Here is a 67,500-nt window from a genome sequence, read left to right as displayed (position 1 = left end):
GATGCACCCTGGGACATGTCAATACAGAGCCCGTAGCTGATGATCACAGCTATAGTGTGAAAGGTGACACAGGTATAATAAGTCGGAACTCTTAATAATAAAAGTAATATTTCTTATTTTTAAGTGGTATAATATTTAGAATGTTTGAAAATTAACAGTGAGATGTCTTTTACTTACATTAGTCTCAAAGATTGAGGGAAGAAGGGATGAGGAGACTGAGAGAAGGGAAAGTGAGGGTGAAGAAAGAGAGGACATGGCTAGTGAGGAGAGACAGGGAGAGCTGAAACCACCCAGTCAGCCAGCAGCCAGTCAGCATGCCAGGGAACCAGCAGCCAGTCAGCATGCCAGGGAACCAGCTGCCAGTCAGCATACCAGGGAACCAGCAGCCAGTCAGCATACCAGGGCACCAGCTGCCAGTCAGCATACCAGGGAACCAGCAGCCAGTCAGCATGCCAGGGAACCAGCTGCCAGTCAGCATACCAGGGCACCAGCAGCCAGTCAGCATACCAGGGAACCAGCAGCCAGTCAGCATACCAGGGAACCAGCAGCCAGTCAAACAGATCTATTAAAAAAATTAAAGAGACAAGAAGGAATCACCAAAAAAGCAAAGGCTGCACTAAGAAAAATAAGGAAGGAAAATGCAGCTCTCAAGAAAACAATGAAAATTAGGGACAACAAATTTAAGAAAACGTTTTCCCTGCTCCTCCACCTGTAACATCACTGCCCCTCCACTTGTAACATCCCTGCCCCTCCACCTGCAGGGCCGCCTTAATGCACGGGCTGACCTGGGCTGAAGCCCAGGGGCCTACGGAGATCGGGGGCCTATCATGAGCCAATTAAAAAAAAAAGAAAAAAAAAAATTCTTTTTTTTTTATTTCGGGTGTTTTTTTTTTTTTTTAAATAAACAAATTCTTGCCTTTCAGAATAGGAAACTTTCATTTCCAAAATCCCACGATAAATACATTTTTGAATCTTGTAAAGGGAAGACGACAGCTCTCCCTCGCCACTCTGCTGTTCCACAGCGCCGCCCCCCTCCCTCCACTGAAATTATTATTGTAAGACGTAGAGTAATGATAGATAACACAGCAAGGTCCGTTACAGTTTGTTTTCATCTGATTTAAAAAAAACAAAGTCTTGGCTTTCAGAATATTAAACTTGTTTCGGCAAATTCAGATGATAAATACAACTTTGAAGCTTGTAATGGCATAATTACAAGCGGAGAACGGAGTAACTTGACGTCACAGCAGGCATAACAACAGCCGATGTTTCTCGTGAGGGTTTTCCCCGGGAAACAAACACAATACACACAAACGCAAATATACACAAACACACACACACGTCAGAATGAGAATATGTTTCACATGTGACTTATTCAAATTGCGAGTGATTGAGTGAAGAAAAAGTTTGAGTGGCGCTCGGAAAAGGAAATTGTTGAGGGAAAAGGAGTTTCGAGACAAGCAGCTATTACAAAAAATGCCGACGCTTACAGGTTATTTTAAACCTGTAGGCCAGGATGAGGAGGAAGGACAGATGAGTTCTGTACCGAGCGGTAGCGGTGCCGGCCGCGGGGCCTCGGAGACAAGTAGGCCGTCTGGTTCTGATAGCGATGGAGGAGCGGGAGAGGAAAAACAGACAGGAGGGACATTATCTGTTGGAGGAGATGGAGAGGACGACGAGGACTTGCTACGTGGAGGGGAGCCAACGGCAACCGGACAAATACATGAGGGAGGCCCGATACGTCACTCATATGGAGGAGAGGACCAGGCGCGTGTAGAGCAGAGTGGAGAAGTGCGATCACAGAGCCTGCCGAGGCTATAAATGACTTTGATTTGTTGTTTAAATAGGGGGCCTACAAAAACTATCAGCCCCAGGGCCTGATGGCAGGTTAAGGCGGGCTTGTCCACCTGCCAGCAACAAGCCAACATCCCTGCTCCTTTACCTGTAACATCACTGTCCCTCCACTTGTAACATCACTGTCCCTCCACTTGTAACATCACTGTCCCTCCACCTGTAACATCACTGCCCCTCCACTTGTAACATCACTGCCCCTCCACCTGCCAGCACCAAGCCAACATCCCTGCTCCTTTACCTGTAACATCACTGTCCCTCCATTTGTAACATCACTGTCCCTCCACTTGTAACATCACTGCCCCTCCACCTGCCAGCACCAAGCCAACATCCCTGCTCCTTTACCTGTAACATCACTGTCCCTCCACCTGTAACATCACTGTCCCTCCACTTGTAACATCACTGTCCCTCCACTTGTAACATCACTGTCCCTCCACTTGTAACATCACTGCCCCTCCACCTGCCAGCACCACTGCTCCTCCACCTGCCAGCACCCAGCCAACATCCCTGCTCCTCCACCTGTAACATCACTGCCCCTCCACCTGCCATACAGTAGGTTATTAATATACACTAACAAGATCACTTATATAATACAGTGATAGAATATATGTTTAGTATGCTTACTTATATACAACAGTAGTATTAAATGTACCTTGTGTTTTCACTCTCACTTAGTGTCACGCTCCTGGGTTCATGTCACAGTTGTAGTTTTGTAGGTTTGGATGTTTTGGCTGTTTTCAATGTCATGTTTTACTCTGGGTTATTGTCTGGTCCTTTTCCCTGTGTTTTTCCTCCTGTCGTTAGTTTCCCTGGTGTGTCTAGTTATCTGATTGTGTTCACCTGTGGCCCTTGTGTTTCTCCTCCCCTGCCCAGCTGTTTCTTGTCCTGTGATTACCCTTCTGTGTATTTAGTCTTGTCTCCTCCTGTGTTCAGTGTTGGTGCTTCTTTTGTGTGTGACTTAGTTCACCGGAGAGTGTTTTGTCTGTTCCAAGTTTATGTTAGACCTTGAAATAAAGGTTATATCAAGTGTTATCTGCGTTTGGGTCCTACCTGCTTCGCTCTGCGTATCAGAAAGCAGCAACCTTGAAATGGGCCCAGCAGATCCGTTCGAGCTGGAAGTATTGAACTTTTCCTTTTTTTTGGCTAACTGCTCGGATCGATGGAAGAGAGCACCCGGAGTTCAGCAGCGAGAGGCTGTGTTGTCGGAGGCGCGCCAGATGGCTAGAGAGAAACCAGGTTTGGTGAAGTTTTTACCTGGCTGGATTTCAAAGATCCAGTGTGTGATTCCCGGCCTGCTAGCCCCAGGCATGCTGTCTCCCAATTCCCAACCCGGTACCATACGCCTCGGTGGGTTCCGTCTGAAGTCAACCCATGCTTCTGCCCCAGTTCCTGCTCCTGTCCAGGAGTCGTATTCCGGAACTCGTTGGGCTTATGGAGGTCCACGGAGTATTCAGGCGGCTGCGAAGAGAAGGAGTCGCAAGGCCAGGCTAGCAGTCTGAGCCCCAGCAGCCATGGTTCTGGCTACAGAACCGGCCCACACAGCCATAGTTCCAGCACCATGGTTCCAGTCCTGGTTCCGGCCCCAGCAGCCATGGTTCGGGCTCCAGTACAGGCCCCAGCAGCCATGGTTCCGGTTACTGAACCGGCCCCAGAAACCATGGTCTCGACTCCAGTTTCGGCTATAGGACTGGCTTTCCGTCCGACGCCAGCTCCCCGTTTCCTGTCGGCATACCGGCCTACTCCAGCACCTCGTCTCCTGTTTGCTGTCCGTCCGACGCCAGCTCCCCGTGTCCTGTTGGCTGTCCGTCCGACGCCAGCTCCCCGTGTTCTGTTGGTGAACCAACCGTCTCAAGTCACCTCTCAAGTCCCCTCTCAAGTATCCTCCCGAGTTCCTACCCGAGTCCCCTCTCAAGTCACCTCTCAAGTCTCCCCTCGAGTTCCCTCTCAAGTATCCTCTCGAGTCCCCTCTCGAGTCCCCTCTCAAGTTCCCTCTCAAGCCCTCTCTCGAGTCTCCTCTCGAGTCATCTCTCAAGTCTCCTCTCCAGTTCCCTCTCCAGTCCCCTCTCAAGTTCCTACCCGAGTCCCCTCTCAAGTCTCCTCTTCAGTGCCTTCTCAAGTCTCCTGTCGAACTACCTCTCGAGTCACCTCTCAAGTCTCCTCTCCAGTCCCCTCTCAAGTCTCCTCTCAAGTTCCTACCCGAGTCACCTCTCAAGTCTCCCCTCGAGTTCCCTCTCAAGTATCCTCTCGAGTCTCCTCTCGAGTCCCCTCTCGAGTCTCCTCTCAAGTTCCCTCTCAAGCCCTCTCTCAAGTTTCCTCTCGAGTCCCCTCTAGTCATCTCTCGAGTCCCCTCTCGAGTCATCTCTCAAGTCTCCTCTCCAGTTCCCTCTCCAGTCTCCTCAAGTTCCTACCTGAGCCACCTCTCAAGTCACCTCTCAAGTCTCCTCTTCAGTGCCTTCTCAAGTGTCCTCTCGAGCTACCTCTCGAGTCCCCTCTCGAGTCACCTCTCAAGTCTCCCCTCGAGTTCCCTCTCAAGTATCCTCTCGAGTCTCCTCTCGAGTCCCCTCTCGAGTCTCCTCTCGAGTTCCCTCTCAAGCCCTCTCTCAAGTCTCCTCTCGAGTCCCCTCTCTAGTCATCTCTCGAGTCCCCTCTCGAGTCATCTCTCAAGTCTCCTCTCCAGTTCCCTCTCCAGTCTCCTCTCAAGTTCCTACCTGAGCCACCTCTCAAGTCTCCTCTTCAGTGCCTTCTCAAGTGTCCTCTCGAGCTACCTCTCAAGTCCCCTCTCAAGTCTCCTCTCTAGTGCCTTCTCAAGTCTCCTCTCGAGCTACCTCTCGAGTCACCTCTCAAGTTCCCTCTCAAGCCCTCTCTCAAGTTCCCTCTCAGGTCCCCTGTCGAGTCTCTTCTCGAGTCCCCTCTAAAGTCTCCTCTCAAGCCTCCTCTCCAGTCCCCTCTCAAGTCTCCTCTCAAGTTCCTATCCGAGTCTCCTCTCGAGTTCCCTCTCAAGTATCCTCCCGAGTGCCTTCTCAAGTCTCCTCTCGAGCTACCTCTCGAGTCGCCTCTCAAGTCTCCTCTCCAGTTCCCTCTCAAGTCTCCTCTCGAGTTACCTCTCGAGTCCCATCTCGAGTCCCCTTTCAAGACACTTCTCAAGTCACCTCTCAAGTCTCCTCTCCAGTGCCTTCTCAAGTCTCCTCTTGAGCTACCTCTCAAGTCATCTCTCAAGTCAACTCTCAAGTTCCCTCTCGAGTCCCCTCTCAAGTCCCTTCTCAAGTCCCCTCTCAATTCTCCATTCAAGTTCCCTCTCAAGTCATCTCTCAAGTCAACTCAAGTTTCCTCTCGAGTCTCCACTCAAGTCCCTTGTCCTGTGTCATTGGAGGTTCCGCTGGGGGTCCTGCCAATCCTATATCCTGAGCCGTTGGAGGTCCCGCAGACTGCTCTTCTGCCGGGGGTCCTGCCAACCCCATGTCCTGAGCCGTTGGAGGTCCCGCAGACTGCTCTTCTGCCGGGGGTCCTGCCAACCCCATGTCCTGAGCCATTGGAGGTCCCGCACACTACTCTTCTGCCGGGGGTCCTGCCAACTCCATGTCTTGTCCCGTTGGAGGTCCCGCAGACTGCTCTTTCCGGTCTTCGCCCTCGAGCCCGGTCCCCTGAGTTCGCCCGCAGTGGTCTTCGCCCCTCCTCGAACTCTGCCTTGCCCCCGGGCCGTACGCCCGAGACCCCCGCCTCGAACTCTGTCCTGCCCCCGGGCTGTCCGCCCGAGACCCTCGCCTCGAACTCTGTCTTGCCCCCGGGCCGTCCGCCCGAGTTCCCCTCTTTGAACTCTGCCTTGCCCCCGGGCCGTCCGCCCGAGACCCCATCCATGGTCTCTACCTTATCCCCGGGCCATCTGCCCGAGTCCCCCTCTTTGAACTCTGCCTTGGCCCCGGGCCATCCGCCCGAGACCCGTCCTCCAGACCCCCTCCACCCACCATGCTGGACTTTGTTTTTTGGGACGTCTGGAATCTTTCCCTTGAGGGGGGGGGGGCGTGTGTTATGTCACGCTCCTGGGTTCATGTCACGGTTGTAGTTTTGTAGGTTTGGGTGTTTTTGCTGTTTTCCATGTCATGTTTTCCTCTGGGTTATTGTCTGGTCCTTTTTCCTGTGTTTTTCCTCTTGTCATTAGTTCCCTGGTGTGTCTAGTTATCTGATTGTGTTCACCTGTGGCCCTTGTGTTTCTCCTCCCCTGCCCAGCTGTTTCTTGTCCTGTGATTACCCTTCTGTGTATTTAGTCTTGTCTCCTCCTGTGTTCAGTGTTGGTGCTTCTTTTGTGTGTGACTTAGTTCACGGGAGAGTATTTTGTCTGTTCCAAGTTTATTTTAGACCTTGAAATAAAGGTTATATCAAGTGTTATCTGCGTTTGGGTCCTACCTGCTTCACTCTGCGTATCACTTAGGTCCCTCTCCCTTTGCCATCATTTCAAAATCAGCTGAGCTGCAACATAATACAGACAGGTAATAATCAACAGAATACACTAAAAACACTCACCCATAAGTTACGTTTTTGTTTACTGTTTGGAAGTCTCAAATATGCACTCTAAATTCATATCAATAGCGATGTATCATACATATAGCTCTCTTCCTTATTATTGTGTAACGTTAACTTTATTATACTAGCTTGTAGGCCTACTCCAAAATGGAGATCGTAATTTCTCCACCTCCACTCATTACAATCACATGTGCCCCAATGTTATATTTCACTAATATATAACTCCCTCCACCCCGGATAAAATCACGTTTAGAAGCCCTTTTTCTCTAATTCCACAACGTTGAGTTGAAATAATATTAGGAGAACAGATTAATAGGCTGTTCGTGGTTAACGGGTGTTGCTAACTTTATCCGGAATCCTAGCCTAATCTGTTATCTGTAAACGTTCTCTAAATCTACTGATTTAGGGATAATCCACTAACATCCTTTAATACACATGTTAATTTGACTCAGATGTGCTGATAATATCCGCAATATAAATCTTAAACGTCTTCTTACCTTTAAAAGTCCATCACGAACGGTCTATTATGCTGCAACCAAGCGGCAAACTCTGGGGAACAGCCGGGACGCCAATACGGAAGTGCAACACACTGCAGTTCATACATGGGCCGCTAGGGACTGACTGCAGAAAGGAGCAATTTCCATAGACCCCCATGTTAAAATGCCCAACTTTACAGTAGAAAAAAACATGTTTCTACCCATGGATGCAATAAATATTATTATCGATATAGTTAGATTCCACCTTCATGATTATGAATCTGTGAGTGAATTGTTTTCTAACAAGACCCTTTTATTTATATTAGGTCTTACATTTGTTGCATAAATTAGGGCGTGGTCACTTTGATGGACATGTACATGCCTCACTGTCAGCTAACAACAACTTGTCCACTCTGCTTGGCTACAACCATAGAGGCTACAACGTTAGTTAGTCATAGTACTGTACTTGACCCTTTAGCCGTGTTCGTGGTGATTGTGCCTTTTAGGGAATATTGTTACAAATACCAGACAATGTCGTGCTGTGCGCTTGAATGTACTAACAGAACTTCCAAGAAGTCTAAAATGATAATATTATACATGTTAATCCCGTTCGCAGGTGTTTGTGTGCTTGGTAGCTTAGCTTGTTACTTATTAGCCAGCTAAGGACGTAACCCTTTATACATACCATACATGCCAACCTTTCCAAATCCAAAAGAGGTAGGTTTGCACGTGGCAAATGTGCACGCCCAAATTAGGTAATCAGAAGAAATGGAACCCCAGTAATTACATGTATAAACCATGTATTTAACATATATTGCATCATTTTATGCATTTTTCAGAAAAAGTGGTAGTTTGGTAAACAGTGACATCAACGACATGTCTGGTCTGTAAAATGCCCGAAAAGTAAAAGAATGGGAGATAAATATCCCAAAGTCTCCACATTTTATTATATTTTTAATGTGTTTCTGGTCCTCTTTCAGTTGAGACAGTGTAGATGAAGGATGTGTCAGGATGTAGAACTCTTGTGTGAACATTGGATAAAGCCAGGTTCATATTCTTGTTTCATGTTGTTGACATATTAGAGTCAAAGGTTTGCACAGAGCGAAATATCTTTGTGTTGCGCCATAAATCAGAAAATACTGCATTAAAAAAGTCATTTATATACTGATAAAGTGTGATATAAATAATGTACAGGCTTTCAGATTGCTGTAGTTCACTAAACACATTAACGACATGTTTGGTGTTGAAAATGTCAGAAAAAGTGAAAGAATGGGAGATAAATATCCCCGAATCTAAAAATTGCATTATATTTTGTGTGTGTTTGTGGTCCTCTTTCAGTTGAGACACTGTAGGATGCTTCCGGAAAAGACCAAACACTGGATGTCTTTCAGTCGCCAACATGTGTTTTCGAGACACTGATATTAACGGGGAAATGGACTCAATGCCTCGTCGGGGGTAACTCTGCCTTTCCCGCAGCGTTACCCCCGGTCTGCACGTTGTTTCTATTTCAGAAACTATAGGTTACTTACGTAACCCCAGTTCTCAGAGTAACATGAAGTGAGATTTCTCACTATGGGATGCGCCTCAACGCGTATGCACACAGAAGCATCAATCTCTATACGCCAATCCTGATTGGCCGGGGATCTTGACGTCTACGTCAGGGAATCCACCCACCCTATAAGTAGCTTGTGCTACGACGCAGCGTCATTAAAAAATAAGCACCTCTTCTCGCTTCGCCTTAGCAAGAAGGGCCGCCTGGTGAGACATCTCACTTCATGTTACTCTGAGAACTGGGGTTACGTAAGTAACCTATAGTTCTTATTCATAACACTCCGTTCGATGTCTCACTATGGGATATTGAAACTCCCGTATTGCTAGACATGCTTATCTCGAAAATCACCAAAACAACCAGAACTTAACAGGTAGAACCCTGTCTCAACACGGGGCCCAGCACTGCGCGGGCCACACTTGGAGCAGAGACATCTAGCCTGTAAAAGCGGACAAAAGTGAGCGGTGAGGACCAGCTCGCTGCTGCACAAATGTCATGGATGGAAACACCCTTGAACAAAGCCCAGGATGTAGCCAGTCCACGAGTAGAATGAGCATGCAGGCCCATTGGTGCCTGCAAACCCTGAATCGTATAAGCCAGAGCAATCGCTTCCACAATCCAGTGGGAGAGCCGTTGCCTGGTAACAGGCTTGCCCTTCTCAGGGTTAGACCAGGATATAAAGAGTTGGTCATTGCAACGAAACTCTTTTGACCTGTCCATATATGTGCGTAAAGCATGAACTGGACACAGCAAATTCAGCCACTGTTCCTCAGAGGAACACAGCGGCAGAGGAAATGCCACAATGTCAATGGGGGTACATGAGCCAACCACCTTAGGTATAAAGGCAGGGTTGGGCTTCAGCGACACTATCGTTTGCCCCGGGGCAAACTGAGTGCATGAAGGATGTACAGAGAGCGCATGAATGTCACTGACTCGCTTGGCAGATGCCAGAGCCAGTAACAGCACTGTCTTCAGTGACAGGTGTTTCATGTCAGCTTCTTCCAGGGGTTCAAATGGAGGTCGAGTGAGCCCATCTAAAACCACTGCCATGTCCCATAAGGGCACCAGTGACCTGGAAACAGGGAGGAGCCTGCGAGCCCCTTTCATAAAACGGCAGACCAAAGGATGTTGGCTAGCCGTCTTTCCCTCAAAGCCCACATGGCATGTAGCAATAGCAGCCAGGTACACTTTGATCGTAGAGAAGGCTCTGTGTTTATCAATTAGGTCCTGTAGAAATGATAAAATCACCCCGACAGGATATTGAAAAGAGATGTGCCCTTTTTGAAGGCACCACTCCTCAAACACCCTCCACTTACAGTCATAGAGAGACCTGGTGGAGGAAGCTCTTGCACTCTGAATAATGTTTATCACCTTCTGAGGGAGCCCCACTGTATTCAGATTGTACCACTCACGGGCCAGGCCCATAGTGCCAAGCGCTCTGGGTGTGGATGAAAGATCGTCCCCCCCGCCTAAGACAGTATGTCCCTGCGTAGTGGGAGCTGCCACGGCTGCCCGCACAGCAGCTGATATATCTCCGCCAGCCAGTACATTGCAGGCCAGTGCGGAGCTATCAGGATCAGTGTGTGGCGTTGTTCTCTCACTCTGGCCAGAGTTGGGGGTATCAAAGCCAGGGGTGGGAACGCGTACAGAAGGACCGGAAGCCAAACGTGCGCGAGCGCGTCCACGCCTAACGGTGCGTTTAAATCGCGCATTGAAAAGAACAGCTGACATTGAGCATTTTCTTTTGATGCGAACAGATCTATCGCGGCTTGGCCGTAACGCACCCACAGCTGACTCACAACCATTGGATGTAGAGTCCAGTCTGCATATAGTGGTGCACCTCTGGACAGCAGATCTGCCCCAAGGTTCATCACTCCCGGTACGTGCGTCGCTCTCAGAGAGATGAGACGTCCGCAGCTCCATAAGATCAGTTTGCGTGCCAGCATGTGTAACTGGAGAGAACGCAAACCCCCTTGGCGGTTTATATACGATATTGTGGTCGTGTTGTCTGTCCTCACGAGGACATGATGTCCTCTGAGAAAAGGCAGAAAGCGTTTTAGGGTGAGGAACACCGCTAAAAGCTCCAGATAATTTATGTGTGACCATTGGAGGTCTCTACTCCAGAGACCCCTCACAGGTCGACCTTCGTATATATCCCCCCAGCCCGTCAGACATGCGTGGCGCGCGGGGTCCAGTCTGAGGGCAGCTACCCAGCGCTGAAACTCCCTCATGTGTAAGCGTCCCAGTCGTACCACCAGGATGGCTGACGCCATGAGCCCCAGTAACCGCAGACATGATCTGAAGAGAACATATTTGGGTAGCCGGAAATGAGCGAGGCAAGCTCTGAAGGCTTTCACTCTTTCTGGTGACAGGCGGGCTGTAAAGGGCACCGAATTCAGGTGTAGGCCCAGGAAGAGTACAGTCTGGGCTGGGGACAACATGCTCTTTCCTGTGTTTATTACGAAACCCAGATCGAGCAGGTGTTTTATGAGGACATTCGTCTACGTAATAGCCTCTTGCTCCGACTGTGCGAGAAGCAGCCAGTCCTCCAGATAAGTTACCAAGCGAATACCCTGCTGTCTTAACGGGGCTATCGCGGCTTCCGTACACCGTACAAACACTCGCGGGCTGAGAGATAGACCGAAGGGAAGGACTCTGTACTCGTAACAGACACCCTGAAAGGCGAACCTCAGATATTTCCTGTGTGGGTAATATACTGGGATGTGGAAATACGCATCTTTCAGGTCGACTGATGTGAACCAGTCGTTCTGGCGCACGAGACGCAACAGAGATGTGTGAGTGAGCATTCTGAATTTGTATCTTTTGAGATATTTGTTCAGAGCTCTCAAATCTAGTATAGGCCGAATTCCGTTCCCTCCCCGTTTGGGAACGAGGAAATACTTGGAAAAAAAAACGGCTCTGACTCTGTTCGGCGGGTATTATCGATATAGCCTTCTTTTCTAGTAGCGAGAAAATCTCTTGTTCTAGAATATGGGCCGACTCTCCCCGGGCTTGTGAATACAGAATAACCGAGAAGCGAGGGGGGGTGACAGCGAATTGGAGCCTGTAGCCCTGTGTTACTTTCTTGAAAGCCCAAGCAGAATCTGTGAGCATCTTCCACTTTTCCCTTCTTAAAGCGAGCGCAGATGTCACATTTCTGTCGTCTGCCCTCTGTGTCTTTATTTGTTGTGTTATGGGGCCCTCTAGTGTCTGAACACGGTGGTACCCCAGGTTGACAACCCCGGCCGACACTGCGCATGCGCGTGGCGGTAATGCCTTCACAATCCCGTCTAATGTCCGCCTTTTGAGAGAGGCCGTAGCCGCTCTCAAAAGAGGGATAGACGACAGACTGTTTCTTGTTTTTCTTGTTTTTCTTTTCATTTTTATTGACTGCGCCCTTGGCTTCAAGCCTGGAAACGACAGTGGAAAATAATTTAGTCGGAAACAATAATGATGACATGTGTTTGTGTGACTTAAACAGGCAGCGGAACTCGCTGTCTTTGATGTTAAGTCCATTTCCCTTATGGCGCAAACTTGAGGATGACGTTCTTGCATCACTCGAGGCGGCGGGAAGATGGGGGCATGATGGCACCCCGAAAACACATGAGCATCTAACACTGGAACGTGTTCTGGAGCTGGGGAACAGGCAACTTCCGAGGAGAGGAGAGGAGGCTGTCAGGCCGCCCGCTTCTTCTTCCTCGCCTGGTGGCTGAAAACCTGGGTCGGCTGTGCCTGAGCGGCAGCTGCCGGAACCGGAGATCTTCTTGGCCAGCTCGTCCTCGCCTCGTGCCTGGGCTGGGGACCCGGGACAGGCTGTGGTCTCTGCTGCTTCGGTATCTTGAACCGGGCAGGAAGTGAGGCAGCTTGAGTGAACGCCTGCCGCGGGACCCTTGAAGGTGGCGGCTGGACCCTTCGGGGGAGACAGAGCTGGAGAGCCTCGTCTTCCTTCTTTTTTGATTCGCATCTCAGCTGCATCGAAGCTAGAGCGGAGCCAAATATGCCCTCGGGAACAATAGGCATATCCAGAACATCCTCTTTTTCCCGGTCTGGAAGGTTCGTCAAGTTGAGCCACCTTGCTCTCTCCTGTACCACCATAATTCCCAGTGCTTTGCCCATGGCTTGGACTGCACAGCGCTGCACACGGAGGCAAATGTCCGTGGTTGCTGCGATCTCTTCCCACACGGCAGGCTCAGGTTTGCTCGACAAGTCTTCGCAGAGCTCCGCCTGGTAGGCGGTCAGCAGCGAGGAGACGTTGAGTGCCCTGGCGGACAAAGCTGCGGCTTTATAGGCCCGTTCGGTCAGCACTGACTGAAAACGGTCCGCCTTTGCCGGTAGCGTGGGGTTCCTGCTCGGTGTCGAAGCCAGCCTCGGTTGGAGGTGGGCTGCCGCCAGCGGTTCCATGGGCGGCATGCGGAGCAGGCCGAGCCTCTCCATACCGTCACAGTCCAGGGAGGAGGCACCCTCGATTGGGAACTTGTTGCTGAAAGGGCGGTCTCTCCACGAGACCGACACCTCGTCCAGCATCTCCGGAAAGACTGGAAGGAGCTGCCTCTTCGTCCTCGCTGCTTGGGGCAATTGCTTCCCCTCGTAGTGAGATCTGGAGGTCTCCTTGGCCACTTCAGGCTATGGGATATCCAGCCTGGACGCAGCGCGTTGACACATGGCCTGCAAGTCCATACTTAGGCAGGGCGAAGCTGGTGTGCTTTCACCCGGGAGAGCGGACATCGCTCCCGGCTTTGCAGCCTCAGCCGATGAAACGAAGATGTCATCCTCGTGCTCATCCGAGTCAGACAGGAGGAACTCAGAGGCATCCTCTTCTTCCTCCATATAGTCCAACTCCAGGACATCCTCCGCGGGTGGAACCATGGTGAGGTGCAGTTGGAAGCCCCAGCTTGACACAGCGCGGGGCTCCGCTCTCCCCTGTCTGTGTTGTTTGTGTGTGCGTGGTGGCTGTCACTCCTGGCTCCCGGCTCAACCTCCACTCACCTGCTGCAATCAGCTGTGCACCCTCCCCGACTACACACCTGCTTTCCATCAAGCGATTTACAACGACATATCAACGGAGGCTCCACAACCTTTCTCCGCCAGATCGTCAAGTATCAGCCATATCTCGCGTCTCTCCTCCGGTACACAGCACCGTAGTGTGGAGTAAGGGTTTCACAACTACCAATATTTACTAGTCGACTAGTTTTTCAAAATAGTAGTCGACTAGTCGTTACGTCATAATAGAGACACACAAAGAGAGGTTTACAACTGTATTTTCTATTGGAACTCATACAGTAACATTAAACACTGCATTTTAGTTTGTGTTACATGGCTGAGTAAATAACAAACACTGGACTCACCAAATTCGACAGCAAAAAACTCTTGTTTACATAAATGCCACGTAAATCCAGTGCGCAACAGCGCATTGCGCAACACTTTATTCGCTGTCCTCCACGATAACGTCCACCTTTCCATATTTTTGGTTTGAACACCAACGCATCGACATGTGAGGGAAGGAGGCTTGACCGCTTTCGGGTGACAGTGTTGCCTGCCAGGGAAAAAAACCCTCTCACTCGGGGTGCTTGTGGCTGGAATAGCCAGGTAGCTCCTCGAAAGCGGGGGAAGCGGTGCACGTTTTCTGCCCACCACTCCAGTGGATTATCCATTGTGGGGATATGCGGTGACCGCTGGCAGTAATCCCGTAGCTCATCATCCGCATCACTGTTGACCCTTGTTTTCTTGCTGTTCGTTTGCCTCTGTTCAGTGCTGACGCCGGTCCGTTGCTCACTGGTGCTAGCATTACTGCTAGTGCTAGCTGTCGGCAGCGGGTGTTTCATCTTCAGATGGTTGCGCATAGCAGATGCATTTGTATTGTACTTCAGTACAGCTGTACACAACTGACACTTCACTGTGGAGTTGGTTACATCTTCGTTGAAGTACTGCCATACATAAGAATGTCAGACGGGTTTTGTAGCATTTTGCAGCACCTCGTTTACCTCCATTTTTTTCCACGACTAGTCGACTAGGGCCTACAGCGCCGACTAGTGGTAAAGGTAGTCGACTAGTCGACTAGTCGATTAGTTGGTGAAACCCCTAGTGTGGAGTTGCATTAGGTAAGGCGAGATACGGCTGATACTTAGGCATTAGTTTCTGTTATGGATCAGTATCAACAGTCCTGCAAGTAACGTTACTATATTATCAATGCTACTTTAGTTATAGCCTGATATATGATAGCTAACTTTACAATGTTGTGATGTGACGTTAGCTAACATTCTGTAGCCAACGCCGGTCACTCACCAAGATAGCTGCCCAGTTCTCCACTGGTTCTCCTCACAACACAGCTCAATTTCTCTCTGATGGCCGTTATTTCTTCTAATCCTTGGCTGCTCCTGGTCTCTTGGATGCCTAGCAGGCTCATAATTATAAGGTTGTGGTCCGTCATATGCATTCGAATATTCATGTTCAACTTCTTCTGTGTCGAAACTAGCATTGGGATCCATGTTTATTAATACGTTACACCGGCCGCTCTCCCCCTTGTGTCCCCCGTGTTACGTCACACGCGGGAGGTCACGTGCAGAGGCTTTTTTATGCGGAAGTGAACATTTCTTACAAAAGCGACGCCAGATGTCACTGTAGTGTATATTTCTGTATATTTTTTTGAAAATCTAGTGTATTCATCATTTTCCTACACATTTATTCACAGGTGTCTTTAACCTGGAAGTTGCTCTTTAAACCCGCAGCCGCATAGCCGAGCCTCCGAGTCCCTGACTCCTCTGGTGTGAGGGAGAGAAGGGTCCATCTTTGTTCACCGGGGTGTCGGCGTGGAGTGGACACGCTAGTAACAGGTACGTTACTGAGAATAAAATCCAACCTTGTCGTTAATCCGAAAGGAAAAAGCGACGGCATAGATTTTATTCTTTAAAGAATATTAACTGGTGTGTTAATACCTTTTGGTTTTTTATCTTCGTCTCCTCTGGTGTGAGAGAGAAAAGAGAACGTCCTCGCTACCATGGTAAAGAAAAGCTGGCATCAGGTATGTTACTAGCTTGAAGAAAAAGTCAAACCTTACTATAATTTCGAAAGAAAGAAACGGCGAGGCAGATTACAATATTAACTGGTGTGTTAATATTGTTCAGTCTGCTTGCAAAGCAAAAAAGTAACCGGCAAGCGCCCGTCGACCGAATGTTAGCTTTGGGTTCAGTCTGTGGACTGTTAAGCTAGCGACTTAGCTGGCTTTCCCTACCGATTTTCAATCTTCCCAAACTATAACAAATAAAAATGACAGTCCATCGACACTGGACTCGACTTTTGGTGGACACCGTTTGCAGCGTGATCGCATCATACACTGATAATTCGAGATGTGCTCTGAAGCGAGAAGAGGTGTTTGAAAGACGCTGCGTCGTAGCGCAAGCTACTTATAGGGTGGGTGGATTCCCTGACATAGACGTCAAGATCACCAGCCAATCAGGATTGGCGTAATGAGATTGATGCTTCTGTTTGCATACGCGTTGAGGCGCATCCCATAGTGAGACATCGAACGGAGTGTTATGAATGAGAACACAGAGGACTACTGTTTGTATGATGCGATCACGCTGCAAACGGTGTCCACCAAAAGTCGAGTCCAGTGTCGATGGACTGTCATTTTTATTTGTTATAGTTTGGGAAGATTGAAAATCGGTAGGGAAAGCCAGCTAAGTCGGTAGGCGGTAGAAACATGTAAAAAGCGGTAGACTACCGCCCAAATCGGTAGACTACCGCCCAAATCGGTAGGGTTGGCAGGTATGACATACATATACATTTTAGTTTATGACTCAGCCTTGGGTAAGACTTTTATAGTTTATGGCTATGACGCCCATAATGCTAAACGGGAGCAAATGTTAATAGGGGACCCAATTATCCCAGTGGTGGCCGCCGGAGCAAACGGAGCCGCAGGGGGCTAGCTCCAGCCGGCGTCCCGGAGCTAGCCCACTGCGGCTCCGTTAGGTCCGGGCGGTGGAGTCCGTCTTTTCTTAACGTGTGAATGACAAGCATTAAGAATAACAAAATATAGCTTATTCTCTTGCAGATTGTCTCATTTGATTATGAATGTAACGTTTATATAGGGGAACTACACTGTTAGCAGTAACTTGGTATGCATGTATTTCACGTTAGCTTAGCTTCTTAGCCTGAGCTAGCTCTGTTTACTTCCAGTTCGGAGGCAGCAGGTCCCACCTCGGCTCCGCCTCTTTGCCCTTATTTGGAGCAGGCGGAATTAGACTCTGACGTCGCTGTCGTGTCGTTAGTGGCCGACTCCGCCTACTAAGGGCTTATCGGCAACTCTGCAGAATCCTATGGGTGACGTCACGGACACTACGTCCATTTATATATACAGTCTATGGCTGCAACTCTACCGCGCTGCTAGCCGCAGATAGCCCCGGAGGTCGGCAAGCTAACTTCCGGAGAACTATTGAAGGCTCCACGATCCGCCATTGCTGTTAAAAAACTGGTCCATTGGAGTGAACGGAGATGTTGCAACTCTTCTATCTATATGGCGCTGGCCATAACCAACTCTCGGGCGCTGAAATTGCCGCCCTTTGAGCATCAGATCTGACGACGCTGATTGGCTGAAATTATGTTTCGGCGGCGTAGTTTACAGATAGCAACAGTCAGGAATGTGTTGGCTGCTGCTGCTCTGGCTGAGGGCTCCTTTCTTACCGCCCCAGACGAGAGGTAATGATACACGCCAGGCAGGAAACATGTGACTTATCAGTAACTTTAGACATCGTAACACAATTTTGAACGAGATTTCATTTTAGATTATACATTTTACTGATACCAACTATATATTATTTACCTTGTTCATTAAAAAAAATAATTAAAAAATAATAACAATTTAAATATATTTTTACATTTTTAATTTAAAGTGGACCTATCATGCTATTTTTGAATAATATATTTTAGGACCATACCTATATAAGGCATATTTATACTTTTTATTTTTCAAAATACCAAACAGATAATGCATTTTATCCATTCCTCATTTCGCTCAATTTAACACTGCCTTTCATGCTCGGATTCAGTGAGAACAGCACCATCTGGTGGCCTGAAATATGTACTACAGCGTCTCCAGCGCTTTCGAACGGCAATGTCCGTGGCTGTCTCCTCCGGATTGGTGGAGTTGGCCCAATAGCCGTAGCGCAACTTCTGTGACAACATAAAAGTGTTCAAATCTGGATCAGTCTATCAGATCCGTTGCAGCCCCTTTTTTAGAGATTTGGGTATGGAGGAAAATAGAGAGGGTTGTGTTTTCTGACACCTGGTGAGTTCCCTGGAACACAGGGGACACATATTCATGTATAAAAGACGTACAAAAGTGCATTTTGCATGATAGGTCCCCTTTAATTTTTAATGACAATCAAACATGTAGGAAGAGGGGGGCGGCGCCCCTAGCGCCCCTATGGGCCGGCCGCCACTGGCTATAGTCCTGAAGTTTGCAGACGACACCACCCTCATCGGACTCATCTCTGGTGGGGACGAGTCTGCCTACATGTGGGAGATGGACCATCTGGTGACCTGGGGCCTCATTTATAACGCCGTGCGTAGGATTCACGTGGGAAGGTTGCTTACGTAGTAGAAATCCCAAAAATAGGTACAGAAATTTTCCGACATTTTCCGATTCACCGAACATTGCGTACCGGCGAGGAAAGTGCGTATGGCACTTCCTACGCATGTTTCCCTTTATAAATCACAATCGACTTGAAATGGGTGCAGCTTTTGCGGGCTTCACGTAACGCCCATATTTGCCTATAGAGCTCCTGCGGATGATGTCACATATGCTGGTCACGTGACGAGAAACGAAGGGGGCAGCCATTTTGGCAGTAATCGCGTCAGTAAATTCATTGGCAGGCACTGGCAGACTGTCGAGGATGGTGGATAACTGCTGTGCACCAGGTTGCACAAATAGGCGTGGGAAGAAGAAAGGTGTATCTTATTATCGCATTCCAAAAGACGCGGAGAGGAGGGAAAAGTGGATCGCAGCGATTAAAAGAGCCAGGAGCCGTCTGAACAAGACTGAAAGATGGGACCCCCCGGCCGTTTGCTTTCGCTTATGGAGTGATCACTTCATATCAGGTGGGTGAAGGAATACAGTACAATGCTACAAAAAGTTTCTGGTCAGTTTAATTTTTACCGAAGTAGAATCTAGCACCCAGTTATTATAGCTAACGGACTCTGTGATGTCCCTTTTTAACTCAACAAGTGTGGCTCTGGTGCAGCCTAGCCAGTTAGCTTGTAGCAAGCTAGTGGTAAACAAACCCGTGTTGAAAATATTCCTCGGGACTCGGGGAGAGCAGCTCTCCCCGAGTCCCGCTGTGCAGTTGCAGTGGGCTCCCAGCACAACACCGTCGTTCCTGACCACCACCCATGGCTTTAGTTGACTTTCATTAAGCCTTTGGGAGTGATTAACCTATATATGAAATTCAAAAATAGATAAATAAAGGTTAAAAACGCCAGCCACTTTGGTTGAGTACGTTCAAAAATACAAACTAGTTTCAGACGCACTGCAGTAGCTATCCAAGCTAATAAACAAACATGCTAACGTGACACTGCCGTAGCTAGACAAGCTAATAAACAAACAATGCTAACGTGACACTGCCTATCAAACTGGAATAATTTAATACTTACCCTTGCAGTGATGATGCCGAAGTTTTTGGATGTAAGACTCCACAGTTGAATGTTGTTTACGAAGCCGGAATGACACCATTTGTAAGCCTCCAAGCTTTTGTAAGCTCTGAGGGAGTCTCCTGAGTACACTGATGGAAAGCTTACAAGATAGCTGTGGATGTCCGCGTAGCGCAAGTCGGGTACATCGTCTTCAGAGCAGGAGGTTATGCTCTTGAAAAGCACACCGGGTGCATTATATGGGTCGCTTATATTTAATCTTTCTAATTTTTTACTATAAAGCCGAATTTCACTTGAATTAAAATGAGATGTATACTCGCACGGTAGGAAAACGCTGGCGCCGGTCGTCATGTTTACTGCCAAAATGGTGGCTGATAACCAAAAGTCACGTGACCGCAGGAGCTCTATAGTCAAAGAAACGCCCATTCATTCATTCATTTTGACTGACTGAATGAAGAAGATAGCAGGAAATGACGACAGAACAGCTAAAAAAGACATCTCACACCGTGTCAGATTTTGGTTATTTTGGGGAGGTCGAGATAAATCATATTGTTTGGTGGATGCAGTTTGAACCAGAGTAGCAGCATGGAGGTCGGATCGTTACCAAAATAAATAAATAAGTGGTCCGAAAAAGGTTCATGACAAAAAAAATACACATAGCCTTCCTCAGGCAGTGTGTTTGCACCGGGGACAGGACTCAGGAGACACCCCCTTGATGAGAAACTGTAAGAAATGATCGGGGAATCCCTCCGGAGTGGAGTCATGACGACTGGATCTGAATTATGTTTTCGTATTTGGTGGTTTGTGTCCCAGCTGTCGATCAGCTGTGCGCAGCGTCTCCACTGCAGCAACTCTATATCCATCAGTTAAAGGAAAAACAACTAATGTGTTGTGTTAGAGCCACAAAGTTATTATTTCGATTCATAATTTGATAAATGATTTAATGATGGAAAATGATTTATATTGCCATGGTGAATATGTTTTGATGAAGTGATTGTTTAATTTTATATCGTAAATATGATCTGTTTCCGTGTACCTTCCGGTGTGTATTTAAGTGAGGTAATTGAGGACAGCCGGCGTGCTCAGAGACCTGATGAGACGGGGAGCGGAACAGTTTTTTGACCACAAATTGCCGACAGAAATTAGTGTTGCAAATTGGACTGCAAACAAAGTATAGTTTAGTTTATACTGTATATGAAAGCATACCGCCGAAATATTGTTTAAAGATTTGTTATTTTGAGACTATTTAAGTCAATACTTGTTTGTAAATAAATTATATCTTTTTGACTGAAAACCTTCGGCTGCTTATTGTTTTGGATTGCGTGTCGTCAACCCCGCTCTATAGTGGCAAGAGGAAACCCTTGATGCCATTACATCAAGTCAAAAAACTCCGTAAGGAAGAGACACACACCGTTTGGATCACCGGAAAAGAGGGACACACCGGAGCTGAGAGACTGAGCCGGTCGTGAGTAAATAAATGGAATAAATGCGTATACTCATTGAATGGAATGTCGGACGTGTTAAAGTCTAAAAGGAAATCATAACGGCGATGCACACATTGGAGGAGGATTGTAAATACCTGTGGATCGTCCGTGAAAAAAATGTGATTGAATTTGTTTGTGCAACAAATGAAGCCAGGCGTGCTCTGTGAGACTCATTAAAGGAGCGCAACGTCTTTTTACGCACGGCCAAAAAACAAATAAATAAATAATGTCGGACGATCCCAGGACTTTTGCTGACGCAGAAACATTGTTAAAATCACTCAAAGCCTCCCGCAGAGGGAAATTAGGAGCATGCACAAGGAAAATGAACGAAATTAAGGCCTTGCTTGTGGAGGATGGGAATGTGGAACATGTGAATGAAGCTTTTGGAAATGTTCAAACTAAATATAAATGACTTGTGTAGTGTTCATGAATCCGTACAACAGCTTTTATCAGAGGAAAAGAGCCAGGAGGATCATGTGGACTGGTTTGAGCCAAAAATGACACATTTTGAATATTGTATGAAAGATGTGGATGGGTGGAAAAGAGAAAAAATTGCACAATCAAAGATTCATCCCCATGACAGCATCTCTAATGTTTCACACAAGTCAAGGAGCTCAAAAACCTCTTCAGTCTCCTCAGCATGTAGAAGAGATTCTGCTGAAAAGGCTGCCCTGCTAGCCAGAGCTGCTGGATTAAAGGACAAACATGCACTGCTATTACAACTGGAACAAATGGAACTGGACACAGAAATTGCAGCATCTGCTGCTAAAATAAAGGTTATGCAAAGCATTGACGTGGAGGAAAAAATTGATCAAATTCAAGATGGAATGAATGCTTATCTGGAGGAGAGAAAAGAAAGAAGCACAGACACTTTGGATCCTGAAATCTCAGCCATGGAGTTCATGCCATTGGGTGCAGTGCCTAACACACCACTTCAGAGGACTGTCATTAATCTTCGCAGCCCTCAGCGACCCACAACACAGTTTAGACCTTTCAAAATGTCCACAATGCATAGCTCCACCCAACGCAATGAAACCCATGATAACCTCGACACTGTTATACAGAGACAGAGAGATATTGCTGACCTCATCATCATGCAGCAGAAACTTACCTTGTTACCAGCAATGGAGATAAAAGTGTTTGATGGTGATCCACTTGAATATCAGTCCTTTATGCGAGCTTTCGAACACCTTATTGAGGATAAGACAGCTAGCAGGCTCTACTTTCTCGACCAGTACACTTCCGGCCAGCCCAAAGATCTCGTTCGCAGCTGCCTGCATATGGATACCCAAAGAGGTTACACAGAAGCCAGACAGCTGTTAAAGGAGCACTTTTGGGGACGAGATCAAAGTAACCAGCGCTTATTTGGAAAAGGCAATGAACTGGACATCAATTAGACCGGATGATGGCAAAGCGCTTCAGGCATATGCAATGTATTTAAGAGGATGCTGCAATGCTATGCAAGATTTAAAGTACATGGATGAACTAGATATTCCTTCCAATCTAAGATCAATAATATCTAAACTCCCTTACAAACTGCAAGAAAAGTGGCGGACAGTGGCTTATGATATATTACAGAGAACAAAGGAGAGAGCTAGATTTCGTGACCTTGTGGAGCTTATGGAAAAACAAGCTAAAATACTCCTGGACCCATTATTTGGGGATATACAGGATCGTCACATCTCTAGCCCAAGGATGGCCACTAGGAGCCAACCCATGAGCCACAGAACACCTACAGTACATAAAGAGGACAAGACAAGAGTTGTTGCCTCCTTGGCCACAAGAGTACCTTAAGTGAACGCTACTGTCGGAGTAAACAAATACTTTGTTCTATAGTGGTCTTCTTACTACTCACTCGTCTAGCCTAAAAAAGTATAGATTTCCGTTGAACAAAAGGGCAGTGGGAGTCAGGATTTTTACTGCATGTAGTATGAGATTAATTAAAACATGCAGACTTGATTACATATTTTTGATACTGCATTTCCTACAATGTGTTTATTTTAAATTCTGAACTACAATTTGTTTTAATGGAGTACAATTGCTAAATGCTATATTAGAAATACTAATCCTAGAAACACAGATACAGGGCCGAGAGGAACAAGATGGCAGCCTGAGCTGAGAGCTCCGCACAACCTCAGTGATTAATTTGAGTTTTTTTACCTCCACTCAGAGAAAAAGCTTAACATCTTTATTGACTATAGTTAATAGTTGACATCTAAGGAAAGACTCTTGCTACAAAAAGAAAGAAAAAGAAGGAAGGACGCCAAGACGGGGTGGTGGGTGGACGGGAGACACTATGGACGCGCTCGTGAACTGTCAACTGGGGGGGGGGGGGGGGCTTGGGGACCTCTGTGTCGCCTGTCAGCGCAACTTACATGATGCCGTTTAGACAATATAATAATAACGGGCGGTGCCGGCTGTCAGCGAACCGATCCGGCCTTTCTGCGCGACTATCACTCAAATGCGGGACATAGTCTCAATGTGTGGGACGCGGGACAAATAATAAAAATGCTGTGTGTGCAGTCCCGCACTGTGCGGGACACCTGGTCACCCTACACCCTACACACACAGTTATGCCCCTCACACACACACGCTTCAAATCAAGTTGCATAAATGCTTGAGCTACGTTTTTATTATAATTACTGTGAAATCTGCCTATTATGTTTTCGCCATTATTACAACAAACACACACTTGCAACTGATAACACTGGCAATGATTTTAGATGTATTAGTCTATTTAAAAAATAAATCATGCTTCAAATAAGTGGAGGTACGGCGTACCCCCGCGTCCAACGCCCACTACACCACTGTGCAACTACAAAAAGCTAAGGTTTGTTTTCTCATCAGGAAATGCAGACCGGCTCAAACAAAATATGTTTACATCATCATCCTCACGATCATTTAATGTATCATATGTTCGCCGAATTGACATGAAAGCACTAATAAATGTAGTTTCATCAACTTGAGTTTACAAAAATAATCGATTTGTTTTTATATCACATCCGACGGGAGGAAATTCAGCAGCTCTCACTACCGATTTTTAATCCTAATTTAATCATCATCTTCACCACGATCATTTATGTTTATGTTCGCCGAATTGACATGAAAGCACTGACAAATATGAATATACTGTAGTCAACTTCATTAAAACGTTATTAACGTGCCTAAACTCAGTAATTCACAATTTCTACGCATGACAACACACTTTGTCAGTGTTTGGCTCTCTCGCCGCACAGTGAAGCGTTCCCGCATTGACGTCACTTCCGGCTTCCCCCAAAACCTCAAAATGAGTCGAAGGAATTTTCCCGCGATGTTCGAAATTATTGATATTTATCGGAACGGTATCGCTTTTTCTTTTTTAAACTGACGGTTCGAGATTACTAGTAGCCCACTATTTCATTGCACAACAGTTGTTGGGTTCGTGTCACAGGCTCTTTAATTAACTGTCATTGGGAAAACGTGTGGAAATCGTTTTTCGCATGAACACATTAAGAGGACTTTCCAGGATCGAACTGGTTCATTTGTATTGTTATATTTACCAGTGTCTTTGCTTCCGGCAACAAAGAATGACGTAACGGACCACACCAACAAAGAAGGTAGTGGAGGGGTCTGACAAAACAGTAACATACAGTTCTGTTTAAAATACACCCTTCCTCCTCCACTCTTATTTTGACAGTTAAGATATCACCATGTACACTGCTCTGATCGTTCTTTTTTGATTTGCCTTGTTTTTTTATGGCAATATATTGTTTGACATGTAAATGATCGGATGGAACACACCATGGTGACATTTGGGATGCGGATTTCTATATAACCGTCCCCTGTTAAGGAGGAGAATTAGGAAGACATTTATTTATTTTCAATGAGAACTGAGGATGGGAGCTCCAAGTTGCCAACACAAAGAGGACATTTCGTTAGATCTGAGATGCACATTTCTCTGACGTTTGTTTCTCTCTGGGCTACAATAAATTGGGTAGATGAATTGCCAGGGTCAGAAGACCCTGGTTTGGGTGGGATGTTATATTGTTTTCTTTTTGTGTTTTGCGTTTGTGTTACATTAGTTATAATGTTAAATAATAAAAGCAGTGACAATCCGTTTTGTGTATGGGGCCAAAATATACAACATATTAAATATAATCCCACAGATATGCAGCAGTCAGCATGCAAAACATGAAAATCTATTCTTGGAATATTAAAGGCTTGGGAAATCCCATAAAAAGGAATAAAGTACTATCTCTTCTTAAAAAAGACAAAGCTGATGTGGTCTTCTTACAAGAAACCTTTCTCTCAGATACTGAACATCTTAAATTGAAAAGAGATTGGATAGGTCAGGTGTATTTCTCATCATATAAAACGCATAGTAGAGAGACAGCTATTGTGATAAACAAAACTTGCCCATTTGAATTAGAAAAATTAGTTACGGACCCAAATGGTAGGTTTGTTTTGGTTGTTGGTACTATTTTTGGAACCCCAATCACCTTTTTAAATATCTATGCTCCCAATATAGATGAACCAATGTTCATGTCTGACATGGTGCTGCTCTTCAATGAAAACTGCAAAGGATTAGGACTGATGGGCGGCGATTTTAACTGCACTCTTAACCCTACATTAGATCAATCTAACCAGTCCAAGAGCCACAATCTTAAATTCTCAAAGGTCCTTCAGGGGCTTTGTGCAGAATGTGGCCTTATTGACGTATGGCGTCAATTAAATCAAGATGTCAAAGATTACACTTTCTTTTCAAATGTCCACAACTCTTATTCTAGAATAGATTATTTTTGTATTCCCTCCAAAATACATGCATAGGGTAAAAGAATGTAAAATTGATTCCATTAATATTTCAGATCATGCAAGAGTTCATCTAACTATTCACTTGCAGAGTGGAGAATTGGTATCCAGGCGCTGGAAATTTGATAACTCCTTACTTAGAGATGAAAAATTCAAATTTAAAAATGCGAATGTGGATAAGGTACTATATAAAAGAAAATAATGACCCCTCTATAGATCCGAATATTATTTGGGAAGCTGCGAAAGCTACTTTAAGAGGACTTATTATCTCATACACATCTTTTAAAAAAACGTGAAAATGTTAAGCTCAGACAAGAACTTGAAAGAGAAGTAAACAGATGCGAAGTACTTCATAAATCCGCATCAACAGATGGAAACAATTAAACACAGCCAGAGCTAAATTAAATATTGACTTAACAAATGAAATCATAACACAAATGAATCTTATCAGACAAAATAATTATGAATTCGGCAATAAACCAAGTAAACTACTTGCCTATCAATTAAAGAAGGAGCAAGCAGAAAGGGCTATAAAGGCAATTCGTCTGAAACAAGATAACCTACCACCCAAAACAGATTAACCAGACTTTTTATGAATTTTATAACAAATTATACAAATCTCAATGTGATTACTCACAAGATGAACTGGACAATTATCTCCATAACATTAATTTACATATTATCTGATTTAAATCAAGGGCATCTAAACTCATCAATTACAGAAGTAGAAGTTTTGGCTGCAATTAAATCTATGCCTATAAATAAAAGCCCAGGGCCAGATGGCTTCTCGGCAGAATTTTATAAAGAGTTTTGGACTGAACTTCAACCTATATTTATGTCAATGGTTAACAACTTCTCTCACAACAGAACACTTCCTCAATCAATGAATCTTGCATATATTACTGTACTACATAAAGATGGGAAAGACCCCTTGAATTGTTCTTCATTTAGGCCTATAAGCCTCTTGGATCATGATTATAAGATTATCACCAAATTATTAGCAAAACGATTGGAAATTATTTTACCTAAACTAATTAGTCCTGATCAAACAGGTTTTGTCAAGGGCAGATATTCTTCTGATAATATAAGGAGACTTTTGAATATTATAAACCATTTGGACACCTGTCAGAAGCCATCTCTGCTTCTTTCTTTAGATTCCGAGAAGGCTTTTGACAGGGTTGAGTGGAATTTTCTTTTTGCTATCTTGAACAGATTAAATATTGGCTCTCGATTCATAGAGTGGGTCAAATCAATTTATAAAAATCCTAAAGCAGCGGTTATCACTAACTGCAGTTCCTCAGATTTTTTTTCACTAACAAGGGGGACAAGACAGGGATGTCCACTGTCACCTTTGCTTTTTGCAATTGTAATTGAACCACTGGCGTCATGTGTGCGAGACAACATAAGTATTAAAGGAGTGAAGATTAACGATGAACACAACATTTCTCTGTATGCTGACGATATCATTCTTTACTTAACAGACCCAGAAAATTCAGTACCACATCTGCTCGACACGATAGAGCAATTTGGAAGATATTCAGGATATAAAATTAATTTTAAGAAATCGAATGCTTGTTTCTTACATATGACGCCAACAGCAAATCTGGAAAAGTCTTGTTCTTTTAATTTGTCACAAGGTGGCTTTAAATACTTAGGAATAAATATAATACCACACCTGGATAATCTGTTTAAAGAGAATTACAATCCGCTCATTGACAAAATCAAACAGGATTTATCCAAATGGTCCACATTACCAATATCACTGCTAGGAAGAATCAATGTCATAAAAATGAATATTCTACCGAGATGTATTTTTCTTTTTCAAATGTTACCATGCTATTTATCCGCCGACTATTTTAAATCTCTCAATAGACACATCTCAAAATATATCTGGTGTAATAAAAAAAACAAGAATCAAAAGAATTATATTTGTTAAAGACTTCAATAAGGTGAAAAATATGGCCAAATGTGTTACAGTGGTCAATACACTTTTAGCCTGGAGGGACTCTACAAAAAAAGTTCATGTTAACTCAGGAATTTCAATCTTTTCTCCTATTTTGAACAATCCTGATCTTAGCAAATATTTGTTGTCAATCAATATAAACAAATGGACGAAATCAGGTATAAAGCAATTGAAACATTTGTTTCACAAAGATATAACATTGAAATCACATAATGATTTAAGAGCAGAATATGACATTTCAAATAAGGATTTTTTTCAGATACCTGCAAATTAGGAACGTGATCCAATCAATTATTAAAAGCAATAAATTGAGATCGGGATTGTTGGAAGAGGAGGAGATATTGATGTCATCGAGCACAATCAAAGGTAAAATTAGAGAATTTAATGCAGTTTTTTTCTAAAAGAGCTCAGTCATCCTTTCCAACCTTAAAAAATATCTGGGAAAAGGACTTAGGAATCCAGATAGATGAAACTACATGGCTGAATATCTGTGAAAGAACACATTTTCCATTCACAAGCAATAAAATCAAAGAAGCAAACTTTAAATTTCTCAACAAATTTTACCTCACACCCATAAAGATGCATAACATTTCCAAAGAAAACTCTCCAAAATGTCCGAGATGTAAAGTAAAAGAAGGAACATTTATGCATCTGTTTTGGGACTGTGATCTCTTGAAACATTTCTGAGATTCGATTCATGCGCTCACAAAAGCCGTTATAGGCATCGAAATGAGCCAAAATCCATGTTTTTTCCTGTTAAATGATATGCCAAACTGAACCCCAAACATTATAGAATACTAATCACAATAACATATTTTGCCAAGAAATGTATACTTTTACTCTGGAAGAATGAACGTCCTCCAACATTTAAACTTTTCATTGATCAGATAACACATTTTTTACCTCTGGAGAAAATGACTTTGGAAAAATATAATCATGGACATATCTTTCAAGCTCTGTGGTTGCCATTGTTTTCATATTTGGAAAATATATCTGAGATATGACCAGTGATGGAATGGTGCATTCTGTGGCTATTTTTCCTGACGGCCGGAAATACTAGTTGTGTTGTCAGTCTATATTGTCGCTGTATTGTATAATTAATTGTATAATTATTTGTTTGTTTTACTTTGATGTGGGCTTATTATTATTATTATTATTTTTCGTTTTATGTTTATTTTCATTTTCATTTTCATGGCTCTGTTGTTTAAGTTATATTGAGAAGCATTTTTCTTTTTTATAAATGTTTTTGGTTTCGTCAGTGTGGGCATGTGCGGGTGGAGGGAGGGAGGGAGGGGGCAGTGTAGTGAGTGTACTGTGATATTACAATATATGAAATGGCATCGATTATTGTACACTATAATGAAATAAAAAGACTTGTGAAAAAAACAAAACAACTAAAACTTCAAATACTGTATCACAACTTGAACATAAAAATAAGGATATGACCTCTCACAAGATGCATCTTTATCCCAAAATGTTTAGATTTGGCTTAGTAACATTTCTGTTAGTGAACTACAAATCACAAAATATTTGCTTTACAGATCTGATAGATGCAGCAGGGGTGGAGGTGTGGCTATTTATGTCTCCTCTGACCTTGTCACTGAGCTAATTGCTACTTCTGTAGAGCCTCTACATTTTGAAAGCATTTTTCTTTAAATTATTTTTCATGAAAATAAATGCTTAACTATTGGTAGCATCTATAGGCCACCTTCTTCACCTGCAGAGTCTTTTAACCATATAATTGACACTATCAACTCCATTTCCTGCGGAAATTAAATAATCTTGCTTGGTGATTTCAACAAAAATTGGTTGGATAAATCATCTGATAGAGAAAAAACTTTTCAGTAGTCTAAATGTTAAACAGCTAACTAATGAGCCAACTCGTATCACTCTTAGAACCCAATCTCTGCTTGACTGGATACTGGTGTCACATCCTGACAGAATCTAAAAAGCTGGTGTCATGTCGGATTGCTACAGCGATCATTCAATTGTTTATTGCGTATGGGAAATCAAATTAATTAAACTACCTCCAAAACTAGTCAAAATCAGACCAAATAAAAAATTGAATGTTGATTTATTTATTAATGGTGTTGTTGCACTTAATTGGGACAGATTTCAAATAATACCTTTTGTACAAGATGCTTGGGATTTTCTGCATAAAGAGCTCACTGATGTCATGAACAACATACACCTGTGAGAACGGTTAAGGTCAAAGGTCAACATCTCCCTTGGATCAATTCTGAACTCATCAGTCTCTTTAGGGAAAGGGATAAAGCATGGTCCATATATCGTCATTCAAGAACTATAGCCGATTGGGAAGTATACAGGCATCTTCGAAATCTGAGTAAAACCCGAAATGCTAAATCGAACTACTATAAAGAATCTCTCACATCGGACTTTAAGAATCCCAAGCAATTTTGGACTAAAATTAAATCTATTTTAAATAAATCAGGTAAACATTCAATTAATAAAATAAGAGCTGCTGATACAATAATTCATGACCCATTATCCATTGCCCAAATATTTAATCAGCATTTCGCTAATGTATGTTCCTCACTACTATCTGACTCCTATTTGACGACTGGTATTTCTAATAGTAACTCATACTGCAACAGTTATTTTTATTTTAAGAAGATTCTACCACACGAAGTTCATAATGCTATCAGAGAATTAAAAGTGGATGGCAGTGCAGGACTCGATGGTATAGAAAACAGGTTCATAAAATTGGCGTCCCATATTCTCATGTACCCACTTGCTGATTTGTTCAACCTGTCTTTGTCCACCTGTGAGTTGCCGACTATTCGGAAATGTGCACGCATCATTCCACTGCATAAAGGTGGTGATTTACTTGATACAAATAATTATAGACCAATCTCTATAATATTCTCTATTTCACAAGTTTTGGAGAAAATCATTTATAATCAACTGTCACATTCTCTCAATACTTATAATATTTTATCTCCGGTTCAATCTGGTTTCAGGCCTAATCACTCCACAACAACTGCCCTACTTAAATTTACGAATGACTTGTACTCTGCTGCAGATGATGGTGAACTCACAGATGCCATTTTTATTGACTTGACAAAAGCCTTTGATTTCCTTGATCGATATCTGCTCTTGGATAAACTTCACGGCATTGGCCTTTCTAATAATACAGTGTTATGGTTTAACTCGTACCTTCAAAGTAGAAAGCAATGTATGGTTGTTAATGGTAAACAGTCTGACCTGTTGATCCAACAAAAGGGTGTACCCCAAGGATCAACTCTGGGCCCACCTCTGTTCTCTATTTACATAAAGGATTTATCTTCTTGTCTCATTAATTGTTGTACTCACCTTTATGCTGATGACACTGTCATATATATATACATCCAAATCAGATTTTTCACAAATTCAGATCTCTCTTCAATCAGATTTTAATATCTTACATGACTGGCTATCACACAATAAACTACTGCTCAACAAAACAAAATCTTATACCATGGTCTTTGGTACCAGGCAGAAGCTCAAATCCAAACCTAATGTAGTAATAACATGTAAGGATGGCACTTCTCTGCATAAAGTGGATAGCTTTAAATATCTTGGTGTATGGCTAGACTCTGAACTTTTATTTAAACTACATATAAAGCATGTAATACAAAAAGTCAATTACGGAATCGGTGTTTTACACCGCTCTCGTAATTGTTTCACGCTCAGTGTCCGAAAGAGAATTGCTTCTCAACTTATTCTTCCGATTATGGACTATTGTGATGTTGTCTACCAAAATGCACATAAATCAGATCTTGCTCCACTCAACAAAGCCTACAACAGACTATTCGGATTTGTTCTTGGTTGTCCTTTTCGTACACATCACTGCACAATGTATAACCAACTTAAATGGCCTTCTTTAAATGTAAGAAGACACACGCATTGGCTTCAGCTGATATTTAAATGCATTTATCTTAACTATCCCCCTTATTTAAAGCAGTATTTCGTACCCTACTCGTCAAATCATCAAGTTAGACAATCTTTTCCGATTTATTTCTCTGTCCCCTCTGCAAAAAAATGGATTGGCAGAAGAGCGTTCATTTTCAAAGCCCCAACAGACTAGAATACTTTACCTGCTGCTATTATGTCTCTTGCATCATTGGGTATATTTAAACATGCATTGTTATCTCACTTTCAACTGGTCTGTACTTGTTATTAACTGATATTGATGAAACTGATTTGCTCGACTGTCTCAAATTGTAATGATTGTGTGCATTGCTTGAATTTTACTGAACAGACTGTATGTGGTTTGTCTTGTGTCATGTTTTGCATTTTGTCTTTTTGTTTATGTATGTCTGTAAGTTGTTGCTATTGTCGGGACCCCCTTGAAAACGAGATGGTGCATCTCAAGGGGTTTATCCCAATTAATAAAAAATGTCTACATAAAACGGGGACGTTTTGGTCACCCATCGGACTGTGTTTACAGCTAAGCACACATGCACGCTAACATTAAGACTACAAGCTCACTTGGGGTTGAGGCTTGTTTACACGTTGCTTGACCCACGCATCTGATCTAAACATAATAACGTGTGGGGAAAAAAAATATTTAAAGTTATTTAATAATTGTGACATTTATTGTACTTTTTGATGGATGAATGATGCTCAAGGTGATGGGGCAAATAAGACAACTGAGGGGGCAAGGGGGCAATGCCCCCTTTTGCCCCCTCGTGGTGCCGGGCCCGGTACAGGCCCTTATATGAGGTGTGACTTGTGCCATAGAACAGATAACTAAGCTGACTGAGCGGAGAACTAACGTGTCAACCATACCGAACCTTCTGAAAAATGAAACGATGTAACAAACTGTGGTCTGGTGCGCACCAGAGAAGCGGACTATTAGGTGTGAATGCAGCAAGAATGGGTGTATATCCCAGAATTCAAAATATCAATCTCAAAACGAGTGTCAAATAATTGATCAGTTCATACAGCAGAAATACTTGCAGCAATGATTGGGCTACAATGGGTTGAAGAAGTCAGTCCTGATAGGGCGGTGATATGCACAGAGTCACTATCTGCTTTGCAAAGTATACAGTCGACAATAACTGTTAGAGAAGATCTAATTATTGAACTTAACCATTGCTTACTGAGACTTCAGAGAAGGGGAATAGATGTGCATGCTGGGTTCCTGCACATGAGGGGGTTAAAGGGAATGAACATGCTGATATATTTGCAAAAGATGCGTTACTTAAGGAAATAGCAATACCAGTTTCACGTGGAAAAGGAATAGCAATAATTAAGAAGAAGGGTATGGAAATATGGCAGAAAAGGTGGGAGGAAGATCAGAAAGGAAGGAGATACCACAAGTTACAGAAATTAGTCATAAAGATCTATACAGAAAGGAACAGACGGGAGGAGATCATCATCACGAGACTCAGACTGGATCATACATGATTACACGGCACAATGTTTATAATGGGGAAAAAGTGAAGTGGAAGAATGCAGTGAAAGGAAATGTGGAACACAACACATCATACTACACTGCAACATGTAAAAAACAGAGAGGGAACAACTAAGAGACAGGGTCAGAGAGGCAGGAAGGGAGTGGCGCCTGATGGGGATACTGGGAACAGAAGGTGAGGGGTAAGAGCTACCAGGAGGGCCATTTTTAAGTATTTGAGTGAAACAGGATTGATTGGAAGAATTTTAAAAACAAAGTAAACACAGTGGTATAATTCCACAAGTGGTGATAGGTTGATATGGTGATACACACTCTTGTACAGTAGGTGGCGGTATGCACCTTGAAGTTGTTTGTAATCCGCCAAAATCCAAGAGAAGAAGTATAATCCTCCACTGGGTTATGGCTAGAAAAGATCCGCGTAAAACCCTCGCGAGAGTTTGCAAGTCACGTGGCTGAATGTTTACGTTTGACAGGCAGCCTTTCAGTTACGATCGTTAACATCAGTGGGCCACAAATTATCGTGAGAAGCTAAACTATCTATTAATTATGTCAATGACAGGGAGTGTGATTGTTGAAATAGGGTGTTAGCGGTCTTGCTGTTCAAAGAAGAATGACAACACTGTAGATCACCAACACTATGGTTTATTTTTTATTTACAGGCAAGTCAACGTTGTCGCAGTAAAAGTCCCAACTAACATAGCTCCTGGTGCAATACAAATTTCCCTTTCAGTGTTTTACTATTATCCTGCTGCATTAATGTGTATGTTGCATGTTACTGCTGTCGATGTGTTTCCGAGCCGCTCCAACGAGAGTTACAACGAGAACGTGACGTCATATTTACACAAGACGGATCCTTTCTAGCCATAACCCCTCCGCCGTGGATCGTGCGTCGTCTTCGGAGTAGTGGCGTCGGAGTTGACTGAGATGAGAATCATTTTACGGTGAGGTGTTTTTTGTTGACCCGCGGAGATGTCCCTTTCAGCCGCACAGAGCTCATACACCAGCAGCCGGAGGAGGAGGCCTGCTGAACACGACCAAGGTGAGCGGCTGAGGCTCATGCTCAGTTATGAGAAAAAAAAACAACTTTATTTGTAACTAGCAGACTTTGTCCTTAACAGCGCTCTGAACGCATTCTCCATTGTAATTCATTCCCTTAGCATACTGTGTATTAACTGTGATATGATCATGTGAATGGAAAGAGTAAACACGCAGAGTGTTGTTGCAAGCTTGACAGTCACGTCGTGTTGATTACGACGTAGTTCCTCACTGCGTGTGTGCTCGTGTGTCTGCATCATGGTCTGCGTGCACCAGGACCGTCTATTCTCTGTCAATGCACACAATGTCTCTGTTACAACTGAACATGAATGGAGATGCTCGTTGATATCTATTTGTGTTGTGTTGGCTGCTATGAGTCTGAGATACTGTACACATACGGGCTGCAGATACATTTAGCTAGTTATTTTCTATTAGTCCTACTCGGTTGGTTATATTTAGTAAACTAATCTTTAAAATGTCCTAAAAATCGAATATGACCTTTTCGGATTACTTGTTTGGGACGTGCAACTCCATCAAATAAATCAAAGGCATTGGGATATATATTTTTTAAATCCTCTGGAGCAGAGAGAGGAGCTGTGGACTATTGTTGATTAATGCATCAGTTAGGGTCACAAACACTAAACTCACAACTTAAAATGAAAGCGTTTAGTTTATTTAATAAAAGAGCACATGTTCAATGTGAAAAGTGACAGTAGATATAGATTAGTTGCAATTTGGTGCTATATATATATATATATATTCTGAGACAATGGTAGGGGAAACACTTACTGCAAACATTTGAACTAAAACCATACGTCACCAATAATGTATAAAATATGTGGAACATGTTGAAGTCAGTATGAAGTCTCCATCAGACAGAAGGTGTGTGTGTGTGTGTGTGTGTGTGTGTGTGTGTGTGGTTCAAAGGTTACCATGGTGACGACGTTATCAAACGCCTGTGTGCAGAGATCAAAGGTTACCATGGAGATGTGCAGTGAAAGGAGAGCCTTTCCATTTATCTGAATGAGAGATAAACTTCTTACATTTCTAACTATAGTTTAAAAGCGCGTGCAGCATGTCAGGACCCTGACGAGCGTCTGAGTCTGCTGTTTGTGTACTTTCGGGTGAATATTGTGGCATTTTTGGCAGATTTACTAAAGGTGTCCAGCTGCTGCTCTGACGAAAGATCAGGCTGAATTTACAATGGGCCTTAAAGGAGACATAAATTATTTGCTTAATTTTTTTTAAATTGCACAGCATTTGCACTAATTACCCAGTTCATGAATGATGTCCTGAATGAATATGCAATAACAATGCATGTCTTTTTGTAGGTTATAATAAACAACCAAATTAAGAGTCTGTCTTTTATGATTTGATGCTTCTGATGAAACATCTGACTAGTGGCTTCCTTTCCTATTTCTTTCATCTTGATTCTTCATTGTGAACCTTAGGAGATGGACAAAACTATTATTAATAAATGATACTGAGTTTACATAGGACTTCTTATATCTTCTGACAACTAATGCACCCTTGCATGGCTAACACTGGTATTTTTTACATTTGTTCTACAGGAAGCAAATACCAAAACAGAAAGAGGAAACTTGTGAAGGCACTGTTTTAAGCAGCTTTAAAGGAGAAGTCACAATTCTTTCTGCTTGCTTGTCTCCTGAGGTCAGACAATCTGTCTGTATGCATTCATTCATCAAGGCTTTATATTCTCAGAGACCAACCCCGGAAATTAAAGCATTAATGAATGACCTAGGGCAATTTCTACCCTTCGCTTATTTGCACTCATGCCTCTGGTTCCTCCGCAGAACAAATCCAGCTCTTGTCAGGCAGTCAGAGGCAGTAATCACTTCAAAGATGGATGGATAGTTGAATAGAACAAAATAATATCTGCCCCTGAGGTGAAGTTTGTTATCAGTGAACTGTACACAACTAAATACATTAACACGTATATATGCAGTCAGTGTAGTCATGCATTTATTGCTGCAATGGCTTCTAGTTAAATGTCCTTAAATAAATATGAAATTGAAATTGATGGCCACGGTCATGTGATGCATGTGATGGCTCTGGTTGAGGTTTGGAAGGGCAATCATTTTGGAAGCAGTGAGTGTGGTGTCTTCATCCAATATGCAACTTTACACAAATATGATTTAGAAAACAGACCTACCGGTACATTATTATAGATTTTTCTATTGGGTAGAAGAAGTCAATGTAATTGTAATAGTTCTTAAATATTTGAATCCCTTGTTTTGGGACTACATACATTTTTTTACCATTGTCAATCTAAATATTTTGTTGCTTTGTGTTGCAGATCTTTCACAGGAGCATGATCCCCAGGCCAGTCTCGATCATGAACAGTTCCACGACCGACTGACAAATCCCACAGACACTCCATCTACAAATCACTCTATATGTCCTGCACTGTGCACAACTAAATGCATGCTCGCACACACATGTAAGTAATGGGGACCAGCACTTTTTTCTTTTTTAAGTAACCGCAATGCCTCTTTTTAGTTACAAATATATTCATCATTTTGTTGCTTGTCAATTTAGGTCAGAGTCATCATGCCTACGATGAAAGCTGGGAGGAGATCCAAAGCAAGAGAACCATCAGAGCGGAAAACGAAGTAGAAGCAAACAAACTAGTCAACAACTACAGGGTAAGACGTCTAAAGGCAACTGTCTTTTCTACGCAAATCAAAGTAGTTTGAGTGCAGCACAACTGACAGGACAATCCATAACACAAACTCATTTTTGGTGTGTGTGTGTCAGTTTGGTTTCAGAAAGTGGAAGAGCCACGTGACGGAGCGTCCATTTGAAGTCAGGTCAGAGGTTGTGAAAGAGCTCTACTCTGAACTGAACGTCATCAAACCATATTCAGGTAGGGGTATTGTGCTCACTGTTTATATATGCAAAGATGATTCAGGTTTATCACAACTTGGGAAATGATTGATAAGACAATTACATGTGTTGTAAACAAGCCAACAGTTTAGCTATGTGACTTACAAAAACAAAAGCCTAATGCTGTTGCAGTAAACTCACAAAAAAGCCATATTGATAAGCAGCAAGTAAAGATTATGTTCATCAGAAAACTCCTGGGTGTTTAGGCTGTTTACCCAGAGGACACCAAAAGGAAAAACCAAGATACATTTTTTTCAACCAAAATTAGGTAAGTGCTGTAAAGTTTTACACTTTTCTCACAGGAGTTATGTAGTGTAAGAACAGGCGTTATGAGATGACACTGTCTCAGCCAGATCTCCAGATCTCAGCATCTAACACAACCAATACAATATTGTAATTATTACTGAGAGAACATGCATTAAAAACCACAGAAATAAGATCTAAGCGAGTACTTTCATTGATTGATTTTGTTTGTCTTGTTGTTAGGTCATCTCATCACTTGTGGTAACGTGGCATATGTGCTTCTCTTCGGTTGGTGGATCTCTCTGGCCTATTTCCTGATTGGCCTCTTTATGTTCATCACTATCACTGGTGTACCCTATGGTATGTGGGCCATTCAACACGGATACATTTATTGTTTATTATGCACACAGTACATGCATCTTTTCTCTCACTCTTAAGGCAAGCTTTGCTTGAAGTTGTCCTGCTACTTCCTGTGGCCCTTCGGCAAGTCAATCCATGAGGTACAGTTTGGGTTCAGTTTATGTTTGAGATGTTCCGCTGTTTTCTCTTTATCAAGCATTAATGTCAAACATCCATATCCTCACATTTTAAGATATTAAAGCGCTGTAAATGGGATTTATTTGGCCTGTTGATCAGATAAAACAGTGTAGCGTCCAAAATCATATAGAATGAAACAGATCATTAACTCAAAATAACACTGCCGCTGAACTACTAGTTAGCGGATCTTACGCAGGGCAATGATCATCCACGTCAAGACAAGAATCTCCATTTGTGCATGTATTATATGATCCAATATCATTAACAGAGCACAATGAGCAGGTTTCCTATCTTTCTTTCCTTTAGTCTTTCCTATGGCTTCCTTTCTTGTGGCTTGAAAAACCCTGGTAAAAAAACATGTGCCTACTAGTGCTCTACTCCCACCACCTGTCTCCAATATATACAATTACACCAGGTGCTCTAATCACCCAGTGCCCAAACATGCCTTCAAAATAAAAGCATAGAATCTACTTTAATAACTAAGAATACATTTACTATAAACAATCACAGCAAGAAAACAAATGTTTAAGTATTAAATAATATAAAGCGATATATATCTCCAACACACAGAATCTGAAGACTCCACCTAGGCTTTAGAAAAGGTTAACTTCTTTCTGACACAACGGATTTATTACTTGAAATAAAATCAGTCATCCAGTAAGGATCAATCACCATATTTAATGTTACTAATGCAAAGTTAGTGCTCTAACGAACACAAAATACAACTTTATTTGTGTTCATCCAGATTGGAAAAACATTGAGGATATGTTGTGAGCAAGCACCAGACTGTGAGTGTGACTTGGAGCGGACGGAAGATGACTCCCCAGTCCTGCTGCCGTCCCCCACAGACGGGACGGTCCCAGAGCTGCCAGGACGACCTCTCCGCACTCCCTACTGGGTAACTTCAAATTCACATAGAAACTGCACATGAACACGGTGCTAATCTTTTACACCACCTGACAATTACAGGTTGAATTGGGCATGGACTTTTATGAATTGATTGGATAAGACAAAATAATAAGTTCTCTATTGCATACATTTCTTGTTTTTTTTAGTTAAGTTTCTATATTTTCAATAAATCTTTTACAGCCCTGCACCATTTTACAAAAATACAAAAATTCCCTTTACACACAGCACTGTCAAAGCTTTATCTTTTTAACTGCAGAGTTTACATTACATTTAATGTTGTCTTGATGTCTGGGTAAACAGTGATCCTTTAGATGGAAAAGGTTTGTAAATATAGTCAACTTTGATCAAATAAAATGTTATTTACCAACATCAATACTGTAGCTTTTGAAAATGCAGAGTGGCTAGTAACTTTGGGAATCTACTAGCCACAGCGTCTGGATAGCAACGAGGTCATTTCAGGCCCTGTTTATGAATGACTCATTTCTCGCACATCAGTTGAAGGATATTTGTTTCCCTTGTTGTGTAGCATCGCTTCTCCACCTATGTGTGGCTGCTGCTGGGATATCCTCCTCTAGTTGTAATCCACTCCCTGGCCTGCTTCATCTCCTGGATCCTGGTCTTCACCATCCCTGTTAGCAAGATGAACGCACGGACACTGGGCGTCATCCTTCTCCTGGCTCCTGAGGACGTCTCTGTCACCTCCTGCACACAGAGGAAGGCAAGGCAAATATGTCATATTTATCACCCACAGCACATCAACCTGGAGATGTTAGCAGTGTTGGTTGAATGCACTTTTTATTTTTGCTTGATCCTTAGCATCAAATCTATGAGACCAGAGCACTGCTGTGCTGCTACCAGGCGACAAACTGGTACTACTACAAGTACACTGTTGATGGGATCAATGTGTTCGCTGTCAGTATCCTTTACTGGTGTGAAATATGTGTCAGTATCTTAGTACTATTGAATTAGTTTTTCAATTACAATTGTTTTCATTATGAAGAAAAAGATTATAGGGATTAAACAGTTATTGTACCGCTGTTTAGCAATAGTGCTTTGGTTTTTCTTGCGTTATATTTCCTGTGCCCTTCCTTTAAAGCCGGGGGCTTCTGCCTGTACTTGCTGAGACACTGACTGGAGTATGTTGAATATAGCTGACCGAAATGCTGAATTTATGTAGTTATGTAATTTATGTGAATTTATGTTGTGGCAGTGCAATGTGACATAATTTTGATCTAATTTATTTTGGTCAAATATACTAATAAATATAGATTATTTTAGATATTAAAATATTAAACATTAGAAGTTGCCTGTATGTTTTTTATTATTATTTTTATATTATGTATTTAAATATATATATTATATTTTTGGGGAGTTTTTTTACTTGAAAAATTGGTTTTTCAGTTGAATAAATGTTAAAGCTCAAGAAAAACCATGATTTAAATTAAAACAGTTTTCTTTTTAAAACAGGATTTTTCAGAGAATAATTCTACCCTCAATGTTGACCAAAAATAATCGTTATTCTTATTTGTTTAGTATGCCACAATAGAGCATTCCTAGTTCCATAAGAGAACCTGTTAACACCTTTAACTTCCTTCTCAGACCTCCTGCCTCTGGTAATAGTTGCCATTGTGATTGGATATATTGACAAAAAAAACCAGTATGCCAGCTCTGACGTCAAGTTTGCCATAGCAATCTGCTCCATCATACCTCTGTCTTATTATATCGGTATGGGCATTGCCAGGTGAGCTGGTTTCATCACTTTGAAACACACAAAGAGATTTTCCCTAAAAAGCACCTTCTGATGTAAATTCTTTATTATTTTTGACAGTATCTCAGCTCAGAGTAACTTTGCAGTGGGTGCGGTAGTGAACGCCACCTTCGGCTCCATCACAGAGTTGACCTTCTACATCACAGCCTTGCTCAGAGGTCACCGGGCAGCCAACCCGTGTCTGCAGGAGGTCGTCAAAGCAGCGCTGACTGGCACTTTGCTTGGCTGCATCCTCTTTATCCCTGTGAGCCTTCCTGCATTTACATCACATTTTGCAGCTTTTACTCAAGAAAAACATAAAGATTTCAAATGAGCGCCAGTTTAAGAATGTAAACGGAGAGCTTACCAACAAACCTTTGCCTTTTTTAAAAGACCTTTGCCTCACCAACAGTAAAACGTTTATTTCTTTTAATACTGTATAATTTCAGCAATCAGTGAAATCAAAATGGAGACAAGAGTCCCTTTCAAATCACACCACCAATACAGCACGTGCAGTATGAATTTAGGCCCTCATTTTGTTTTTCTCTCAGGGCGTCTGCATGATAATCGGAGGACTGAAACACAGTGAGCAAAGATTCAACAGTCGCTCTACAGGAGTGAGCGCTGCGTTGCTTTTCATCTCTGTAGGAGGCAAGTATTTACACACACTATATCCTGTACCTTTAGGCTGTAACCGTTTTGAAAGTGTAGACAATTTTCTCTTTTCTTGCTGTGTTTTTACATGCAAACCACTTTATGGAACTGGCCTCCCTTACCTAACAAAATGATTTGTACACATTTAGTAAGCTGGAGAAGCTGTTAGCTCTTACTCTACATTGCCAGCAGAAAACCCTTTTCATTGTATATGTTTTACATTTAACACTTGCAGGGCCTGTTTGCTGGAATAAATGCTTCAGTATACACATTTTTACATAATTTATTCACATACTTCTGCAGTGGATATGAATTGATCAAACAAAAACTATGTAAATTGTGGCTGTAAAACACCAAATGTTAGCTTTTGAAGGGTTAATAAATTAGCACATGTTTTCCTTAATACCATACCCGTAAACCAGACTTAACATGAACGATTGTAGAAAGTTGCATATTCTGATTTATTCAATAGATAAAGTAGAGATCGGGAGGTTATTTCACTAATGACAAGTTCATACAACAGTCAAAAATTCAGCTACACATTACATCAAATGCAACAGAACCAGCTACATAGTTTGTTACACCCTGTTTCTATCTGTTAAAATTGAAATCAAATGCAATATAAAAGCTTTACCAATGTCACACACCGTCTGTCCATGGCAGGTGTGTTTGCCCCCACGCTGTTCTCCAAGGCTTATGGAAGTCTGGTGTGCGACTCCTGCACCAACTCCTCTGGAGGAAACAGCAGCGGGGCGTTTGTCTGTCACAACTGCCACTACGACCTGGTCAGCATTAGAAGTCTCATTCTCACCAGCGCATCCTAACAAAACATATATGACTTACTTCCACTGTATAATGTGCTTTTCATTTTTTTCCAACAGAACAATGGTACACTGTTCCGCAACCATGTGGAGTAAGATATATTTTTTAAGTCTTGTTTCATAACATCTCTTCTTGTTGGTGCATTTAAAACCCTGACACCATTAACATTTCCACAATGTCCGTGTTTGCTTGTTTTTTGTCACACATTCTCTAGTCTAGACCCTCCAGAAAAACGCGGGCTAAAATCCTTGATTATGCGATTAAACTTGCGGGGTTTTTGCGATTTTATGCGGTGAAATTGCGGGAAGTTGCGAAATATGCGGAAGTTGCGAAAAAGAATAGATTATTTTTTAAATATTGGGCTGTCTTATTTATTCTCTCTCACACACATCCTGCCACTAACGTTAAACCCCTTTACTATTCAATTAAACACATTCTATGTTTATTTATTGTAAAATCAAATGGGCTATTTTAATCTCTCTCTCTCACACACACACACTCACACACACTTCTCCGCCTAATTCTGTTTTCATTTACTCGTTCGTTATCTGACCAGCTTCAATCTTGTAGGCTACTCACTTCGTTTCTTGTAGCCCTCGAAAGGGTTTTGGAGGTTGATGCCTCGGTGAATGTGAGTTGTTTGGCTTTCTTGTCCGCAGCAGCAGAAAGCATTTTCGAATGTTTGAATGAATCAAAGTAAGTCTTCACGGTCAATTTTCTCTAAGAATTATGCAGCATAAGTCTTAGAGAAAATCGACGGTGACGTGTGTTGGAGCATAAATTATGCTCCAACACACAGTATCACGGGGTGCAGAATAGACAAGTTTACGCGACAAACCACGGGTAGCGCCATAACCCTACACAAATGCACTTCATTTCCGCCGGAAGTCTTTTTCACAACGTCTGTCGGTGTAAACCGGTGTAAACAGTCAGACGGGCACTGGTGTAAACACAGCGATTTCGATGCTAACAGTGATGCTAGCTTGGGAACACGATTCTACTTCTTTGACTGGAGATGGCGTTACTCTCCCCCACCCGAATTCAGTGCAAAACTGGGAGGATAATATTGACGACGTGGCCCAGCATAACGTACAGCAAAATTTGCTCCTACTTCGTTCAATCCATGGCAATAGATGGAAAAGCAATGGACAGTCTGAAGGCATATCATAAGGCTGCGCACATTCTACTTTGCCCACATGCTCCCGAAAATTGTTGACGATTTTGTTGAGGGAAGGTTACAGTTCTGCAGTAAATATCTCAGCATTTTAAAACCAAAATAAACTGCCTTATTTAGGTCATGCCCACAGGAGCCAACAGTTGTCTGTTGTTTACATAATGCACAATTTACATGATCTCTTTATGCTGTGCAATATATCATATGTGCCTGTACTGTTTGAGTGAAAATAAAGTTTGATGTAATTTAATTTCATTATTGCACTGTTATTGCATTATTGCATTTCATATGTTCTTTAGAGTGCTACAATTTCTTTTAACACAGTTCATCATTCATATTAAGCTCATACTGTACATAAATAACACTGAATTAATTAATTGTTTAGAGGAAACTAAAGAAATGGCTTCAACAAGAAAGATCACATGTTTAATCCTAACAGGTATTACAAATTAAAATATAAAAGCAGCCCACACAATTACATCACTATGAAAATATTCATATATAATATTAAAAAATACAATGCATGCAGTATTTGTTGTGTTTATCTGTATTTAATTAACAACATGGCTGGGTGCTGGGTGCTGGTTTGTGGTCGTAGCACTCTCTATCTAACCACTCGTTCAGGTGCTTTCTCGAGTGATTGCAACCAACTACCGCACACGTAGTTCCCGAACCACTTTTCTTCATGTTGTAATTGTTATATCCTCTTTGTCTCTGCGATATCAGTGCTTTGTCGGCACAACGGAGCTAGCTAGCAAAACAAACCCAGTCCGCCAAAACGGAAGTGCATTGCATCGAAGGGAGGAGTTCAGGATGTAGAGCGGAAACGGCTCAATAACTTGTGTATAGTTTCCCCCCACTTTCGTGAAAGACATCGGGGTACTGCTTTGCCCGGTCTTTAGCAGAAATGTTCATCGGTAAATGAGATGGATCGGATTTTTTCATCTTGGTGTTTTCCACACGTTCACTCTACGGTGTTGTTTACCTTCTGTGATGCGCGAACTGATGACGTCAGGTCATCATCATCACTACTTCACGTCAAGACGAGTTAACCTTTTTTTTCTCAACTTTGTGTGGAAAAATGCAGGGATTATGCGGCCTTTTAAAAATCTGCGCCATTTTGCTGATTATGCGCCGGTAAATTCTGCGATCGCAGAGTCGCGTTTTTCTGGAGGGTCAAATTCTCAAATGTTTTGAGCTAACGTTTTTTATTTGTCTTACTTCTCATTTAATATGCATCGTGTGTTCTTGTTGCAGGCCACTGGTGTACACAGTGTCTGCCCTCCTACCAATTGCCTACATAATTGGTCTGATATTCACACTGAAGACGCACTCCCACATTTATGACATCCATGTTGGAGGCGGACAGGGTAGGACTCTCCCTCTCGTATTTCACGTTTAAAGGAGTAGGGTTGAATGAGTATCTTATACAAAGGCAGAGAAAAGCAATATACAGGGTTTTTTTCTGTGCTGGCACTCATGTCTGCTTCTCCAAATGGGGTGTGGTCCTGACTGACAATATACTGTACAAACCCACTTCAAAACATATAGCTGTACCTTGAAATATTCCACTAGATGACAGTGAAAGGTGCTCTAATGCTAAAATAATCTCTTTGCTTGTCTGTGCAGAGAATGGCTCCCATGGAGCAGTGGTCCACTGGTCACGGTGGAGGTCTCTGGTCATCCTCATCATGGCTACTGTGCTCACGTCTGCTTGTGCCGATCTAGCCACCGAGCACATCCAGCCCATACTAAACCAGCCCAACGTCTCTCAGGTCAGGACTTACTTCTGAGCACATGCAGTCAGTTTCGATCTGGTGGTCTTCCTCTGGTCGTATCAACGCTTTTCTCTCCTTCTACAGTATTTCATCGGGGTGACAGTTCTCGCCATGGTGCCTGAGATCCCAGAGATTGTAAATGGGATCCAGTTTGCTCTCCAGAACAACATCAGTCTAAGGTAAATCCTGTCTTTTTTAAATGGTTAAAATTTAAAAGTGATATCTGTACATTAATTTTTTTGTTTTTCAGCTTGGAGGTGGGAAGCTGTATTGCTGTTCAGGTCTGCATGCTGCAGATTCCAATTCTGGTCGCATTCAATGCCTGCTACGTAAGACTCCCTTTCCTCTATGTTCAGTTTAATCATTGGTTATTTCATAAAGTACCCAAACTGTTTTATAGTTTCTGTAATCATCTCTTTTGGACAGGATGTGGGATTTGTGCTGCTGTTCAGTGACATGCACCTGTGGGCCAGTATGTTCAGTGTGATTCTTGTCAACTACATCTTCATGGACGGCAAGTCTGATTATTTTCAAGGTAAGTTTATTTTGTTTTGATATAACAAACCAGTGATAATAATTGACCTTAAAATGAACCTGTTAACCAATAGTAACTGCTTGATATGTGCTTCCCCCTTTGTGTAATGCAGGACATTTGAAAAGTAAGAATCTATTAGGTCCATACTGAGGGTCCCGCATGTTTGAGATCATTTATTTACAGATTGCTACTGCTCACCGTTTTAAGAGCTCGTCAAAAGTTTTAAGATGAACTTTTATGATTTGAAAACCAACTTGCTTAATATCTATCACTGTTCTTGTTTGATGTATCTTGCCAGGACTACCCTGTGAAATAAACTTTTATTCGTAGTGGTTAAGTCAAATGCACATGCTATTGTTAGATGATTTTAACCTAGAGAACAAAGTCAGCACACAAGGTTTTTGTGATAAGGGGGTGAATGTGTTTATTTATTGCATTACAAAAACATCAATAGCTGCAACCTTGAATGCACCCAAGAGCCGAGTTAAGTCCTTTATTTATTTATATAACTTTGCTGATATACTTGAAGAGATTTGATTATATAGCCAAAGATATTCAAACCTATAGTATAGTTAATTTTTTGCATGCCAATTCAGTATGGTGGATTGATTGACTGTAATCTTAACACATTGGGGATCACATGTTTAACCCTATGACATGTTACTTTCTGTCCCCTCAGGCACAGCTCTGGTGGTCGTCTACCTCATACTGCTGGCTATGTATTTCTTCGCTCCATCTCCAACAGGCTGCTGACCGTGGGACTTTCAGCCCAAGTTACTTTTTAAAGCCTGAAAGTCATTAGGCCCAATTCCAAACTGCCCCCTTCAACCTACCACTAGACACTTCTTCCCAGTTTGCGCATTCACTTCATACATTTTATTGTAACGTTTTGAATATATACACACACACACACACACAGGGACTGTTCCAAAAACTGAGCAGCTTATGAATATCACATTTTCAAACAAAAGTAGTTTTAAGTTATTATTTTATTGTCTAAGAGATCCTGATTTGAAACAGTTATCATGAAAAGTTACAGAATTTCCTGTTACTCCTGGGGAGAGGAGAGATGCCACTGTATTTACACCCTCCACCTGAAAGGGAACCGTTTAGCCGTGAATGAGACTATGCCATCTACCCACTCAGTCAGTGGGGGGGAAGTGGGGAGGTTTAGAATTGGACCTTAATGTGAAATGTAAAACCCCTCCCTTTCTGACTACTTTCAGTGTAAATTCTGACAGGTTTTTAGTAATTATTTAAAAGTCCGTACAACCATGCAAATGAATGAGCCTTTTAATATCAGGTAAGTTGCACATCTATACTACTGTAAAATGCAGCGTTTGTAAGATACATTTAACAATGTCTCCTTAAACTCACTCTTACAGTCTTTGTAAACTGAAGAGAACATCTGTATGTTTTTGTTTTTTGATAAAATACAACTGAATAGTATATAACGTATCTGCACTAAACCTTTTTGTTTAAAAAAAATAAAAAGGTACTGGTATAATGTTTTTTAGACTTTAACTCAAATGTGACATTTTAGATAAAACACTGGTACCCTATATTTGGAAAGAGTGGCATGGCTGGCTGTGCTAGCTAGAATAATAACTCTTGTCAATACAACATTTTGAAAAACTGTCTGCCTGTTTTTATTGTTTGTACAGACAGGACCTGAAAAACATATGTACATTACAGCCATAGTTGCTTTTGAGAAGACATTCACCTTTTCTCCCGAGAATTTATGTAAAGTGACATGCACACCATACCGACATGCAAAGGAGATCATTTGACTTTCTTTGAACATCAAAAATGATGCCAATATAAGCATGTCAATATTATGCAAGGCAGTCGATTTTACAAGTCGGAGCGTGTAGTGAAGCTGTTGCTTCATAAGAAGATATAAATAAGGCAAAAACAACAATTAAGGTAGATATTTGAAATGAAAATGGGCATTATGATAGTTAGTTATAGATGACTAGCTTCTGTTGACATTTTGATCAAAGCATGCCACATCCTGAGTACGCCTCTTACCCTACCTTATTACAAGTCCCATGCCGTGTTCTTTTTAGAAAAGGCACCATAGCACGTTCTCTGGAAAAACGACACGAAAAAAAAAAAAATCCGCCTATGTGTAAGTATAAAAGCGTTTAAATAGAGTTTAGGCATAAAGGGGCAGTGAAACGAGAATTCATTAAAACGGAAATGTAGCTACATGTTCTGCAACAAAACAGAGGCTCAAATAAATAGATTTCTCTTAACTTTGACTGCATCTCCAGGAGCAGAAAGATTCAGCAACAAAAGGCTCATTTGGAGAACGCCAGGTAGATCACATGGGAAAGAAGGCTTTGTGTGCACAGTTCAGAACAAATGAAGATCTTACTACACACACATTCACAAGTGTTAAAACGGTGTAACAATGCAGAAGGCACCAAATGTAGAACTGAAGTGCATGAGAATCACTGCGGCTCTAAAAGTGAATTCCTTCATTTCCAACTTAATTAAGCTTTAGTTTTCCTTTAAGAGGAAGAACAATGGAGGAGGCACTATAAAGATTCACAGTGATGCCATGATGAGTTAAAAAGGCGTTTGAGTTATCTGATCCTAGGGCCTAATGTGACATTTAGGAACATTTTTAAATCTGTACAGTAACAATCACAGCTAAATGTCAGAATTGGAAGCCCTTTGAGGCTAAAACATAATGCCTTTAATAATTGACCTAATTAGACTTTTAAGTATACCAGTCAAAGTTTCCTCTCTTTTAAAATAATCTGACTGATTACTAAAAAATGTAATTTGATATCAGCACTGTTACAGTCATCTTACCTATGTGACAGTGGGTGTAGCACCAGCTGACTTATCACTTCAGCAACAGTGACACAAGCTGATCAGTCTGACTTTGATCTAAAATGACAACGCAGGCAAATTAATTTACCCTTTTAAGAAGGTCTTTGGATCATTTCAATGTTCCTGCTTTAACAGCAATGTGGTAAAAACACAAAAAACTGGGGAATGCACAAGATAGTGTATCCGAAATGACAAGAGCTAAGCAAAAGAAGGAGTGATTCTGGTGACCATGCTTATTCATGGTGTCAGATGCACGCAGAACAAAGTCTGACAGCAAAACATCCAAACATTGCATTTTGCCTAGAAACAGAAAAAAAAAAACCTCACATTTACATAAAACTTAAGTTAAAAAGGCATTAAATGTTTTCCATAGTCCTCTGACATCAGCCTCTCTTGGTCCTTTAAAAGAAAAGCGTTTTTTGCCTTCAGTGTTTTTAGAGTCAGTGCTGCTCCGTCACATACCGCTTCAGTTGCTCCGTCTATTTGAGCCGCTGGATGAGTGTGTGCGTCAGTCCCAAGCCGAGCAGCTGAAGGCTCGACAGCTGGGCCAAGTGAGGGAACGTTTTCAGCAGTTTCTCCCAGGTCAGTTCCAGCAGGCTGGGCACCACCAACCACACTTTGTACAAAGAGCCGGACCTTCGGTTCCCAAACATGTTGACGACGCCGCCATGGACGTACATGCAGCCAGCCTGGAAGGGGGAAAGTTGCATTAAATAGAGCAGCAGCAATTAGTAGATTAATACATTTGCAGACATACATTTAGTGAGCAACGATTTTGAAAAAGTATTAAATATTTCAGCATTTTTTTTTAAGCAAAACGACCAAATATTCTGTATTGTTGGGTTTACTAAGAACATATACTGCTTCTAGATTATCCTAATTTAGAGCAGCATAAAATAAACAGACATAAGGATGTCGCTCTAGGATCTGGGAAATTGAGGTGGACATTTTGTTTACCATTTTCTGGCTACAGACTAAACAATTAAAAAAACATTTAGAGCTGCAGATGACTTGATAAAGACAATACAGATAAGCTGCAGCCCTACAGCACAAAAAAACGAGTGTCTGTCTCACTCGTGCAGAGGAGAAGTCTACAGCCCGAGTTAGAAGTAGAATGTTTGTATGATCGATAACTCACCGGAGTGACGGCAGCGCAGTGAAAGTAGGCTGGTTCTGGCATGGTTGCCAGCAGCTTGGTCCACTGGAATGTCTGCAGGTTGATCTTCCACAGGTCAGATAGGATCAGCTCTCCATTATAACCCCCACATATAAACACCTCTGGAAGTAGAAACAGAGCGAAACTTATATTTAAAAGAAATGAACATTTCAGTGTGTCCAGATTATGCCGTGTTAAAAACTCCCTACCGTCTTTGACCTGCACACAGCTGTGACAACGACGGGCAGCAGGATATCCTGTTATGACAATTAAATGAGGTAAATTCAATGTGTGGTGCCTAAATACTTTATTCACCAAAAAAAATAAACAAAACACAAACCTATTTTTTCATGGGGTTTGGTGACCATTTCCTCCCAATAATTTGTCTCCAAGTTAAATGCGTGAATCTGATGAAGATAAATGGTGTTAAAAATGAGTTGCACATGGTTTCTCTGAAATATGTTGCTCTATGCATCGTCCCCTCACCTTGTCCATGGGATATGAAGTCCAGGAAGTCCCACCTCCTAAAATGTATATTCTCTGTCCATCATGAGCTAGTTCATGTCTGTACCTGTGAAACCATGCATTCATTTTAGTCTATTTTAAAGAAAATGTGGGATTCACGGTCACACACTGTAGTTGTTTACACTATATCTGCAGTCTGACCTCTCCTCAGGAAGATCTGAGGGTGTGTTGTTGGGTTTGAGGTGGGTCCACTCTCTGGTGCTCAAGTCCAGCCGGTGCAGGTCAGTGCTGTAAAGGTAGCCTGTTGTCCCACCAAACACATAGAGGTAGCCATTTATGATGACCATCGCCTGGGAATGGAGAACAACATTTTAGGACTCAAGCTTTATATCCAGACCAGATTAAGAGAGACGGACGCTGTCACCTGTCCGTAGATCTTGTTGGGTTTCTTCCCTTTGCAGTTGAGGAGGTTCCACCGTTTGTACTGAACATTGCAAACATGGACCTCGTTGCCGTTGTTTTCCCCAAATGGAATCCCAGTGCCACCAAACACAAGCAGGTTGTTGCCGTGTAAAACAGCTGAGAATGATCATTGCTAAACAATTAGTAAATCTAGCTATAAAGTTGTCAAACATAAAAATGCTACTTGCAATAAACAAACAGATATGAATTAGTATTTTCACAGAATGAATGTAATTTAATAAAATGTCACTATATTCAAAAAATATTCAAAAGGTGCAATTTTGCCGTCTTTCACTTTTTATCTTGCAATGACAATGAAATAGTATGTATACTCGTCAGCCCAAGTCTCTACTACAGTTAAATAACTTGTTAAGAATGCCTAATAAGGTTGGTTCAAATCTACTTACTGATCATTTCACATTTCCTGAAGCTTTCAGTTGCAGCTTTAAAAATTACAGTATTAATAAGCATGACATTGTAAAATGTAGACCACTAGAAACATCACTAATGCAATGGTTTGAGGAATTGGTCCCTTTGTTGTTTATACAAATATTTACCCTGTGTTTGGCATGTGGTAGGCACCATTGTTTTTTGGTGCATTACTGCAACTTGTTATTTGTAGAATATTTTAAAGCCTTTAGCATGAATCTGTGTTGCGTCACCTGAATTCAAATATGTCATAAAATGTACACTCCATAGTCCCATATAGTGGTGGTCATAAATGCCAAAGGGTACCTTTAGTAATAATGGTAGGTGGTTCTAAAAAAGGAGAACATGTGTGTGCAGGGGAGCAGCATATCAATCTTTACCTGACATAGAAGCCAGCTCTGTGGGCATGTAACCCTCTGTGCGTATCTGCTGCCAGGTGGCCGTAGCAAAATGAAACTTCCAAAGCTCCCTGAAGAGAGGGTAGTCCTCATTCTCGGACCCCCCTGCCTCCTCAAAGTCAGGGTTGTAGCCTCCAAACACATACAGGTTGGTGCTGTCTGCAACACAGCGGTGTCCGCTGCGGGCGGGGGGTACACAGAGTCCTGTGGGAGGAACATTGTCAAGAAACTGAGAGAATAGAATCGGAGGGATGAAGCCCCTCTTTAATGGTCACACATGCAGAACACAGTGAAATTTGGCCTCTGCATTTAACCCATCCTAGTACCAGGGAGTCCAGTACTAGGATATTTAACTTTTATATAGACTCGTATTGCACATTCCTATTGTATTACTTATAATGTATTTAATATTGTCTGCTTATCTGTATATTATGTTGCATTGTTGGAGAAGCCTGTGACCTAAGATTTTCAACGACATAATTACTCTGTAGCTATGTTAGTTTGACAATAAAGAACCTTGAAGAGCAGCTATTGCACAGCGACCGGGGAGCAATGGGAGTTGGTTGAGGGGGGTGGGGGGGTTGTCCGGTGCCTTGCTCAAGGGCACCACGGCAGGGCCCAGGAGGTGAACTGGGACCTCTCCAAGTAGCAGTCCACACTCCATATTTAGGTCTGTTCAGGGACTTGAACCGGCGACCCTACGGCTCACAGTCCAAGCCCCTACTGACTGTGCCACTGCCGGATGAAAGAGAAAATGGAGCAATTGAACAGCATGTATAAGCATAGATAAAACCATACAAAAATTAAAGAGATACAACTGGGTGGGATTTACAAAACTACAGTTTAAGTATACATTTGACAGGAGGGGGTCAATCGATCAGTTATTTTCTGAATTTACAGCACCTTCTCTCAGAAACCTGTTGGGGATCCGAAGGTTGGGGCAAGAAGGGGAGAAGATGCGTCGAGCCTGAAGCCACCGTGCCCGCTTCTTGGAACCTGCCAATCACAATAAATAAGTGAAAAGAAAGAGTGGGTAAGAAAAATAAAGTTAACTCAACTTTATTTAAATACTTAAATTCATACAATCATTCACCTCAAAGTGATTTTCGCAGAGCACATTTAAAATGGACCACAATAAATACAAGTTTTAGCAAAACTACAACAATAAAATGTTTGAATTCACTAGAAAAAAAATAGGCTCAGGGGATCAACCTTAAGTAAAAGCCAGGCTAAAAATATATGTCCAGAGGTTTCATTTTCAAATCGTCCAAAGTTAAAGTTGCTCAGATGTAATGGGTGGGTGCATGTCAGAGGTTGGATTAGGGGCATATCTGAAAGATTTGACACTTTCAGAAGAAATAAGAAATAAATACAAATCGTTTTTTGAGTCTTATATTTAAATGTGTACCATCTAGTACTAGTAGATACCGTAAAGGGTGTCTATTGGCAGTGGCTGGGGGTTGTCTGGGTAAACATGTTGTGGAGTTAAAGGCCGTTTCAGACATTTAATTTACATAATATTAACTTTTTAAAACTCACTGTCGTATGCAAGTAATGGATATTTGTTTTCATTATAACAGTGAGGCAACGTGTACTGTTGTCCGAGCAGTGTCTCCTCCATGAAGCTTATACTTGTACCCCTCAGTCTCCCATGATTTAATCCCCATTTAAAAGTGAATAACTATCACAATAGCGCTGTAGATGCCTGCTGGGAGTTCATTCCCTGATGTCTACTGGCTTCCGTAGCACGTTAGCTAGCTTTGGCCTGTGTGCGCCACATTGCTTTATCACAGACAAAATCAGAAACAGGAGTCTACATAAAGGCAAGAAAAATACTTACTTGGATTACAATATAATTTTCGATTTGCTTTGCTGTCTACAACATGCTGCTCGTTGTTGCAGAAGGTTTGTTTACAGACCTGAGTCGCGGATGGAGGGCCTCCACGACAGTTTCTCAAACTTATTGAACTGACTCCCGTCCTGCTCGGCCGAAGACATCTCGACAGGGAGCCACACACACACCGGCTTCACACCTGAACCGACACCCGCTTCAGTGTGACTACACGGAGTGGCATGGAGCTGTGAGCACAGGCAATCACAGCATAATAAAGAAATCTTACTAACGAGCGTCCACACCTGCTGCTGCCCACCACCGGCAGCTGGTCTGCGCTGACGAATCAGAGGACGGGGAGCCTGCATGTCGTGTTCAAGAGCCACATGGTCGTGTTTACATGTTTGGAAAAACTGCAGCGATCCTGAATGTGTACATACAGTATGTAGAATATGTTTAAAGAACATCTTAAATATAGAAGCAGGTTTAGCATTCTATGTGTGTTTGGATTACAAATCATTTACTTACACCAAATTAGTGCCACATGTAAAACAACTCAGATATCTTAACCCTTAATGTAGCATTGCTAGAAGTGCTATGTTACTCAAGTAAGTACAATTTACTTTTAATAAAAAATAATGAACATTCCCATCAGCATTTAATAACGGTGATGCCTTCGAATGCTTATGTCTGGTCCAATTTACAGTTTATAACATTTGCATTCTCATAAAACAAATTATCCCAAGTGATGTGATAAGTAAACCAATGAATGTAATACACATGAACAATTAGTAGATTATCCGAGACTGATTTTACGTCTATTTTCTGCCAGATAACTGCAAATAACTTAATCTGATATAGTTAAACATCTGGGATGTACATGGTGTGGCAATATCCCTTTAAAATAAATGACCTTACAACACTACTTTTTAAATTGCTTGCAAAATATAAAACAAGATTAACTTTACATGGTAGATAAGGAACAACTGTTGAGTGACTATGAGAAGAAGAAATGGTTGGAGGATCAACCTTTAACCCAGATCTTCTGGTGCTGCTTTGTTGACATGTGGTAATCTTGATTTGAAGCTCATTGGGATAGGATGAAAGGGCAAAACAGATCAATCCCCATGAGAGGCTGCTAGGGCTTTTCCCACACTATGTGAAACAAAGTAGGCCTACAGTTTAGAATTGTAAGCAAGAGTTGTATCAGTAACTCTCACAGAACAAATAGTGATTGTGAATAGAGTAGATCATACAATCGCTTTTGTCTTGAGTGTTTACCTGCAGTTAACAGTCTTAACATTACAATAAAACACTTCGGAGCAGATTTTTTTTGCAATGTGCATGCGGTCATGTTAATGTTTACATTTAACGACATTGCTGCTATGACCCTATACTTGTAACAATAAAATATATGTTTGTTCTGCATCTCTAGCCTGTTTCTGCTGAGGTAGCTGCAAACAATGCACCAATTAATCAACTTAAGTTCCATGTCGTCCACCATGTTTATTCACAAGTTTCCCTTTGACATGCAACTTCACGGTGGTACCATGGTGGTAATTTTAAGTAATGTTAGGTTATTTGTTAGCGGAGATGATCAGTCATTTAGTTTATGTAACCTTGTCCTCCAGAAGATTATGTGTAGGAAATGAAGCCAGTCTATGATGTTTATTTTCTGATTTTATGTAAAGCGTCTTTGAGCATTAGTAAAAGTGCTATACAAATCCCATGTGTTATTATTATGAAAAGTCACTGACAGCATAAAAAGCTGCAGCTGTGCTAATGACATTAAACTAGGGACGAGTTTACAGCATTGTTTCATTCCGGTGATCCACTCAAAGATTCATGGAGGTCGTCACTGGATACCCTCTCATCTAGAGTGATAAGTCTGACTGGCAGATGTACTACATTCATGGTTTCTGTTTGTTTATGACTGAAGAGACTCAAACAGATAACCAAATTATTCTGAATGGTGTAATTTACATAGGCCATTTTAACTAAGCCAACCAAAGTATTGTTTGTATTAAGATGGAAACATGGAAAGCCAACTGGCACAAAATGATAGCTTGAACAAGCGTTTTACTCTGGTAAGCAATGTTGTACACAGACGCTGACAAAGATGACACCACTTAAAATCCACCAATGTCCTGAATTCAAAAACATGGAGATTTACAAACTCAGATGTAAATAACAAAAGCATGACAGCCTTTAAGGGTTGCTTTGTTGAATTCCAAAGTGTCAAACATTTAAGGAAGAAGTAGCATAATACGAATATTTACCCCTCAACACAGAACAGAACCACAGCATATTCAGAAAAGTGTGTGCAACATGTGACAAAAGAGTAGTGAGAGCTCTGTAAACTTGGAATAAGAGCAGATTAATTATTTCATGCGTGTGTTCTTGTGTTGTCACACATTTTGTTTAAGTCTTATTCATGGCTCTCTTCTTGGCTCCAGACGGCTGGAGAAACTCACCTGACATCATTGAAACAAAGGTTTCTGACACTGTACTTGTTGTTGTCATCATATGACAAGCAATGGTCCCATGATCTGAGGAGGTCATGTGAGATTCTCAAGGCATTTATGATTTGGGAATCCAGCATTACATGTATATCTGACAATTGAATGCAAAGGAAATTACACCAGGTACAATTCAAAAAGTTGTAGAATCAAATACCCCAATAATAATGAAATATGCTGATCAAACTCAAGTGCTACACTTAGAGACAACAGGAGACTCTAAGATGAGTTTTCAGTCTGTTTTTTAAGTACAATTTTAAGGCTGTAGTACTTTCCTTGAGTATTTCTATGTTATGCTACTCCCGTCTTCTGTTCAATAACATTTTAGAGGGAGATATTGGTACTACTTTTTCCTCCACAATGTTTAACAGCTTTAGTTGTATACAGATTTACCAAATTGATACAATTAACTAATGAATTAAAATGTATTATTATAGACTACCTATCAGAATATGTGATGAGTCAGCTCCATTTATGCAATATTAAAATTATGAACACATTAATGCCTCACTAGTTGTAATCCACTCATGATTCTGGAATTAGCCATATTGTATAATCAGAGATTTATATATGGTTATATATTTTTGATGCAAATACTTAAGTACTTGTATTTTGAAAGAAAAAATATATATTTTGTTATTGCGGGTTTGCTAATTTTTCATAAATTAGCAATTGAGTGAGCTACATGTTTCAATGCTACTTTTATTAAGCTATGTGTCTACTTTGATCATATTGTGTCCTTTTACTGACTGTACTAGACATGTTTATTATTCACCAATTTATGGGTATTTACCAAAGTAAAGTCAGATAAAACGCTAAAATGACACAACTTTGGCCTAAAGTGTTTTTTGCAGCCTTCCTATAAGTTCATGTTGTCATAGATGTGGCATTAATAGAAAGGCAAGCACTTTTACTTTGCACACTATTTCACCAGATGAGATTACAAAAAAACTCAAATCTGCATACATCTTTTTAAAATATCGACTTCCATCTTTAAAGGTATGATCACAGCACTTTTATTCGCTGACTTTGATGACTCACTAACAGTGTAGTGTGTTCTTCTGTGCGGTGTATTTCTATAGCTCAGCCCCTCCTCTCGCAGTCTGGTGGCTGGAGGTTGATGTCAGTCTTCAGGACAGGACACTGGAGCAGAAACGCTGAAGATCCGCTGAGGAAAAGTGGGCGATGTTGCAGTTAGGATCTTGTTTATGGACATTAAGGAAAGGCTTTTGAGAGTTTGTAGGAATTTCCAAGCGGAAAGGTTGAGGTAGCCTTATCGTCGCAGTCTTTTTAAATCACTTCTGAAAGGAATACAAAAATGTCGTCTCCAAGTCCGGGCAAGAGGCGAATGGATACCGACGTGGTGAAACTGTATCCTTTTCTGAACATAAACAAGCCTAAATACACAACTAGGCTTCTTTTATAATCATTTGTCAGCTCTATTATGTTGATATATGACAGTATTTGGTCCCGATGGCTGCTACAATGATGTATATTATGTTCTAGCTTGGTGATATTAATAGATTTGGTTAAAAGTGTGTAATGCTAAACAGTTGGATGTTAATGGTTAGCTCTGTGTCTAACCTTACATTCTGCGGGGTTGGCATACGTTAGCCACCTTAGCTAACTGTTCAGTTAGCAGTATAGCGAGGAAGCTACACATTTAACGTTATTTATGTGAAGTCACTCGCCATTGTTAGCTTGCTAATACATAAGCGATGGTGTTCTTGTTTTTATCAATCGAATTAGCAACGGGATCTGTCGCAATACAACGCTGGCTGGAAACTCTGTGTTAGCTATAAGCGTTGTTAGCCTTAGCTCGGAAGCGATAAGTTAGCCTGTTAGGCAATGATACGTGGTCCCCCCGGACTGACAACACAATGTGAAAGACTGGCAAGGAATATTTAGCATTTAGAAAATGCTTCTTTGGACAGACGTTTGTTTTTTCACGATTTAGCAACGTTAACGTCACGGGAGCTAGCTGTGTAGCATGATACCACGAAGGGAGAACAAATAAGGTCAATGTAGCGTAACGGAGACGATCTTTGTCAACAGCCAACTACATTAATTAACGTTAGATAACCACGTTTGACCTTTTGTGCTTTCAAAATTGCTGTCTCAATACAACAAAATCATGTTTCATATTGTCGATAAACAAAAATCACATTTGATTTATAGTGAATAAATCACGATTGGCGTGTTTTCAACAAACGATTCAAAAATAAATAAAACGACTTGTGATATTTTTATAGAATTTTAACGACGCTGAAAAGGGAAGCAAACGCCAATGGATATGTTTTTATTTTAATTACACTTTTTTTCTCACCACTTTTTGATGTCACATGATGTTTATGTTTTATTTGTATTGGTACTATTGGTAATTATTCGCAGTTATCAGCTAAAGTTTGCATGAGGATTTCTGACAGCGTGAGCAGAATTGTTTTGTTTTTGTCCTGCAGCTAGATGCTGCTCTCTGATTGGTCAGACTGTTACCATCCGGAACATGGTAGAGGGCGGGGCTCCACACACAGCTGATCGAGGAAAAACAAGCGTGCTGTAGGGGCGCATGCAGGGAGGGGGGCACGGGACATCCTGTCCATGCATTGGGGGTAGGGGGGGGGGGGGGGGACATTAAAATATACTGACGCTGAGTGGGTGACCATATTGGAAAGTGCATTAGTCAGTCTAAAGAAAACTAATCAGCAACAATTTGGATCAGTTGATCACATTTAAAAAAAGATAACTACAGATTGCATAGATATTACCGCATATAAAGCTTTAGTTTTTAATAGTTGAGTATGTGATGGCAACAATTGTATTTAATTTACAAAAAAACACAATGTGGACTTAATTGGTTTAATAATAGTACATGTGACTTAATACAAACCAACATGTATTGGAGACATATATGTAAGGGAGATAAGTGTTTGCTCCTTGAGTCACAGTCATTTTCATAATTTTAATAATATTTTGTACCCTTCCTTTTATTCCTTACATGTTTTATTTAATCTCTTCAATAACAAGTCATTGAGACTATTATTATTTTTCCCATTAATAATGACCCACACCTGAGACTGTTAAGATTTGTAATACTTGTGTGCTCCTACCCGTAGGGACAAGTAACATGCTCAAGTGCAGGCATACTAAATGAGGGTAAGCTAGTAAACATGGAGATGATAACAAACAGTCATTATTTTTACCAGCACGAATTATAATTTTCCACAAAACATGCAAACAAAGGTCAATACAAAGAAAGCTGATGGTTTTTGCTTTTATTATTATTGTTTTGTTTTATTGATGCCACTTTAAAGTATGTATGAGAGATCTAAGAATAGATAGTGGAAGGCACGAGAAAAAAACATGTTAGGATCCATCAGTTTTGCTGTTGGAGATTTCGTTTCACCAGTTTCCAATCCTGAGTGTACACCACTGTTTAACAGGAGATGCCAGACATAGTTTCATAGTGTGCCATTAAATCCAATATATTAGATTGAACTCCTGTGACAGTTCACAGCTGCCATTCCTGCTGTCAGTTTAATTTATTTTCCTCACAAACAGACACACTCATCAATTTATAGCATACATTGGGAATGATCATATATATGCTGCATATATTGTTGTTTAATGTTGTAGTTTAATTGCACAGATAGTAAAATAGCTGACAAAGTAAATTTCTTGAAAACTAGGCTTAATAATAATTTACAAACTGGGTAACTGTATATTTTTCTTAAAAATAAAGGATTTTCCTTGTGTAGCTATATTCCTCTCGAGTGAGCATATTATTGGGTTTCTATGAAGAATCCATGTGTAATCGCATTAAGGAAAGTTTTCACACTGAACAAGCCTGTATGTGAAAAGCTTTTTTTTAATGACAAACATTGCCTCAGATCATATTAAGAGAAACCTTGCTCAGTGGTTTGAAAACTTTTTCTATTCAGTCACTAGCTTTTCCAGCTTTCTTTTCTGGTTTACAGTTTTTTTTCTCTCCTAACATGCTATTTGCGTTATTATTTTGGCTCCAGCTGTTTGGCTAAATTAGCATCCGAGCATTATTTTATTTAAGATTGTTTGGATAGAGGTGGTGGAAGGGTAACTTTCCAAATCACATACTTAAAAATAATAATAATTTGTATTAAATACTGAAGCAGTATGTTCTGATACATGCAGTATCAAGTCACCTGGGACATACTACTTCCTTCAAATGTAAAGGCGTTTTAATTCAACCCTCTTGCTTATATATCTGCAGTGCAACGGATTGTGGGTCCGAACAGCCATAAAAGCATGCTGCATTGCATTCTGCAAAATGCAACCACATTTAGGGGGACATCCTGGTAATTTTGGCATACTGCACTTGATGTACTCTAAATTGGGACATACTAAATCTTACTTTGGCATGCTAAATATTATGAGAATATGTGCATTGCATTGTAAGATTTTTGACCGGGAGATGAGCAGTTCACTTGTGTTTTTTTTGTCAATGTGCCAGAGTCAAATAGTTGTTAACTGAATACGCTCAACCTGTCTGTCGCTTTCAGACATTTAAGATGGCCTCATGCCTCTTTGTGTCCCCACACACTGTGATTATGACACATCCTCCCCCACCCAAGTCTCCTTCCATCTTCTCTTTACTTGCACTCAGAGGAAATTTCCCATCAGTCTCCCTTAGAGCTCTATGTACGCTTACTGAAATTAGCCTTTTAAAGTGTCATTATACAGTAGGGATGAATAGTTTGAATTTTACATTAAGTTGAGTCTTTTCCTGTATTTTCGGAAAAGTTGTGATCATCAATGTCACCTTTAGTGTAGTTGGTGGTTGTAGACAGTTTGGCAGATAGTGTCATATTTAATCAGCTGTTATCCTGTGCTGAGTGTGAGGTTGTTTTGCTGTTACCTGTTGTGTGGGTTAAGATTGTCTGAAACTGCATTATTGATCTCATGTTATCGATCCAGTTTGACCTCTGCCCAGTTTATAGAGTCTAAATGTTGACACACAAGCATGTTTTTGATAAATGTTTGTCAAACATGTGTTTCTGCCTCTCCTGTCACTCGTGTTTTTGTTTTGCCTTTTCCTTATCCACACATCAGCATTGAGAGCAAACATGAGGTCACCATCCTGAGTGGACTGAATGAGTTTGTGGTCAAGTTCCACGGACCACCTGGATGTAAGTTTGCAGATTTTTACATTGATTCTTCCTCTCATTAATCTGCATTACATCAGTGTAAGGGGCTTTACATCAGGGTCGAGTCAGTGTTCCTTTTGAGTTAAAACATTACTTTTAACATCCTGTGTTCCAGTGTGGATTATTGATACATCTCTTTTCATTCAAATTATTTCCAGCATCGTACGAAGGAGGAGTGTGGAAGGTCAGAGTGGACCTACCAGATAAATACCCCTTCAAATCTCCATCCATAGGTATTCATATTTAGCCTTGTGGCAAAACCTGACTTATTAGATTTTACTGAACAACAATTCAAACCTGCCTTTCTTTGTTCACAGGATTCATGAATAAAATCTTTCATCCCAACATTGATGAAGCGTAAGTTGACCTACAGTATTTAAGATATCAGCGATTACAGCTTTGTATACTTATTTGAACAACCTACATGGCAAATACTCGATTGATATTTGTTGCATCCATTCAATGCAAATTCATAATTGTATGTGTTCTGTCTGTAGCAAATCCTCCTTACCTTAAGAAATATTCATACTTTGGAGGCAAAGCTCCTTATGTTCATGTCACCCAATCCTCTGTGGGTGTATACAGTGGGGGGAAAAAGTATTTAGTCAGCCACCAATTGTGCAAGTTCTCCCAATTAAAAAGATGAGAGGCCTGTAATTTTCATCCTAGGTATACCTCAACTATGAGAGACAAAATGAGAAAAGAAAATCCAGAAAATCACATTGTCTGATTTTTAAAGACTTTATTTGCAAATTATGGTGGAAAATAAGTATTTGGTCAAAAACAAAAGTTCATCTCAATACTTTGTTATATACCCTTTGTTGGCAATGACAGAGGTCAAACGTTTTCTGTAAGTCTTCACAAGGTTTTCAAACACTGTTGCTGCTATTTTGGCCCATTCCTCCATGCAGATCTCCTCTAGAGCAGTGATGTTTTGGGGCTGTCGCTGGGCAACACGGACTTTCAACTCCCTCCAAAGATTTTCTATGGGGTTGAGATCTGGAGACGGGCTAGGCCACTCCAGGACCTTGAAATGCTTCTTACGAAGCCACTCCTTTGTTGCCCGGGCGGTGTGTTTGGGATCATTGTCATGCTGAAAGACCCAGCCACGTTTCATCTTCAATGCCCTTGCTGATGGAAGGAGGTTGTCACTCAAAATCTCACGATACATGGCCCCATTCATTCTTTCCTTTACACGGATCAGTCGTCCTGGTCCCTTTGCAGAAAAACAGCCCCATAGCATGATGTTTCCACCCCCATGTTTCACAGTAGGTATGGTGTTCTTTGGATGCAACTCAGCATTCTTTCTCCTCCAAACACGTCTAGCGTTCTATTTTGGTTCCATCTGACCATATGACATTCTCCCAATCCTCTTCTGGATCATCTAAATGCTCTCTAGCAAACTTCAGACGGGCCTGGACCTGTACTGGCTTAAGCAGGGGGACACGTCTGGCACTGCAGGATTTGAGTCCCTGGCGGCGTAGTGTGTTACTGATGGTAGCCTTTGTTACTTTGGTCCCAGCTCTCTGCAGGTCATTGACTCGGTCCCCCGTGTGGTTCTGTGATTTTTGCTCACCGTTCTTGTGATCATTGTGACCCCACGGGGTGAGATCTTGCGTGGAGCCCCAGATCGAGGGAGATTATCAGTGGTCTTGTATGTCTTCCATTTTCTAATAATTGCTCCCACAGTTGATTTATTCACACCAAGCTGCTTACCTATTGCAGATTCAGTCTTCCCAGCCTGGTGCAGGTCTACAATTTTGTTTCTGGTGTCCTTTGACAGCTCTTTGGTCTTGGCCATAGTGGAGTTTGGAGTGTGACTGTTTGAGGTTGTGGACAGGTGTCTTTTATACTGATAACGAGTTCAAACTGGAGCCATTAATACAGTTAACAAGTGGAGGACAGAGGAGGCTCTTAAAGAATAAGTTACAGGTCTGTGAGAGCCAGAAATCTGGTTTTTTTGTAGGTGACCAAATACTTATTTTCCACCATAATTTGCAATTAAATTCTTTAAAAATCAGACAATGTGATTTTCTGGATTTTTTTTTCTTCTCATTTTGTCTCTCATAGTTGAGGTATACCTAGGATGAAAATTACAGGCCTCTCATCTTTTTAAGTGGGAGAACTTGCACAATTGGTGGCTGACTAAATACTTTTTTGCCCCACTGTATGTTGTACTAACAGTGTTTCTTTTTTTCTTCAGGTCAGGAACTGTGTGTTTAGATGTCATTAACCAGACATGGACAGCTCTCTACGGTAGGTCACAGCCACAGCTCTTTGACACACTGAAGATAAACCTTCTGCTATTAAACAAAGCTAGCAGCTTATACCTGTCCCGTGCAGCTTCAGGCAGAGCATCTCACTTTCTAGTTAAACTGCTGCTTTTATTGGAGTCATGCATTCGGCACTGACAGATAAATAATCTTTAGCTATGATGACACCAGACTGAAGAGCTGAAACAGGAAAAGAATGCAGCGTTTACCTTGTTTGAAGTAGCAACATTATCTTGTTCTTGAATGCTTAGCAACATAATATAATTAAGTTTCAACATGATATTTAATTCATGTTCATCCGTACAAACAAAAACCTTGACATATATGAAAGTTGTTTCAGGCTGACAGACCGTCAATGACAGCTGACAACGATGTATTCAGACACACAAAAGTGGTTGAAAATTTTTCAGAAAGCCTCCCAAACCCAATAACTATTCTAGTGTTTCCTCCATTTCTCCAAGTGTGACTAAAAGTCGATCTGTGATAAGTTCTGAGCGCTGCTGAAATGCAGGAGAACTACACTCTATGTGCCTGAACGCATCCTGTGTAGACAGACAGTGCAGTGAAGCTGCTGCTAATGTACTGCTCACGCCACTCTTTTGTAAACAGTGTTAAAGGGTGCACCATCTAAATTAACAATTACATCATGTTATTTCCATAGTGGGAGGTTAAATCAATATTTGTGAGGATTAACTCATCTCTTTTAAAGCCAAAAATCAGTCTTATAAGTCTAAATCCTGGAGCTGCTCTGTAGACAATGTTTTCTTTAAGTCTATAACATCTAAAATACAGTACATCATAAATGTATACATACTGCAAGGTTGAAGTAACTATAGATTAGTACAGCTTCCATTGCTGAGATTGATTATGCCTGACATGAAAACAATACAGCATTACATCTGTTTGTAACAATACAGCTCTCTTTCATTACAAGAGAGCCCTCTAGTGGATCGTGTTGTTTTTACATTCATGATGGAATGACTCTGTGTTGATCAGCTTGTACAGCTGGCTGATATTTCTCTGTAGTTTTGTTATTCTCTGTGCTGACTAATCTTTTCTCCACCCCCACCAGACCTCACCAACATCTTTGAGTCGTTCCTCCCTCAGCTGCTCGCCTACCCCAACCCCATCGATCCTCTGAACGGGGACGCAGCCGCCATGTACCTGCACCGGCCGGAGGATTATAAACACAAGATCAAAGGTAGAACCCCAGTGTCTAACTCTGGGAATCTGGAGTGGTGGATGAGAGGTTGAGATACAAAAAAACATGTTAATGGTTAGGGTAGGGTATATTTTCTGCATTAACGGAATATCAGATGTGGCAACAGTTTAGATTAAAGAACAGACAACACTATAATGAATACTGCAGAAGATATGTGTGCACGTGAATATAAATGCTATATTGTAACAAAAGTAGTGATTGTACTAGTTAAATAACACCAGACTTGGAGAAAACATCAGATGACAAAAACGTTGTGGAGCTTTTACCTGCAGCCCACAGAAATATCCAAATCTGATGCTTTTGTATGCCGCCATTATTTTCTCTACAGTGAAGCTAGAGCGATGTTTAGATCACATGCTTCATGAACACATTTTATTTTTAATTACATAAACATGAAAATGCATTTTGTATCGCACGTTCCTCAGCATATTTTGCTCAGGAGCCTGGAAAATTAGAGATCCAAACTTTCCATTAGTATCTTTTGAGACTTTGTATCCTTGTTTGACTCTAAGCCAAGCCTAATAGATTTATTCCTCGAATATCTCCATGAAAATTCTACTGAAGTAAGACTGTGTGATAAGTTTGAAAGCACCAGAATATTTTAGTAATTGGACCTTGAGTTTAAGTTGTTTTTATCAGGAGGTAAAACATTTGTACTTCATGTTGTTGTCTGTGACTAAGAGAGCACATCACCTCCTTATGTGTCTTTTTTCAGAGTACATCCAGAAGTACGCACAGAGGAGGCTCTAAAGGAGCAGGAGGAGCACGGGGGCGACTCCTCCTCCGAGAGCTCCATGTCAGACTTTCGGAGGACGAGGCTCAGGACATGGAGTTGTAGTGAAGGGGAAGACCTTCGCCTCACAACAGACTGTGATTCCCTAAGAGCAGAAACTCAGTACTATATTCATATTTAAACAAGACAATTTTTTACTGCAACACAAGGATTTTTATTGCTACACAAGGATTTGCAGTATGATATTGCAGAATATTAACCCATACTTAGGAATTCATGACCACCTGCCCCTTTGCCCCCCCCCACCCCCCCCCCCGGAGAGGTCTGTTTAGATCAGAAAGGAGTGCTCATTCATTTCCAAGATCTTGGTGGCTTCGATCAAGGCTTTCACGCTGCTCTGCTGAGCAGTGAGACCAACCCACGAGGAAGAGGACTGACATAACATGCTCAAGTTCTTTATTTTTGTCCTTTGTTCAACACTTAACTGCATCATCAAGCATCCTTCTCTGACAGAGAACTGCAGGATGAAAATCCACAATTTCTAAGCAGTCTCTTCTACAAAAGAGCGTGGACTCACATTTTTTTGTTTTAAGTGTCAACTTTTAATTAGTCTCTGACACTGCTGCCCTGAGGAGTTGCCATAACAATCATCACTTCAGAGGAGCAGAAGGTCACTCTTTGTCCCGTCGTGTACAGGACTGGTGTGACTGCAGACGGCCTCTCTGACAGGATTGCCTTCTGTGCAAACCTGCTGACACACACACACCATCAAACTACCAATGCAATCAACCACACAACTCCACAGCATGTGTGTGACGTGTTAGTGTGTGCGTGTGTGTGTATGCATGAATGTAATCCAGGGAGAACCATGTCATATTGAAAACCTGTGTTGTACTGACCCCTGAGAATAGATCACAAAAGAAGACTCACAGTCCTTCTCCTCTTCAACACCCATCTCCTTTTTCTCTCCGTTTTAGGAAAGTGTTTGTCATTCTCTGAGTATCTTTGTATATTGTGGCATGACACCGAAGTAAAGTTGTGTAGGGCTTTGTGGAGCTGTAGAAATGGGGAGGGCGCCTGTGAGCCGGGGCGGGGTTTGTTGCAGATTATCCAGGTCCTTGTTGAATTGTTGGACTAAATAACTTGCCTATTGCTTGTGTTGAACTATAATAGGTGTTTGACTTGCGTAGGGATAGTTCGTTTTTTGTTTTTTTTTGCGGTTGGTGAATCCTATCATAATGTATTGTTTAATACTTATATAACACAGTAGTTTAAAGACTAATTGTCCTGTATCGATGAAGAGAATTAATACATCTTTGTCCGTGGGATGACTCTTTGTGGAATCAAATCCTTCAAAGACATATTGCACCCCTGCTCCACCTGAACCCCCTTCTTATGCAAATGTGTCCATCAAAGCGGATTTACGTTGTCAGACAGAAGTGCTCTTTGTTTTAGCCTTTCAACGCTGTCGCATTTTCTTTGTCATGCTGTTGATGGCCTGTTGTTTTTCAAATGGTGGGACCAAAATCTAATGGATCCAGAAACGTAGTTATGTTTACCCCAAAAAACAAGGTTCGAGAATAATGAGTCCTAGCGAGAAGAAGAATTTTTAAAAACAAATCTTCAAAGCGTTTAACTCTAGTGAATCTCAGATTAGTTCAATCCAGGCAAAGTTTCTCCCTATTCAGAGGACAGTTTAAGAGCTTTAGCCCAGGAGAGGTTGTGCTTGTATGTGCGGAGGAGGCGTTACTAGAGCCAGTGACGGATTACTGTTAAATCTTATGATGGTACACTGGTATGTGTTGTAGCGCAGGCTTAACGCTTGGTAAATGTTTGTAACATGCATTCACCGCAGTGCAGATGAGTTTGTATTATGTGTTATTTCTGGAAGGAAACAAAAATCTGAATCTTACTTTATCGCCATTAAAATGGGCTAATTCTTGTTTGGAGAGAAATTTGATTATATTCAGAAATGCAATTAATAATCCCTTTTATAAAAAGGAAATTAATATCTCTTCCATGCTCTCTTGCCCGAGGGGTATATTTGGTAGTTAACATAGGTTGGTAAAACTAGCATGTCTAAAATGGTATTTGTCAAACAGCCCCGTTAAAATGGCTCTAATTAGCCTCGGTCACCAAATATATGTCGATGTAGGTTTTAGGACTACAAGATGCCACAGTCATTTGTTGTTTGCAACAAAAAACAAACCACTGTCCAGCTTGGTTCATCTGGATTCATCAGTGTATTATGTATTTTTTATTAATAAGACATATATTTGATGCCTATAATTTTTTTTGAATGTTTTTATTTTCCTCTTTTAAGCCCTTTCTCCAGGATACAAGTTAAGATATCCCTGATTTTTAAAAAGCAAAAAATAAATGTGCTTCCCTTGTAACTTGAAGAAAGAAATAAACAACAAAAAAATGTATGAGCTTTGTGAGTGTCTTCATTTTAACAGTTAAGTTATTAAAATTGTAGGATTGTTGAATCTAATTTTCTGTGGGCTTGGGAGAACAAACACATAATGTATGTGAAATAGGGCTGCACGATATATCTTGTCGTGATGATAATCGCGATATGCGCTTGCACGATATTCACATCGCAGGACATTAAAGTGATATTGCGATATTAAAGTGGACCTATCATGCTATATTTGAAATATATTAGGGCCATACCTATATAAAACATGTCTGGGAAGTTTTTTTCTTCAGAATACCAAACAGATCACCCATTGTAGCCATGCTTCATATTGCCCAAACCCCTCTTTTGAAGCCCTGTTAGAGAAAAACGGATTTTGGGTCCTTAGCTTGAAAAAAATAAATAAGAGGAGGCGGAGCTTCGGAAATTCGGTTGTGATAAAACGCCTTCCTGTTCAAATCACTTCAAGGATTATTTCTGAAATAGTATGGAGCTCAAATGCATTTCCTCTTGCAGGTTTATCACAAGGTGAGTTCCTT

At 41.6% G+C, this 67,500-nt stretch overlaps 4 protein-coding genes and 1 long non-coding RNA gene across 18 annotated transcripts in view; 2 read left to right on the top strand and 3 right to left on the bottom strand.

Annotated features, from left to right (window-relative positions):
* LOC307039561 (E3 SUMO-protein ligase KIAA1586-like) overlaps positions 1–15,601 on the bottom strand; it is a 67,017-nt gene extending 51,416 nt beyond the window's left edge. For 9 of the 10 annotated variants that reach the window (XM_079681709.1, XM_079681716.1, XM_079681722.1 and 6 more), the window contains exon 1: positions 6,864–15,601. In XM_079681709.1, the coding sequence (XP_079537835.1) occupies positions 8,758–10,497 (1,740 nt within the window). In that variant the 5' untranslated portion in view covers positions 10,498–15,601 and the 3' untranslated portion in view covers positions 6,864–8,757. Of the gene's footprint in view, positions 1–427; positions 563–6,249; positions 6,313–6,863 lie in introns of those variants that run through there. The other variant, XM_079681726.1, reaches the window with a different exon arrangement.
* Positions 15,602–20,146: 4,545 nt separating this feature from the next.
* On the top strand, positions 20,147–46,666 carry LOC307039066 (uncharacterized protein). Of its 2 annotated transcripts, none has more exons than XM_079680833.1 (20): positions 20,147–20,500; positions 36,042–36,185; positions 36,284–36,390; positions 36,503–36,611; positions 37,118–37,234; positions 37,313–37,374; positions 38,157–38,309; positions 38,847–39,038; positions 39,137–39,236; positions 39,920–40,061; positions 40,149–40,332; positions 40,619–40,718; positions 41,385–41,506; positions 41,603–41,634; positions 43,975–44,087; positions 44,347–44,492; positions 44,580–44,674; positions 44,746–44,824; positions 44,922–45,030; positions 45,710–46,666. In XM_079680833.1, exons 2-20 carry the CDS (start codon positions 36,170–36,172, stop codon positions 45,781–45,783), a joined length of 2,052 nt encoding a protein of 683 aa, XP_079536959.1. In that variant the 5' UTR covers positions 20,147–20,500; positions 36,042–36,169; the 3' UTR covers positions 45,784–46,666. The 2 variants fall into 2 exon arrangements, with proteins under 2 accessions (XP_079536959.1, XP_079536958.1); XM_079680832.1 differs by lacking the exon at positions 20,147–20,500 and adding an exon at positions 33,177–33,728.
* On the bottom strand, positions 38,885–43,968 carry LOC307039069. The gene is made up of 3 exons (XR_013808127.1): positions 42,123–43,968; positions 41,356–41,541; positions 38,885–39,022 (listed from the first exon to the last, which is right to left on the bottom strand). It is a non-coding gene; the product is annotated as an uncharacterized lncRNA (long non-coding RNA).
* On the bottom strand, positions 46,656–52,964 carry LOC307039067 (kelch domain-containing protein 10-like). 4 transcript variants are annotated; one of them, XM_079680837.1, is made up of 12 exons: positions 52,625–52,964; positions 51,688–51,780; positions 51,301–51,519; positions 50,767–50,988; positions 50,365–50,400; positions 49,920–50,074; positions 49,697–49,845; positions 49,517–49,601; positions 49,371–49,437; positions 49,240–49,287; positions 49,013–49,152; positions 46,656–48,563 (listed from the first exon to the last, which is right to left on the bottom strand). In XM_079680837.1, exons 3-12 carry the CDS (start codon positions 51,446–51,448, stop codon positions 48,354–48,356), a joined length of 1,260 nt encoding a protein of 419 aa, XP_079536963.1. In that variant the 5' UTR covers positions 51,449–51,519; positions 51,688–51,780; positions 52,625–52,964; the 3' UTR covers positions 46,656–48,353. The 4 variants fall into 4 exon arrangements, with proteins under 4 accessions (XP_079536963.1, XP_079536962.1, XP_079536960.1 ...); XM_079680836.1 differs by having other exon boundaries at positions 52,704–52,964; XM_079680834.1 differs by lacking the exon at positions 51,301–51,519 and having other exon boundaries at positions 52,704–52,963.
* Positions 52,965–56,226: 3,262 nt separating this feature from the next.
* Positions 56,227–65,355, top strand: LOC307039560 (ubiquitin-conjugating enzyme E2 H-like). The gene is given in 9 exon segments (XM_079681708.1): positions 56,227–56,505; positions 60,220–60,296; positions 60,473–60,547; positions 60,632–60,671; positions 62,518–62,570; positions 63,660–63,788; positions 64,525–64,539; positions 64,542–64,613; positions 64,616–65,355. Coding segments are annotated over 9 exon segments (546 nt in total). The 5' UTR covers positions 56,227–56,452; the 3' UTR covers positions 64,648–65,355.
* The last annotated feature ends 2,145 nt before the right edge of the window (positions 65,356–67,500 follow it).

Source organism: Notothenia rossii (assembly GCF_949606895.1).
Source record: "Notothenia rossii genome assembly, chromosome: 5".
In the NCBI taxonomy this organism is placed as follows: Eukaryota; Metazoa; Chordata; class Actinopteri; order Perciformes; family Nototheniidae; genus Notothenia; species Notothenia rossii.
The sequence above is the reverse complement of the archived record's forward strand: the minus strand, read 5'-3'. Positions and strand labels throughout refer to the sequence as shown.

What these genes read in the sequence shown, in the direction of transcription:
- LOC307039066 (XM_079680832.1), top strand. Translation starts at nt 33,659, where the DNA reads ATGTCCCTTTCAGCCGCACAGAGCTCATACACCAGCAGCCGGAGGAGG. An exon ending in CAGAACAACATCAGTCTAAG is followed by an intron (nt 44,675 to 44,745) that starts GTAAATCCTGTC and finishes TTTGTTTTTCAG; the next exon opens with CTTGGAGGTGGGAAGCTGTA. An exon ending in CAAGTCTGATTATTTTCAAG is followed by an intron (nt 45,031 to 45,709) that starts GTAAGTTTATTT and finishes CTGTCCCCTCAG; the next exon opens with GCACAGCTCTGGTGGTCGTC.
- LOC307039067 (XM_079680834.1), bottom strand. Translation starts at nt 52,782, where the DNA reads ATGTCTTCGGCCGAGCAGGACGGGAGTCAGTTCAATAAGTTTGAGAAA. An exon ending in AGAGCTGGCTTCTATGTCAG is followed by an intron (nt 50,401 to 50,766) that starts GTAAAGATTGAT and finishes TAATTTTTAAAG; the next exon opens with CTGCAACTGAAAGCTTCAGG. An exon ending in ACTGCGCTGCCGTCACTCCG is followed by an intron (nt 48,564 to 49,012) that starts GTGAGTTATCGA and finishes TCCCCCTTCCAG; the next exon opens with GCTGGCTGCATGTACGTCCA.